The sequence below is a fragment of the Convolutriloba macropyga genome, unplaced genomic scaffold (assembly GCF_964194025.1).
Source record: "Convolutriloba macropyga unplaced genomic scaffold, txConMacr16.3 SCAFFOLD_1236, whole genome shotgun sequence".
Lineage (NCBI taxonomy): Eukaryota > Metazoa > Xenacoelomorpha > Acoela > Convolutidae > Convolutriloba > Convolutriloba macropyga.
Genome location: NW_027453370.1, coordinates 1 through 59667, shown reverse-complemented (window position 1 = coordinate 59667; position 59667 = coordinate 1). Strand labels below are relative to the sequence as shown.

At 35.7% G+C, this 59667-nt stretch overlaps 1 protein-coding gene and 1 long non-coding RNA gene across 4 annotated transcripts; one reads left to right on the top strand and one right to left on the bottom strand.

Moving 5' to 3' along the window:
* Nucleotides 1–5359: 5359 nt before the first annotated feature.
* On the top strand, nucleotides 5360–8990 carry LOC142358240 (uncharacterized). 2 transcript variants are annotated; one of them, XR_012761780.1, is made up of 3 exons: nucleotides 5360–5592; nucleotides 6902–7789; nucleotides 8598–8990. It is a non-coding gene; the product is annotated as an uncharacterized LOC142358240 (long non-coding RNA). The 2 variants fall into 2 exon arrangements; XR_012761779.1 differs by lacking the exon at nucleotides 5360–5592 and having other exon boundaries at nucleotides 6712–7789.
* Nucleotides 8991–36371: 27381 nt separating this feature from the next.
* LOC142358239 (uncharacterized) lies at nucleotides 36372–57843 on the bottom strand. 2 transcript variants are annotated; one of them, XM_075409681.1, is made up of 17 exons: nucleotides 57708–57843; nucleotides 57006–57183; nucleotides 56306–56445; nucleotides 49427–49592; nucleotides 48548–48773; nucleotides 47867–48075; nucleotides 47368–47532; nucleotides 46549–46914; nucleotides 45570–45668; nucleotides 44538–44618; nucleotides 44097–44186; nucleotides 43560–43675; nucleotides 42932–43041; nucleotides 39106–39268; nucleotides 38418–38554; nucleotides 37156–37600; nucleotides 36372–36668 (listed from the first exon to the last, which is right to left on the bottom strand). In XM_075409681.1, the coding sequence occupies exons 2-17, from the start codon at nucleotides 57130–57132 to the stop codon at nucleotides 36642–36644; spliced, it is 2667 nt and encodes an 888-aa protein (XP_075265796.1). In that variant the 5' UTR covers nucleotides 57133–57183; nucleotides 57708–57843; the 3' UTR covers nucleotides 36372–36641. The 2 variants fall into 2 exon arrangements, with proteins under 2 accessions (XP_075265796.1, XP_075265797.1); XM_075409682.1 differs by lacking the exon at nucleotides 46549–46914 and having other exon boundaries at nucleotides 57003–57183.
* Nucleotides 57844–59667: the final 1824 nt, after the last annotated feature.

The window sequence follows — 59667 nt, the reverse complement described above, 5'->3', positions numbered from 1 at the left end:
CTTTCAAAAATCAGTTTTTTCTTCATCTAGATAAAGAAGAGCTAAGTATCATATCTCCAGGCCAATAAGAAATTGTCTCACTATGAAGATGAACGTTTGCCTAGCATGATATAGCCCAAACCAAGCTGAGAAAAGTTTGTAAATTCTACTCAGCATTGTGGGGCGGAATAAATTTAGTGTGAATATCATATCATCGACATCAGACACAGAAAACGGCTTCCTTTTTCCGACGACGTGTGTTCAGCAACATGCAATTTTAACAGCAATTCCGGATTGGAAAATCTAACCTAACTAAATTTTTCAAGTTTTTCCAAAGCGACATCAACATCATAACTCGGGCAATTTTGCTAGTCAAACCCAAACCCACGATTTTTCCAAAAAATTTTTTGCTACTGAAATAGCAGACTCAAATAGCAACCCGATTCAAATGTCAATTAGTATCCGTGTATAAACCTATATTACCTTTTAAATTCAATCTTTCAGTCCCCCATTAACTTTGAATTGAGACTGACAGCAGAAACACTTCCTTAACATATATCCTCACCTTTGATTTGTTATATCTTATGTCAAGTTTGACCACCGTACATAAAGATGTTAAATTGCGTTATCTGTAAGCAGGCTCGTCAAGTTTTTTAGTCAAGTTAGTTATATAATTTCAGCATCTTGTCCGTTCAAAATGGGATTACCTGAGATCGATTGTATAAAAAGTGGAAGCGAAGCATAGAAGCCACCCCTACCTGGGTCGATTTCTGTTGGCAAAACCTCTGAAAAATTGCATTACGTTAACCCCATAGGCCAATGTGCTTTTCGGAAGACCGTTTTTTTGTTCGAATTTTTTTGCTAAAAAATTTTTCACATCGCTTACTTTCTGCATCAAGCAGTAATTCAGACAAACTGATTTCATAACACAATAATTGTGTCTTGTTCTTCAGCACGTACATACCAGTTAATAACTATAATCTATGCCTAGCATGTTTATGTGGTTAACTAGGCTAATAAAATTGATCAAGATCTGCAAATAAGAGTTGAAATAAACAAAATAGCAGTTTTTCACAGTATGGCGATTGTTTTTAGTTCATATAATGATGTCTATTTCCATTTCATAACTTTTTGTTATTTAGAGTTCAAATAAAGCATTGAAGTAATTTTACGCTTCATTTGAGCTCAATTTTTGAGCAGCATTTAAAACACGATAACAGGATGGGAGTTTTATTCATTTATCTTGCATTTATCTCGCATTTATCCCACTTGAGCTACAACAATTTTTCTCTTGTAACTTAGGAGAATTTTCTTGACGTTTTAAGCTGGCTTAGCTTTTGATTCAAATCATGATTGAAAAACTTAGAACTGGTCGCACAAAATTCTGTGTTTAAAAGTATATACATGTAGTGCAGTGGTTACACGATGCACAAAAACTTTTAATATACTGATTTTCACGTTAACTCCATGTTATAACTCGTAATAGAACTTTTAATTAGCTTTAGCTCTGAATTTTTCAAACTGCGAATTTAAGTCAAGAAACTTACGTACGAATGAAAGGTATATTAAAATTTGACATATCTATTTTCCCCGTGCACTTACCGCCGTTTATGTTTTAATTACAACTTGCCTTATAATTTTTCCTGTTGTGTTATCATAGCGCGTGTGAGTAAAAAAGAAGGGTATTTATTGCAGGTTTTCTAGCGGATTCGTCAAAAGTAACGCGTGGATTTTTTTAGCGCATTTCTTCTACAACTTTTCTAAAAATTACAATATATGCCAACAAAAGGATCTCTAACGTCTGTTCACACCAAATGTTTCAATCGCTGAAACAAAAATATCGGAAAATGGTTTTTAAAAAGTTTTGAATTAGAATTTTCAAGTTTTCAAATTATTATGCCTATTCTTTTTCGTGGGACCGTCTTGGTTAACTTTTTGTATTGATATTTTCTTGAAAACTTGAACAAAGGTTTGAAGAAATCTCATGATAGCAACTAAAATTCTTACGGGTGAAACAAATAATAAGTATTCATTTGACGAGTACTTTTTGTGTTGAAATGCCCAACATTTTGTTGCATTTGTGATAAATTCAATACAGTAGAAATGAAGAAAATATATGCAAAAAATTTACTAGGATGCAAAAAGTTCTGCTTCTAGCACTAAGTAGCACCGGAAATTGCCAAGCTACGAAAACCTATAATAATCATTTAATGAATCTAGAAACAAAAACATTTTTGCATCTTTTATCTTACCTATAAAAACATCGCCTGCCAGCATGTAAATATTAATTTTTGGTTCTTGATTGACAACTGCACGAATTTTCACCGCTTGCAAAATTATTTTGAGTTATATAGGTTACTCTTGCTTATATACTTTGTTAATTCACATTTAACTGTTCCACATTTATAGGTTTCAGTTTGACGGTTTATAGATTTAAATTGCCATATTTTACATTTTGTTTTTATCAGAAGATATTGTAAATCTCATTATATGGACGACAAAATTTACCTTAATTTTTCTAAATTCTTTTTGTAGTTCATGGCAAGTGCCAGATTGTTAGATTGTGGCAAGTGTGGTTTTCATGTAAAGTCTATTTGTCAACTCATTATTTTGAAATGTCGAAAGTAGAAATGTCGAAATTGCTACAAATTAATAATTTCACCCTGTATTTATGTATATATATATATATATATATATATATATATGAATATATATATATATAAATATATATATATATATATATATATATATATATGTATTTATATATATATATATATATAATATATATATATATATATGTATATATATATATATATATATATATATATGTATGTATGTATATATATATATATATATATATATATACATATATATATATATATATATATATATATATAAATAATATATTATATATGCATATATATATATATATGTATAAATATATATATATATATATATATAAATATATAAATATATATATATATATATAATATATATAAACGCGTCCGATCTGAATTATGTGCCTGACTTCAATATTGCAGCAGAGCTTCACCTAAATTAAGGAGGACACCGGTAGAGTCAAACGGGCGCAGAGCAGAATGACGAAAAATGAGATTTAGAACCGAATAATTGCCCAGTTCAGATTGGTTGATCTTGAACTCATTTAAAGGCTGTTTTTTGAAAAAAATACTTAATACCGTAACGAAGTTCTATCAGTGCTCGCAACCTCTCCCACTCCTCTGTTAGGAGCGTGGGCAGGGCCTACGGACAGACTGAGTGGAGCACAACCCGACTGCATAACACAAATAATCAAGCAACAACAACCAAAAAACTCGCCCGTTTTAACAACTTTTGTTACTTATCTTATACCAATGGAATTATTTTGTCAAGAAGCTTAGGTCAATGATTCTCATTTTCTCTCATTAAACTTTCTGCCTGTTCGGCTCGAATTCGTAGCTCACGGAATGGAAGTTGTTTAACGTGCGTTCTGGTTACCTTTAGCATTTGGTCATTTGGTATGAAATCAGAAAGAGAAAAAGAAGTTTCAAAATCCCCATGTATTAACAAAACAGGGCTATTTTTAATAAAGCTCTTGAGTTGATCTGAATCTACCTTTAGTGTTACAGAATTGCTGAAAAGGAACGGATAAGTAATTCTGCGTATAGAGCGAACACTTTGAATTGCTTCGCTTACCAGCGCTACCAGTACGCGCTAAACAAATTAACTCGCGGTTAGATTAACAATGTATTGGTATTAGCTTTTTACACTTCTAAGATTAGCCTAAGTTTAGGCCTGGATAACTTCGACGAGAATCAGAGTTCTGTCAAGTAGATGGCCCGTTATCTATTAATATATCTGGACCGGCTTGATTTTTGCAAATGACAGTTGCAGTGTAGAAATTTCCCTCAAACAATAGGAAAGAAGCAGATTGCATCAGAAGAAATCACTATAGATTTCTATTAAAAAGAAATTCGTACATAATCACAAACTGCAGTGGTTTTTGTAGGGGGAAAGGAGAATCTGAGCGCCAGAAATTTTAATAATTGATTATTTTAATTTTGAAATACGTTTGGTACACTTTCAAAAATCAGTTTTTCTTCATCTAGATAAAGAAGAGCTAAGTATCATATCTCCAGGCCAATAAGAAATTGTCTCACTATGAAGATGAACGTTTGCCTAGCATGATATAGCCCAAACCAAGCTGAGAAAAGTTTGTAAATTCTACTCAGCATTGTGGGGCGGAATAAATTTAGTGTGAATATCATATCATCGACATCAGACACAGAAAACGGCTTCCTTTTTCCGACGACGTGTGTTCAGCAACATGCAATTTTAACAGCAATTCCGGATTGGAAAATCTAACCTAACTAAATTTTTCAAGTTTTTCCAAAGCGACATCAACATCATAACTCGGGCAATTTTGCTAGTCAAACCCAAACCCACGATTTTTCCAAAAAATTTTTTGCTACTGAAATAGCAGACTCAAATAGCAACCCGATTCAAATGTCAATTAGTATCCGTGTATAAACCTATATTACCTTTTAAATTCAATCTTTCAGTCCCCCATTAACTTTGAATTGAGACTGACAGCAGAAACACTTCCTTAACATATATCCTCACCTTTGATTTGTTATATCTTATGTCAAGTTTGACCACCGTACATAAAGATGCTAAATTGCGTTATCTGTAAGCAGGCTCGTCAAGTTTTTTAGTCAAGTTAGTTATATAATTTCAGCATCTTGTCCGTTCAAAATGGGATTACCTGAGATCGATTGTATAAAAAGTGGAAGCGAAGCATAGAAGCCACCCCTACCTGGGTCGATTTCTGTTGGCAAAACCTCTGAAAAATTGCATTACGTTAACCCCATAGGCCAATGTGCTTTTCGGAAGACCGTTTTTTTGTTCGAATTTTTTTGCTAAAAAATTTTCACATCGCTTACTTTCTGCATCAAGCAGTAATTCAGACAAACTGATTTCATAACACAATAATTGTGTCTTGTTCTTCAGCACGTACATACCAGTTAATAACTATAATCTATGCCTAGCATGTTTATGTGGTTAACTAGGCTAATAAAATTGATCAAGATCTGCAAATAAGAGTTGAAATAAACAAAATAGCAGTTTTTCACAGTATGGCGATTGTTTTTAGTTCATATAATGATGTCTATTTCCATTTCATAACTTTTTGTTATTTAGAGTTCAAATAAAGCATTGAAGTAATTTTACGCTTCATTTGAGCTCAATTTTGAGCAGCATTTAAAACACGATAACAGGATGGGAGTTTTATTCATTTATCTTGCATTTATCTCGCATTTATCCCACTTGAGCTACAACAATTTTTCTCTTGTAACTTAGGAGAATTTTCTTGACGTTTTAAGCTGGCTTAGCTTTTGATTCAAATCATGATTGAAAAACTTAGAACTGGTCGCACAAAATTCTGTGTTTAAAAGTATATACATGTAGTGCAGTGGTTACACGATGCACAAAAACTTTTAATATACTGATTTTCACGTTAACTCCATGTTATAACTCGTAATAGAACTTTTAATTAGCTTTAGCTCTGAATTTTTCAAACTGCGAATTTAAGTCAAGAAACTTACGTACGAATGAAAGGTATATTAAAATTTGACATATCTATTTTCCCCGTGCACTTACCGCCGTTTATGTTTTAATTACAACTTGCCTTATAATTTTTCCTGTTGTGTTATCATAGCGCGTGTGAGTAAAAAAGAAGGGTATTTATTGCAGGTTTTCTAGCGGATTCGTCAAAAGTAACGCGTGGATTTTTTTAGCGCATTTCTTCTACAACTTTTCTAAAAATTACAATATATGCCAACAAAAGGATCTCTAACGTCTGTTCACACCAAATGTTTCAATCGCTGAAACAAAAATATCGGAAAATGGTTTTTAAAAAGTTTTGAATTAGAATTTTCAAGTTTTCAAATTATTATGCCTATTCTTTTTCGTGGGACCGTCTTGGTTAACTTTTTGTATTGATATTTTCTTGAAAACTTGAACAAAGGTTTGAAGAAATCTCATGATAGCAACTAAAATTCTTACGGGTGAAACAAATAATAAGTATTCATTTGACGAGTACTTTTTGTGTTGAAATGCCCAACATTTTGTTGCATTTGTGATAAATTCAATACAGTAGAAATGAAGAAAATATATGCAAAAAATTTACTAGGATGCAAAAAGTTCTGCTTCTAGCACTAAGTAGCACCGGAAATTGCCAAGCTACGAAAACCTATAATAATCATTTAATGAATCTAGAAACAAAAACATTTTTGCATCTTTTTACTATAAAACGTCTATTTCATTTTTTTTTTGGTTTTCACCAAATAGCTAATTTTTCCAATAATTTGACTCCGAAATGGTAATCATTAGTTGATGAACTGCCAAAGGAACAAAATATCCAAGCAAGCAGACTTGGATTGAAGTGTTTGCTGTAGAACTCAAATGAAATTTTGAATAAAAAATCAGCGGAAGCTTTTACTTCTTGTATAAATTTGTTTTACATAGTAAAACAAATTTATACAAGAAGTAAACTTTTTGAAATCAAAAGTTTAATGCACATTAAACTTTTTGAAATCAAAAGTTTAATGCACGCGCGAATAACGTGATAGAGATCCTAGGAATAGATTGTTAGTCCGCAGGACTTCTAATGAGTTTTCCTAACCTGGGCTTAAACCTTTCCCTAAACTAAACTGCCTTCAAAAGCAATAAATCGCTTGTTATTGTTCCCTAAGAACTTTAATTGGATCACTTCTCCGTCTAAAAGACGCGTAAAACGAAGAAACTAAGTTTATATCAGACCAATTTCTCTCAATAAACTCAATTTCCTAAATCCCTGTCAAAGCATGGGGGTAATTATAGTTTGCAAAAACTTCAGTTAGCCAAGGTCATTTTCAATTATTGTCAGGCTAGCGTTTTCAAGTTAACCGAAGCTGAGCCGAAGTTTGTATTTGAGTACATAACTTAGTGAATATATTAGATTACTTCAACTAATCTGCCTTTTTAATTATTTTTGTTCAGGTTATTATTTCAGTATTCATATTTCTTGGATAATTTTATATCTGGTTACTAAAATTAAATATGAGAAAAGTCAATGAAGGCATTTTCTGGCTTTTCGTCAATGCCACGTTTTATTCTTTGGCTAGTTTGGGTTTTGTCAAAACCGGGTTCGACTCAGCGTTAGTTTCAAGCTGGGTCGGGCTGATCGGGTTTCTATTTTCAGTTTTATTGCTATCATTTGACTCTAAATTCTCAGTGGCAAATTTACGTCTTGAAAAACAACTTTACATAAGTCTGCTAAACGCACTAATATTTGGTGGTATTTCAAATGGTCTTCATTTTATTTCTCTGCGATATATTTTACCATCAGATGCGATTTTGATCAACGCATTTTTCTGCCTCTGTACGTCAGTCGTAGCCGAAGTGATAAAAGAGCGAAGATTACCGACCTGTTTATCATTACTGTCAGTGTTGGCGGGTATTACTGGAACTGGGTTAATTTGCAACCCGGAGGCGTTATTCACCCTAGACATGTTAAAACTACAAAGTCTTTTTGGGGTCTGCTTAGCTACCGGTTCGGGTATTTTTTTCGTTATTATGTTATCAAATTTGAGAAATTATGAATTAGTTAGCGCTAACTGGAACTATTTGGGATACATATCGGGTACTGGGCTGTTCGGATTGGTTCGATACAGACCGCTTTCAACTTTGAATACAGACTGTTCGATGCCATTTAAAATAATTGCCGCCTTGTGCTTTCTCAGTCAATGTTTTGCCTCATTTGCGGTCGTTAAAGGCATATTGGATATTTTCCGCTATTGCTCCTTCACTCGCAATTTTTCACTGCCAAAATTTAAAAAAGTTTGAACTTGGCTACCTAATATATATGGCTAATTATTTTTGATTAGTCGGAAACTGACAAAAATAGTTATCAACCTACCGGACTATTAGGCTACCGAACTAGTAAAAAAACAGCGCCTATTCAAAACCCGGATTGACCTATCCTAACATCAATGTTATGATTTCAAAACCAAATAATGGCCATGAAAATTGACATACGGTCAGTTGACGCCGACAGTACGTTTAACCGACAAAAAAGTTAAAAAAAATAAGTACAATGAGCTTGTATTAATTCTGAAGCTATGATCGATAAATTTAACGGTATTCGTTAATCGGGCAAATATACGGCACAGTTTGTTTCACTGAGCGTGACAAGTTCTATCCGTGGTTGCACCCTTCCCCCTCCCCCTGCATGGGGTGGGGTGGCCACCGAGATGCAGAGTGGAACGCCACCCGACCGCACACTCGGACCGCAATCTCTGACAATCAATTTATATTTACGCTGCTTATAAGTAGCATTTAATATCTACCAAGTAATAATAATAAATAGTTGTCTGCAACGCCATCTGTTTCATAATTATGACTTATCAAATAAAATCCTTGCTTGAAACCAAGGAAGCCGTAAAAGATGATTACCAAGACAAAATTCCAAAAAATTCCTATCAGCTCTGATAAAATTAGGTAATTATAGATATCTAGACCGATACAAAGACATTGTTTAGATTGAGGACGGACTTGCAGGCAATAACGGAAAATACGAAAAGGCACGAATAAAATAACAATCTCAGGAACTTTCGTTTTTCAATCATTTTCGTCAGTCGTGACTTTTATCGCTCAAGTGTTCTTATTTCCCGAACGGATTACAAAACGATCTACTCTCGGCACCTTCTTCATAGTGGCTTCTGTCGTGCTCCAGTTAATAGTGCTCAAATTTCGAGATCGGAGAGTTGCTGAAAACTTTATGAACTTACAGAAGAAGTCTGATGATATTAACCAATCATATCCTCCAGCTTAGTTATTTATTTTTTCTAAACTTGTTCATATTATTTGCCATAGTTTTGTCCATATTTATATATGCTATATACTGATAAATTACAATACGATCAGATATTGGTATTAGTCATTAGTTTCAAAAAATTTTGTTTTTGTTTTGAAAATTTCTTCTGCGACAAGGCGTTGTTTGTTATTTTGGAGCGGAAAAGATGACAGACAGGGAAAGTAAAGCCTTATCAAGCCCGGTCACTTTTGAAAATTGTTTGATTGACAGCTCTCTTTTGAAAAGAGTTGTTCTTTTTCCTTATTCACTGAATAGTTCCAACCAAGAATTGGAAACTGATATGCAGACTGGATGTTAATCATAACTGATTCCACAGTAAAGGTAGACCTGAAATGATTTGGCTGATTTTGCCCTAGAGGAATTCGGTAACCCAAATTCAGCAAAGTTCTTGTAAGTCTGATTTATTTAAACAGCAAAACGGAAATTATTTACACGGTCGTATTTGACTGATTCAAATCAGGTCTGCATTTGCGTTGTAATGCTGGTTCGGGCAATTCTTACCTTTGCGACCTTCGACCTTACCCTAGGGTATCGGAATTCCCTTAATTCCGGCATCAACTATTGAGTCGAGCCAAACTGAAGCGCCAATTTTGGGTTGATGTTAAACCCAGAAGGAAAATCTGTGTTAGGCTGTTGAAATTCAAGCTGTTAAATTAACATCTGGCTAAATTGTTCATAAAGTATGTTTGGGTAGGGCATGATCTTTTCATAAATGTTTAGGCCGAGCATGGTCTTCTCTCGTGGCCCCAAAGCTGGGTATATAAGAATTGAGTAATGAATTCTCGTAAAAATCTCGAGGAAAATCATCCGAAAAAAACGACAAAATAGAAATTGGATCAGTGTGGTTAAAGCTGACATTTTTTTGCTTTCTTCGTGCAAATTTCTGAAATGCTTATAAGTAAAATAGCTGAGAAACTTAAGAAGTTTATTACGTTTAGATTGTTTTTTTACAACCTTATGCTATGTCACAATGGTACAATATTGTGGAAAAATGATGTCTTAAACGTTCAAATGCGAACGAAAGTTTGCCAGAAAAGAATTTTAATGGGTGAAATTGGTTTGTCCCAATTTAACTCGCATTTTTGAACTACATTTCCTTCAAGTATAAAGAAAAACAGTAAATTGAATAAAAAATCAACAAAATTGCGAGAAGCATTAACAGCACTTGCTTTTGGCTTCTCATGCCAGTAGTATAAAATTCTGACCAGAACCCCAACGGGGGGGAGGATGGACAATTACTGCAGCGTGGCAATCTACAACGGGGTGGGACATTTTGAAGTGGCCATCTACAACGGGGTGGGACATTTAGAAATTTTTTGAAATGTAGTAAAATGTCCCCCCTATTTTACATATATACATACATACATATACACAATACACACATATTGGTTTTCACCTAAGTATGTACACAATTATGGTCATAATCATTTATGTCTATGAATGCATGCATAAAATGGTGAAAACAACTGTAAAACAACTGACCTGTTAGTAGATGTATAAAATCATTAACGATATATTAATTGGAGAGTCATCGGATCATGCCAGGGTCACAACATTTTCCAAAATAAACTGACCAATCACAGTGCTGGATTTATTATTCGAGTTGACAAACAATCAGAATTGAAAGATTTATAAACAAAATCTCTAAACGCTCAAGTTCAGTAAACGGTAAATAATGAATACAATGGGAACAAAAGACATCAAGCTCATTCATGAAAAAGTTTTATCACTGAGAGGTAACATAAATTATACACACATATCCTATCGACAATTATATTTCGTAACTGCTTGTTCTTTATTAGATCCAGAAGTTGATGGAGAAATAGCACTTAAATTTAGACCCTATGGTGGTTTCATTGGAATTGATAATTCAAGACTAGATCCTTTACTGAAACGAAGCAAAGTGCTACAACTTCATGCTGCATTGCATGACGCCGCCGGATTTATAAAAGATTGCAGAAATAAAGGCCCTGGATATGTTTACGCTTTCCGTTACTCACCAGTAAACAATTGTCTTTTTGGACATTTGACAGGAATATTATTCACTCTATCAGTGAAAATTTTTCATTCACATTTGTTTCGTGAATTGGAATGCTAGAAAAATTTGGCAGCAAAACCACAAATTTAATTGTCCTCGATCTCGAAGGTTTCAAACTCAAGTCACTTGGATTCATTATAAAAGAACTCAGTTTGTGTTCGAGTTACAACGATACCATATTTTTCAAACCCCCACTTAAATTCGCTGAATTACCCGCACACGATAGACAAACTGTTATTTGGCTGACCAACGACCTACACGGTCTTGATTGGAACCAAGGTGATATACCTTAATGTGATTTGAAAGCAATCTGTCTGAGTTTCAGTTTCCGATTCACCCGGAAAAATTTTTTTTCCAAAGGCATTGAAAAGTGTGGGCTCCTCAGTAAGCTTTTACAAAAAACTGTTTATAATCTGGAGGACTTAAATTGTAACAGAATCTCAGAGATAATATAAGAAGAACAAGTATCCTCCTGTTATCTTCATTCTAACTTTCGTTCAACAAACGATCAATTATTAAATCACTGCGCGGAACGTTAAGCAAGAATATTTTCCCACAGGACACAAAAAGATGCAGAGAGAAGACACGGCAACTTTAACAACCTATCTGTCAGACAACTTGAAGATATTCACTTGCTTGACTCCACTTGACGATCAACCGATTGTAATATTCAACAGAGTTCAGGATCCCTCTCCACCAATACAGAATAATTTTTCAAGTGATCAACAGAACCGAGCGAACTATCTCATCAATAAGCCAAACACAGCATAACAACTTCGTTACAATTCGCTTTATAGCACAGCAGCAGAACGTTATTTTGCAACCATTACTCTTTCTCCCGACGAGCTAGACAGCTTTAGGGCTTTCCTGACAGTGATAGAAAATTTCTATCACTTCCAACTGTTTGTAAAATATAAACAGAGAGCTCGAGAACATCGGAATCAGTTCAATTATGGCTATGAACAAAACAAACCAGAAGCCTAAGCAGTCCCCCAAAGAGCAGCGAATCCCACGTTGGAAGCAATGGGCGGACAAAAAAGTTCCTCAATTTAGATTGAAAAAACCACCAGAACGTGAGCTATCACTTAATGAGATGCCGAATGAGTTGCGGTTATATGTATTGTAGCACCCCGAAGTTGAAAAAATCTTCAATCAACCATCGTTCAAGGAAAATGACTCATCAACTGTTTGTCATAAACTAGAGATAAAAAGTCATATTAAAGGCTTCAATTTGTTTCTGGTACATGAAACAGTTGCCCAGTGAATTATTCAAAATTTAACATTTTATATCATTCTTGTTTCAATTCACTTTTCAATTAATTATTTTTCTCCAATGAATCAAAGAGACGAGGCTGACGCTGGTATCAGTAATTTAGTTTTTGATGTAAACAACAAGGAGAGGGCCCCATGGCGTTGTTGTTCAAATTCAACAGTGCCAAGGTCCGAAGTGTTATTTTTTGTTCAAGTGAGTATCATTGTCTTAATGATCATTCTTTGATTCTCTACGCTCTTTCTATTGTCAGAAAGCTGTGAAGAGAAATCAATTTGGATTGCTCTCTTATCGAGTTTAGTTGATTACATTTTACCTCATCCCAAACTATGAACAAAGTTATTCTTACACATGACAGGGTATTCATGTCAATTGTATGATCAAGTGGTTGTGGTAAAACAGAATTCTTGTTTCGAATGCTAAAAGGTTCGACCTTTTATCAGCATTTTGAGAAAATTTATTATTTTTACAAAAAGTTTCAACCACTTTTCAAAGATATGCAACGCGTTATACCAAGGATTGAGTTTCTAAAATACTCAGGTTTTGATATTAAAAAAACTTATCGCACTGTCTGCCTATCTATGACGATTCATGTGAAGAAATCTTCAACGACAAAGAATTTGTAAGAATAGCCACATCAGGACGTCATCGCAGACTACATGTTGTATACGTCAAGCATAATTTGTTCCATCAAAGCAAATGGTCCAGAACCATTGATCTGAATACAACAGACATAATATTATTCAAGTCGCTTTGTGACATTCAACAAATTGAATATCTTGGAAAACAGTTGAATTGTCTCCAACTGATAAAAGATGCATACAATCTAGCAACTGCGGAGCTCTTTTGACATTTGATGATTGATCTCGACCCAAAAACCAGCCAGGGTTTACGTTTTTCATCGCAACTAATTGGACCGGATCCTTCTATTTTTTACATTTCGTCCCCTGCAGCAGTCATTACAACAATTACAAATGAAAAAGAAACATTTGCTTATGGGCAAATAAGAGATGATTGAGAACACAGCTCAAATAGATATATTACATCAGGGCGATTTCATTTGGTTTTTGAGTGACTGTGTGATGAACATACTCTCTGGAGTTGTATCAATCAAAAAAGTTGAATTAAAAAAATTCGAGAAAGCACTACGTTAACTTGCAGACAGGCGAGTTGAAAAAAGTGAGAGAATCAATTTTTTTCAATCAGATTGTGGAATCCGTCTAATTAAACTCATTGCGTTACCTTGTATTGCTTTTCTGGAGCAAAATGCTCACTGAAGAATTGTGATAATTCCTCGCCAAATGTATGCGAATGAACAGTCTCAAATTGCTCAAGTTCTCAACAATAAAAATGTCCGAGAGAAAGCAAAACAAATATCACTGTTGCAAAGAAGCAAGTCTCCACCAGCACCTTCTACCACGCAACAAGACACGCAACAGCAGAGCAGATAATATTTTGGAGAATATCAAAAATGAGTTGAATGAGACTAGAGATGACAAAATTGATACAAAAGTTTCAACTGAAATCAGGGAGCGCGCTTTGAGAGACAGTAAACACCTTGACAGAAAAAAGTTTGAAAAAGCGAGCATAATATTGGAAAAAAATAGAAGAGTCAGAATCCTTATCGCTGGATCAGACATCAATACAAACGGTTATTAAGTCAAGCAAAGGAATTTTTATCGCAGACTTTCTTTACGATCTACAACAGACAACCTCTAAGCTTTCACCTGAACATTATAAAGTTTCTAGATATCAGTTCACAATTAACTTGTAATACATAAGCAAAAAATTTCTTGCCTTATGACTAAACGAAAAGTTACAGTTGATTGAGGATGAACCAGAAAACGAAGAATCAGGAGTATCGAGAACAGAAGAATCAAAAGCTTCTGGCGACGATGAAGGAAGCTTTGAAGATGCAAAAGACGAAATGCAACCGTCTAGCTCGTGGGCAAATTACTTCCTCTCACGTTAAACAATTGAACAATTTATACACAAAAGGTAGTGCAGCTTTTGGTAGCATTGCTAATTTGAGGAAAGCCAGCGGTTTACCAAGATCCAAAGTGGTTCAATACCTTCACTCGAAAGCCCCATACACGACATACAAATAGTTCAGAAAAACCTTTCTGAGACTAAAAGCTGTTGCATATAGAATAAACGAAATCTGGTCTGTCGATGTGGCGTATATGGATAAAGTTGCCCAACACAACAATGGAGTCAAATATTTACTGGTGACTGTTGATGTTTTGTCGCGATACCTTAGAGTGCAACCAATGAAGGCTTTATATGCAAAAGACGCTGTTGAAGCGTTCAAAAAATGATCAAACAGAAAAAATCATAAAGATTTTGGACAGACAAGGGATCCCAGTTTAAAGGTGAATTCAAAAAATTTTGTGAAAAGAAGGAGATTCATTTACATACAACCAAAAACCAAACCAATTCGTCATTTGCTGAGAGGAATATTCAATCGCTCAAAAACATTATTCACAATTACCTGGAGGAAAATTGGACTTGGACATATATTAAGGAATTGCCCCAGCTTGTAAATACTATAAACAGTCGTGTTAATCGTGTTACCCAACTTGAACCTAATAAAACTTTCAAAAAACATGAATCGTTTCTAATATCCCTAGCAATTAGCACAAAAAAGTACAAGCCAAAATACGAAGAAGGAGACCTAGTTCGGATTGCAAAGCCAGACGAAATATTTAGGAAAGGTTATAAACAAAATTATACAGACGAAGTCTTCACAGTGTTAAAGGTTGCCGCCCTCAATCCACCAACATACAACCTTATAGATGCAAACAACGTTATAATTGAAGGTTAATTTTATGAACCAGAATTAGTCCAAGTAAATGTTCTTCCTGTCGAAGACTAAACATGAGTATTCATAACAATTTACTATTGATTTGATATCGAATGCATCAATGTGAATTTTTAGCAATAATACTATGGCCGAGTTTCGAAATCAAATAGCCCAACCATTACAGTTAGATGGAGATTGGCAAGTTGCCCTCGCTTCAATATCATTTCCATCAAACATCAATAATGTAAACTCAACCGAAATAGTTGCATATGTCAGTTCTGGCGCTGAACTTGATGCTTCACATACTCGCACTGGACAACTTCGAAGTATTCGCAAAGGTATATGCAACAGTTCAGAAGAGCTTCTGGTAGAAATTTTTCGAATCCCTCAATTGAAACAGTTTGACTATGATTTTGACACTGTAACGCAAAAGTTAGTTTTGAAATTTGGACCTAACGAAGGTTTGTCATTTGAAGATGAAGAAGTACCCAGTTTTCTTTTTTAATGGAATAAGAGATATTTCGAATCATGGTTTTATTCATATTGGTTACAAGTCAGAAAATGCAGGCAACTCTTTGAACAGACATGTTGGAGATTTTCCAGTTGATATTACTTGCGGATCACAATTAATGTTTGTATACATTGATATAATTGAACATCAGAACGTTGGCGACGCGAGAGCTCCAGTATTAAAAATTATTGAGTCTGAAAGACGTTTGAGAAACGGTAGCATAAACACAGTGACACCCATACACCACAAGTCCTACACAAATTTGGATTACAAGCCAATATTATCAAGCAACATCCAGAATATCCAGGTAAAGTTGAGAAACGAAACTGGAAAAGTAATTCCTTTTACTGGGACCGGAAAAGTTATAGTCAGTTTAAAATTTCAAAAAAAATTATTTGATATGGAGGCATACTACAGCAATCAAGCATCTCAATCAATGCCGCATTTTTCCGGACTCTAGAGACAAAGAGGCAGCGGTTTTGGAGCTCTTGCTGCAGGTATTGGAAGAGTTGATCTGCCATTAGCACGCAAATTTCTCTGGCCCGCAGCAAAAAAGATTGGTCGTAATTTGTTGGTTCAGGGAGCACCGGAGTTAGTAGAATTTGCAACCAAAAGAAAGTCATCAAAACAAGCACTGAAAAGTACAGTAGCCAAAACAACTCGCAAACAAATAGGTGGATCTTTTCAATCACGTGTTTCATCAGGTCTTAAAATAATTCGACGAAAAGGACGACAATACACCAGACCTCGCTCAAAACAAAAACCAAAAACCTCAACCAGAAGAATCATTTCTCGAAAACCCCGTCCGAAAAGTAGTAGTCTCGATTTTTTCTCGCAATTGAAAATGCGAACTAATATTGTGATACCATCTGAAGCCACTCACAGTTCATTAGACTTATTTGGAAAACCACCTTTGCTGGTAACATTTGATTAATCATTGGAGCAAAAAACAGGACCGCTTTATTTTCCTTCAGGATCATCATTGGAACTTGAAGTTGTTGGTGATCGCAACACTTTTATTGACTTGCAAAAAATTTACCTGGAGATCAAGTGTCGAATACTTCAAACAGATGGAACGGATTTGCGCTACACGCATGGTGACGCAAATGCCAGTGATCTTCCATAATTTGCTAATAATATCCTTCATTCGCTTTTCGCCGATTGTACTGTTTCTGCATATGGTATCAAAATTTCAACATCTAATGAACACTATGGACACAAAGGTTTCGTAGAAACTGAATTCTCTCACGGGAGAGACGCAAGGAAAACTTGGCTACAAGGTGAAGGTTACGAGTGTGAAGAAGACCCCGGCGCTATTCCAGCAGCAATATCAGATATAAGAAAAAGAACAGTGCGACAATCCGCACGCATAACGTTATATGGAAAGTTGGCGGTCGATTTCTTTTCATGTGAGAAACATTTGGTTAGTGGAGTTACGTTACGCATTTCAATGAGAATATCTCAAGATTACCTTGCCGTCATCAGCGAAGACGCAGCGAAACACTACAAGGTTAAAATAGATGAGGCTAATTAGTTTATCAGGAAGATGACGGTTTCAGATAATGTTGTAGGTGCAATTGAGAAGACATTATTGAAAACTCCGGCAATTTACCGATACAATGAAGTAATTACCAAACTATTCTTGGCTACAACCGGCCAACAAAGCTGGAAAGATGAGGATATTTTCACTAAAGAGCCAATCAGAAGAGTCATTGTTGCATTATGCGTCGGTACAGCATTCATCGGTACCAACACCGCTAATCCATTCCATTATCAAAAATTTGGTTTAAGAGAGATAACCATTTATCGAAATGGTTTTGCCACGGCTGTAACTCCAATGTCAACAACTGACAACAAGAGGTTGTACTACAATTTAATGAGTGCATTAGCTTATGTAGAAAATGGCCACGGGATACCTCTGAGTGAGTTCGCAAACCATTATATAATGGTACTTGATCTGACCAGCTTTCAAGAGGCAACTCATGACTTTATTCATCCAGAACTCACAAATTCATCCAAAGTTCGATGCAGCGTTAGCTCATAACGTTGAAATCTTGTTTCTTGAAGAAAAGGCATCTACTATCTACATTGACACTGCAAGAAACGCATCTAGAAACGCTCTTCCCATGATCACATACTAATGGACGAAGACCAATTTCATCTTCAAGTGAAAAAGTGTAAACACCTCAAATTCAAATTCAGAGGGGTTTATGCCGCTGATAATTATCCTCTGAACTTGCAGACCAACACATTTATTATTGTTAATGCATCACGATCCAACTCTATTGGAACCCCAGTAATATATTTCTGAGCACACCCAATAATATATTTTGCAGATCCATCGGCTCTACCCTTGACTACCTACAAGGATATTTTCAACCGCTTACAACAGTGTGAAGACTTGGAGATAATGATGGATATCATGGAACATAGAAGAGATACTCAGTCTCCATTGCAATCTGCAGACTCCCAGCTGAGTGGTTTATTTTGCATATATATTGTTCATTATTTTTATAGTGAGAAAAATTTCCATTTATACCTGATGTAAATGAATTAGAGTTGCTAGTTTTTCTAAAACATATGAAGTAAAAGTTAATTTAATTTTCAAACAACAACACTTTTTGAATATCAGTTTTTACAAAATTGAAAAGTTATGAAAGAGTTTGAGGTTTCTCGCACAAAACTCCCGTAGCCACTTAGCAGAATATCCATTATCTGATAAAGAGTTGAATGAGTGTTCACCTAGCATAAGCTGGCAAAATCGTTTCAAAGTTACATCAGGGACTGTAGAAAAACGTTTGTTGGTCGTAAAAGTACTAGTAGATTTCGCTGTTGCCTCACTCAAGGGTGCTCGAAGTTGTTTCTGGTTCTTGATAACTGAAGAGGAAGTTGATTTTGATAAGTACTCAACAGCAACTTGTAGTCGCAAAATTATTGCACCACGTTTAACAAAGTCTTTTTGCTCAGGCTGAATAAATAATTTGAAACAGTTAACGAGACACGGTATCACCGCAAGTACATAAACAGAGTCGAATATATTATCATCCTGCGAACCAAATTCATACATAACATGATAATGATTGGAGCCAAATGTATCAACTTCGATAACTGTTGCAGATGAATGATAACCATATGCATAATTTTCAATTGTTGTATTTTCAAGTTTTGGCTCCGTCTCACAAATATTGTACTTGAAAGGTTTTTGAAATTTCTTGTAATATTTAGGACTGTTCTCATACATTGCCTCAACCATAAAGAACAAAAAGAAAAGGCTAATGAACTAATTATGAAAGCATAAACCATGACAGGAAGCAAAACGTATAATAGAAATCATTCCGAATCCTCATCGACTTCAGAGACATTTTTGGTATCTTCTTTTGGCGCTGAGTCGGTATTTTGCCGGTCCGTTTTGCTGGACGCTTCGAGTCATCAGTTGGATCCGATTTTAGAAGTGAGTCGATCAAGCCAATTGGGTGATCAAGCATTTGTTCTAGTTTTTCAATGTTCTGACATATCAACAGAAACTCTCGCGCCGAAAGTGTAATTTTTTGATTGAAATCCCAATCGACCTGTTCACTATCAAATTTGAAGGACTTCAAGGATAAATAGGTGCCAGTGGTATGATAAGTCTTAACAGCAGCCCTAACAAGCCGTTTTTCATTGAGCGAGAGATCCAAATGAAAGTCGCTGTACTCAGCATCCTTAGACAAAACATTACCCATAATGTTGCATATATTGAGACAAACTGTATCAAAGTAATCTGAAATGATGAATGACTAATACATTACTGTTCATTGGAATGTACACAATTTCAAAACCCCACGCCAACATGTGTAGACAAGATAACAGCTGAGCAAACAAACCCACCCCCTACGCGTGTAAACAAATTTATACTCCTCTATATCAGCTATGACGTTTATACGAAATATGAAACTCAAAAGATCAGAAAAAATATACCCTGCTGAATCAAGACCCATTCAATGTCACAATTGTCCAAGGCAATTTAAAAATTTCCATTCACTAATGCAACATCGCCAGGCCAAGCATTATAAAGATCATAGCAGAAAACAGTTTTACAAGTCCCGACCTTTAAATCTAAAAACGGGCAAATTTTCATAAGCAATGGACAAAATAGCTCGCCTCCTCGAGTCTATTTATATTTCCCGAGAGCACCCCAATTCAAGTTAGGTCAATATGACATAATTCTATTGATAGACATGACGAAATAATGATGAAATGGTTAAGTCATATAAACAAATCGGTGTGCAACAACTTTTCAATCTTTCCGCAATAGTTCTTTCTTGTTTTTTGTTGTTCAGTATAAGTTTTTGAAAACTCTTTAGTTCTTTGGCACCCTATTACATTACTTTAAGTCTTTTGTTACCTCACCTTCTTCTAGAATTTGCGTTCATCTTGAACCTGCTTTTCCTTTCAGTTCCGTACCATATATAAACAAATTTTCATTTCTCTTGTTACTAGAGTTGGTTCTAGACTCTGCTGTTAAGTCTTTAAAAAATTTTCCTTTGAACGAAAACTGTTTGCTTCGTTACCGCTTAAATCCATAAAATCAGAACGAAAAACATATCAATTGTCTATCCATCACCTGCAATATGGCTGCTGAATATTTAGAAATTGCAAAAACAAGTGAGCGAACCCTTGTGAGAATGTGTCACAACTTCAAAAATTTAGTCCTTGTGAAGGAAAGCTTTAATGACAAGACAAAATTATGGCACACAAAAAACAGCTTTATTGTTCCAGTTAATTACATTGAACCAATAAGTGAATACACAAAACAGAACGATTTATTTCAATTTGAAAAAAAAACGCTAGAAAAATCGTTACGACAAGAAGAGTCTCCATATGCTCGTCGATATTATGGATTTATTACTCACATTCAAACAAAAAAGCAGGATGTGAAAAAATGGCAAAGCGAACAAGAAAACTTTTTGCAGACTACGATCATGACTGCATTGAAATCTGGGAGAGTCAATTGAGGCAGCTAGAGGAAGTTGAGCAAATATCTGGTTTTTGGTATTTTGATCAGTCGCCAAGTGAAGAAACAAAAACATGGAAAACCTCCCGTTGCTTGCCATCAATTTTTCGGATGATGTCAGTATCGATGAAACACCTCTTTTCAGCCAATGTTATGCCCCAGTCAAGAAGGTCATCAAGTTATCTCGACTCCAAAGTACAACAAAACTCTTTAAACTCATTGTACATATTATATTTGTTGCTTTTCACAATGTTTAAGCATAATAATTTTGTTAACATCTTGAAAACAGTTCTTATTTCAACTTTAATTAAAAATTCATCTTAACACTAGACAAACATGGTGAGACAGATATAGGCGCTTCTGAAAAACTCAGACATCTAACAAACAAGTTTGCAAAACAAGGTTTTAAACAAATAAGAGAAAAGAGACTGGGTTGCAATAAACCCAGCTGAAGCTTGGACTGTAATGAAATCACTGTAAACAATTAATAAACATTTTTTTATCAGATAGTTGTACACCGTACCAAAATTATGGTAGACAAATAAGAAGTAAAACTCTGAACTCAATATCATCTGTTTTAAACATACAAAAAGTAGAAAAACCGTTCAGCATATAAATCTATGTCTTGTTTACATAACAGTATGTGCGGTGTGTTCCCCTCTGCTGCTGTTTGTGGAGCAGTAGCTTTCTATTGCAGAAATAAACAAAAAAGACGCGCACTCTAATTGGATTAAACAAGTTTAAATTACAGTTTGCCTGAAAATAAAGTTCTTACATTTGGTTTTTGCCTTAGCCTGAAATTCACTTGATTGAAGAATTTGAACTCTTACCATTTCCTTTTCATGATTTTATAAGTCTTTTTTGCGTCCCTATTCTTTCTGTTCATAATGAATGCTGAAACGTGTACAATTTGTCAGAAAAAACTCGTAGATAAGCGCAGCCTCAGACGACATATGCAAACAGTTAATAAACAATACGTCCATACCAACCGATTCGAGAGCGATGAATGTGCGTTTGCTCATTAAAAATTCAAGGAACTCGAAACGCATATGATACAGCAACACAACTCAAAACATCCCCGCTACTGTCTCTACTGCAACAAGTTCTATGCAGACAACCTCAAGTACATGGAGCATATGAAAAAAAATCATGGACTTCCAGTATGGAACGCTGATCTGGAAAACAACCCAAGTTCGGGAATTCTTCCGTCCGAGCAAGCTGTTTTGAAAACCTACGACATACCAGTGGGAAAACAGGAAATAGATCTGCTAAGTTTTATGCGGAGCAAACAGGACGCGATTGAAAATGTTGTTCAACTGAACACGCAGAATAGCGCACAAAAATTCATTTCAGTGCATTGGTGCAATTAACAAAACCAACAAGTGATCAAACCGTTGATAGTCAACCCGATCGAATTTAGATATATATCAATTCAAATATGCAGCGGGTTGACTTCACCGGATTGAGTAAATCTTGCCTTGCTGGAATGATTGAGCAAATGCTCCTCTCACTGAACAACTTCGCATCTCATGGGAGTGGGTGGACGGTAGATAGAATTGAGAATGTCGAACTACGATTTGTCAAGTCAAAACCAATTAGTGCCTCTTCCTATCTAGCTCTCCCAACTGAGTTGGCTAGAAGTCAATACTTGCTCAACATTCGCAACAGACAAGATAAAAAATGTTTCCTATACTGCTATACAGCACAATATCACAACAAAATTGGACCCAAACTGATACCGGACAAGGCCTCCTGGAGACAAAAAACAAATCCAATAATGTGTAGTCCAGAAAATACCAGAGCAAAGCAACCAGTTGGTGAGTTCATAATGCCGATGGCCTTTCATCAATTGAACAATTTTGAACAGCTAAACCAGGTACGCGTTAATGTATTTCGGCACTCAAACAAAAAATTGATTACTTTCCGCATATCAAACGATCAAAATTAGGAACTCAACCTGGACTTACTCTTGCTAAGTGATGGTTCAATGCATCATTATGTGCTGATCACAAATATCAAAGGACTAATTCACCACTACATTCAGAAAAAACAGCGTTTAGACAACCATTTATGGCAACACTGTTTTCATATTAGCACTTCAATCGAACATGAAAGACATGAAGAAATATGCCACCAAAACACACGAGCAATTATTAAAATGCCAAAAGCAGAACAGCAAAAATTTGAATTTAAAAATAATCAAGCACGTTGGTTTGCACCAATAGTCGGATTTTTTGATCTGGAGTCTATAATTGAACCAGTTATTGGCAGTAGCAGCAGCAACACGCAAAGCTCGAGCACTACTAGAGCGCTAGAAGAACACATGCCATGCAGCTATGCTTTGCTTTGTGTGGCCTTGAATGAAACGAAACCGTTTTTTCCGATCTGAAGTGTTGGCCGAATGTCATGATTGATTTTGTCAAGTCGCTGGAGCAAATTGCCAAGAACATTTCTGATGTTAAACAACAAAACAAAAATTTTTCCGGTGAACCATCAATAACAAAAAGAGAAGCTACTCTGTGTTGGATTTGCGAAAACGAGTTGAATGCAAGTCCACAAGATCCCCTTGTACTAGATCACTGTCACTTCACAGGAAAAGTTTTGGGATGGGCTCACTCGTAGTGTAATTTAAAACGTAGAAACCTATACTTTACTCCACTTTTTGCCCCCAACTTGACAAACAATGACCTTCATCACGTAGTACTTGCACTACTGAGCCTGAATGAGAAAAACAAAATTTCTGTGGTACCAAGCACAAGTGAGAAATTCATCTCGTTGCAAATTGGAGTCCATATAAAAACAACACAGAACAAAAAAGGCGTTTGGACAAACCAGTATGAATAAATACGACTATTGGACTCCTTCAAGTTCATGAATTCCTCTTTTGACAAACTGGTACAGAACCTGCCCTCGGATCAGTTCAACTTGCTTGAACAAAATTTTCCAGAGTGGCCCACATTGTCGGTAAACCTGTTGAAACAAAAAGGCTCGTTCCCTTATTGCTACGTTGACAGTTTTGAAAAACTTCAAGAGACACAGCTTCCCCCTCGGGACAAATGGACCAACAGTTTACAGCAATATGAAGCCACAGTGAGTGAAGATTAGTACAAGCAAGCGCTCCAGGTATTCAATTTATTTTCATGTCAAAATATTGGTGAACACTTCAACTTGTACTAGAAAACCGATGTGTTCCTGTTCGCCGCAGTTGTTCTTTGCCTTCGACAAGTTTGCTATGACACCTACGGACTGGATTGCTGTCAGTATTACACTGCATCATTTTTGTCGGGCGAAGCAATGCTCAAATTTTGCAATCGCCATTTACATCTTCTAACTGAGAGGGAACACCTTGATATGGTTTAGAACCTTATAAGAGGAGGCGTGAGCTCGGTGTACAGTAAGCGTCCTTGTCGCGCAAATAACAAACTTCTTCCTGATTACAAACCAAAAAACATTTCTTCGTTCATCATTATGATAGACGCTAACAATCTATACGGAGGAATCATGGAAAAATTCCCACTGCCATTATTTGAATTTGAACTGTTCGACAACAGAGAGTGGACCGACGATAATGCTCAGGAAATTCTTCGCCTATTTTTAAATACATCAGATGATGACCCAGTAGGATATATAGTTGAAGTAGACCTAAGCTATCCCGACAGCCTACATGATCTACACTCTGACTTTCCCTTGGCACCCACAAACGAAGCTATTAATGAATGTTGGCTCAGTGAATACCAAAGCCACTTGTTGGCCGATATGCAAATCAAAAAACCCCCTAGGGTAAAGATGCTCATCAAGACGCTTTTCGATAACCAAAATTATACACTGCACTACCAAACCTTGAAACTCTATGTTGAACTAGGATTGGTAGTAACCAAGCCTCATCGAGTGTTATCATTCAAACAAGAAAAGTGGCTAGCGCCGTACGTGAAACTAAATACCGAAAAAAGAAAGCGGGCAAAGAATAAGTTTAAGGAAGATTTCTACAAATTAATGGTATATTCATCATTCGGAAAAACTTGCGAGGGAAAACGAAATAGAAAGAAAGTGAAATTGACGCGCACTGAAGAAGAAACACTCAAATGGACAGACAAGCCCCATTACCAGTCATCAAAAATTTTCAGTGAAGATCTGGTCACTGTATGCCTTCAACAATCAGAAATATTGTGGGACAAACCAACCATCGTCGGTGTTTGTATACTGGATTTGGCTAAGAAATTCATGTTTGAGTTTCACTACAAAATTGTGAAGAAGAACTTTGATTGCAATTTGCTTTATTCAGACACAGACTCCTTCGTATATGAAGTGCGCTCAGAAATACAGAAGAAAAAACAGGTTGCAGATCAATTTGATTTTTTAAACTTCCCTACCGAGCACCCGCTACACAGCAGGGACAATGCACGAGTCACTCATAAATTCAAAGACGAGATGGGAAGCCGGCCAATTGCTGAGTTTTGTGGACTCAAACCAAAGCCGTATTCAATGAAGCTCACTGAAGGCAATTCTTTTTCACTATCTCCCTTTCACTATACAAACGAAAGTAATCAAAACAACAGGCATTTGCGAAACTCTCTAGCAAACAAAGTTTTTTTGGGGTATGGAAAAAACGGGATGAATTTGAAATAAACCAAGTTTTTTTTCAGGTTACACCAAACAGTCAGCCAAAGGGGTCACAAAAGATGCACGCCGCAGCTGGACCCATGAATTATACAAGCAAACTCATTTGGGCGGCGTGGTGGTGCGTTTTCTCAACACCCGAATAGTCTCAAGCAACCACAGGCTTCACACAATAGTTGTCAACAAGAAATCATTGTCGGGCTATGATGATAAAAGATTCATCTTAAGAGACCAAGTATCAACGCTGCCTTATGGACACAACACATTGAGAGAGGACGTGTTTTACAAAGCAGTACTAGAAGAGCCTGATTGGGGTTTGCTTGATGCGAGCCAAAACGAACAGGAAAGCACGCAGCAGGCGCGGGATAGCTCGCAGCAGGCGCGGGATAGCTCAAAGCAGGCCCGGGATAGCCCGCAGCAGGCGCACGATAGCTCGCCGCAGGCGCGGGATAGCTCGCAGCAGGCGCAGGATAGCTGGCAGCAGGCGCGGGATAGCTCGCAGCAGGCGCAAGATAACACGCAGCATGCACAGCAAAGGCGCAAACACAATCAACAGCAGAAAAACAAGAAGCCAAAACAACAACCAACAACAACCATTTCACAAACAAGCACCATTCTCAACTCAAGTTTCAACTCCCCAGACCCAGGTTTTCATCAGCGTGATTATAGTGAAGATGAATTAGAAGAAAACGTGGTAGATTTTGACAAAAAGTCAGAGTTATCGGACAGTGGGTCCTCTACAGACCCAGCTTGCGATGGTTTTGTTTAGGACCAAGCAATGGAATTCGATAACGCAAGTATTTCAAGTGAAAATCAAGTCACTTTGTCAGCACCGGAGAGCAAAAAGAAAAAGCAGAACGCAAAAAAAGGAGCGGCAAAAAACCAAGAGCTTGCATTATAGACTATTCATCAACTGATGAAGATTAAACTCAGTGAACTGTGTATCCATGTTGACTGACTAACTAAGTTTTTACCATTAAAAAGCCCACGAACAGAACTACACAAAAGTAAGCACCAATTGAGATCAAACTTTTAGAGATTTTGTTGAAGTGCTGAACGCCTCGGTCCCTCCTCTTCTTGTATTCCACAAATTGTATTTCAGACCTATAGCTAGTAACAACTCTCTCAGTAAAAAGTTCCTCTCAAGAATCCAGTAGCAGTTATTTCAAGTCTCAATCAAAAATCCTCCACCCCAAAACAAAACTCCCTCAACGTGCGCCGCGAACCACTAGTTCGATTGCTAGAAGCTGCTTGATCTCCACCTCGATATATTGCAACACCGATCTCAAAAGTTCGCGACCAGAACTTCTACGGCAAGCTCAACCTCCAGAGTTCACAGTCTTTCATCAGAATTTTGGATTTTTGAATTTGACTTGAAACAAACTGCCAACAGATTACCCAAAAGGTACTTTGACCTTTTCTCAGCTCATTTCAGAAGTTTATATAGAGATTAGTTCAATTAAATTGAAAAGTTACAATTCAGTACAAACAAGACACATCAAAAATAAAAGATGTGTACATTGTTTAATGAAACGTATAAACCAAAAAAAGTTCGCGGGCTTGGCTTAATTGTTTACTTACTTTGTAATTTTGTCGTTAAACTTTTTTGAGAAACCAGAAAAAGTTGTGTATGTGATCTACTGATCCTTTCAACAAGGTTTGAGTCAAATAAACTGACTGATTCTGTTGTAATTTCTATTCAAAAATTGGTTTAAAATTTTGCAGGACCAGATTTCTTTTCAAAAGCTCCTTTAATTTATCCTGTTCATTGGTATGAAAAGTTAAAAAGCAGAAAAACAACCGGATAGAGCAGATAGTTCCTTCCCGTAATCAAGTCCTGTAAAAAATTCTTACTTAGTTGTTGCGAAGGTAGACGAGAAGATCTCCATTGTTGAATTGAATTACAACCCTGCCCTCTACCTGGAACTTTTTGGGAACTTCACACTTCCCACAGTGACACAGGTTGAGATCAATATAAACTTTGTTCAGGACCTCTTTGATTGGTCGGAGAACAATTTCTAAATAGGTTGCTATAACTTTTGTTTTCAGGTTAAACAGTCTTTTTATACAAGTTTTTTGCCTATGATTTGTATAGCAGGCGCGTAAAAGTTACTTGAAAAATCAAAGGTCAAGCAAACAATTTGCATAAAAAAGACTAACACGTTCACAATAATTCGACCGACAATTTAATACTTAAACAGATCCATTCTGTTATTGAACCCCCCCCCCTAAGCATGATCTGCATCCACTAAGGGAGTGGGCACAAACAGAAAAGTTCAAATTGTTTTACTACTCAATGGCTGGGGAAGCGTTTTTTAACCTTTCTCTAGCAAAATTATTAATTAAAGCATTTTATACAACCAATATAGCCCCCTACCCGTTACAGAGCATATGTTGAAAAGATTGATGTACGCTTTTGATCGTGGAATTAAAAAACAGATGTAAAATCAGGTAGATTTGTAATTTAGACGAAACAATAAACTTACTTGGATTGCTAGTTGATTTCACCATTACAAATTGTTTACGTGTACTTTCTTCGTCTTATTGCTAAAACAGTTAAACTATAGTGGAAAATTTTTCTGTTTTTAATTTTGTCGGTACCCTTTTCTCTATTAGTAAACTTAAATTTTGCCTTTCTCCAAAAAGGAACAGATCCACCTTTATTTGAAACACAAATTTCGCTGAAATTTCACATCTAAAAATTAGCCTCCAACCTTCAAAAATAAACCTTCAAATAAACGATCAACTCTTAGGAATATATCTATAACACCAGCAGAAAAATACCTTACTTTTCTTGATACTAGAATTCACTATTGATACTTCTTCCAAACTCCAGTTGAATTGAAATGAAATTTCGTTCAACTGTATTGGCTTCTTTTTGATGGGTTAAAAAGTTGGCAAAAGTTGTTCCTCAGTTATCAAAAGTATTTTTTTATATAATACATCTGTCTGTTCAGTTAATGAAAATAATTCAGCAATATTTAAAGCCTGTCTTTTTGTGTTTGCATATTGAAATCTTTTTCATTCAATCAACTGTAGGTATAATTGTATAACTGTTTTAGAGAGTATCAGTAACTCACATCCTCTACCTGAGTAATTGGAAACTTTTTTAATGTGTAGAAAAGGTTGCCAGATGACGAAAACTGAGAAAGAGTGATAGAAAGTTGCTAGTAAACCTAATAAAGAATAATACCCCCTCAAACCCTTTATTCCCTTCCCCTAATTTTGAATTTTTGATCTGTCGGTAAATTTTCTAAGATCTCGCCGCAAAAATTTAGAGGGGGGACAAAAAAACCGAAAATTCGGAACATTTTTGGCTAAACGTTGGGTTATGTTTCACGAAAACCGGATATATGCACGCTCTTTTATAGCAGAAGTCAGCAACAGAGAACAATAGGGCGTAGAAATGCGGAGATTTACAGTACTAAAATGGCACATACTTGAGCGGAGCTGTCTGGCATTGCTGAATAATTGGCGGGAAATTAGCACTGCTTGCACATTTTGCAAAGAATAAGAACTGATTTCAAATAGCCGAAGAGAAATTAAGACGAATAATATAATAATATAGCGCCATAGAATCTTCAAAAAAACTGACTAAAACCTCAAAAATATGGGGGCATTTTACTGCATTTTAAAAAATTTCAAAATGACCCACCCCGTTGTAGATTGCCACGCTGCAGTAATTGTCCGTTCATCTCCCCCCCCTGTTGAGGTTCTAGTCAGAATTTTATACTACTCATGCCGAACTATTTACCACAACTGTATTATTTTATTAAAAAAATGTTCGTAAAAAATGGTTTGTAAAAATTCGGTTTATGCAAATAGTTCCTCCAAACTAATTGGTCCCTTTTTATGTAGTGTGACATTAGGTGGATATTGGTTGTGTCTGTATGGGTTGTCATGTTGGTTTTTCTATCAATTTCTTTGCCTTATTCATAACTGAGTTGCTTTATTAAGCTAGAGTCAAAAGTGAAAAGTTTTTTAAGTGATCTGCTCAAGTTTCCATGTGAGTTTTTTTTTAAAAAAAGACTGACCAAAAAACACATTACACCGCACAGGCATACCCAAAAATTTCTGCCTTAGTAAAGTTTGCTCGAAAATTAGATAAGTAAAATGAACGAAATTAGGCGACATCCTTTGTATCTTATTTTTCGGAAAAAGATTTTGCGAATTAAAAGAACTTTAAAATTGTAAAATAGATGAAAAGTTTTGTAGCACTTTTCTGCTCATTTTAGTTATGAATAATTCGCATCAAAAGAATCTCTAGTCACCAATTGAGCCTAATTAAACGCGCGTTTTTTGAGCGTGGACACTGATTTAATACTTTGTCATAAGCACTTTAATAAAATTTAATTGAAGCTTTCAAAGCAGTAAATTGATTAAAATACAAGCAAGTTAATATATAGGGTGTACGTCCTAGCGCCACGAAAACTCCCTCGCTCGTCAAAGGATGTGTAGGACTGGCCGATTTTAATAATTAGTATCAAATAGTACTAATAAGTTGTAATAAATTACTATAAGTAGTAATAAAGTAGTAATCAGCAGTAATACCCTTTAATAAGTAACACCCTTTAATAAGTAGTACCCTTTAAAAATTAGTAATAAAGTAGTAATGATGTACTGGTAGTAGTAGTAACAAAGTTTTTATAACCGCCATATCTTTAGCCGCCATAATTTTAATGAGCTGCCATATCTTCCAGTTGATGTACTGGTGTAGATTCAATGAAACAGGTAGGAACCCTTTGTTACGTATACATAAATACTATTAGTAATAAAGCTTTCATAATCTTTTTTATACTCAAAAATGCGCATTAAATTAGGCTTAATTGCGGATTATAGTGCGCAATCGAGTTAGGATGAGTGCGAAAGAGCTATGCATAATTGTAGCAGATTCTTGATACAAAACCCGCGAAAATTAGGATACATAGCTTGTACTTTTAATTCGCGGCTAAAATTTGGACACTTTTGCAAACACGAGCTGCGCAATTCCCTTCAATTTTGCCTGTTTTTGCTTAAGTAGCTATTTTCCGCAATATTGTTGCCTTTTCAATGTATTAACATGGGAAAAACGAACATGAGATACACACATCGGGCATATCTGCCCGTGACCGTTTGGGTATACCTCTGCAGTGCAATGCAGTAATGAGGACTTTAGTGAACAGGAAAACTAAATTCTTCACAATTTGATATGTTTAATTTTAGCGGTTTTGTCTTTGTGAATATTATTTGTGTTAATAGTAAAAAAAAAACAAATTTAATCAGATGCACCAGCAAGCACCCAATTTTCCTGTTAAGAAGCATTATCTCTGGCAGAAAAAACTCGATTTTCATTCTGAGATTTCTTTTCAAATTTCTGAGGTCAATTTGAGATAAAAAATTGAATCCTGAATTTGACTTACATCATGAAGTGTGCCGTATACCTAACAACATTTTTCTAGGTGTTGACTCACTAAATAAAAAAATTCAAAATGTTTTAGTAAAATTTGTCCCAACAGAGAACAAGTTAGAGTAAAGTGTGTATGGGATTAAATTGACATAGCGTGACAAGAAGCACTAATTGTTATAAATAAACTTAACTATACGGAAAACAGTCTCTATTGATGATTAAGAAAGATCTTTAAAATGCGTTTTCACAGAATTTTTGACTTCTTCCACACCTAGCACGTTATGAGTTTAGTTGATGGTGTCTGAGTACAACCAGAAACGTGGTTGAAAAGGGTGGAAACTTTGAGATTTGAGATGGGTAGTTTGGGGGTAAGGCTACAACGTTGCGAGGGGTGAAACAATTAAAATTATTCGTAAGACTAGATTGATATAATTTTTTACGTGTAAATTGGGCTACGCTTTGAGTGTCAAAAAGGAAAAGAGGTTGAGTTTAAAGAAATACAAAGTTCCAGAGCTCAAGACTAATTGGAATAGTTTTTCTTCCGTAAGCCGATGTTCTTTTCCTTTTCTAATTTGAACGGAGAACTGAAAACTAATTTGCAGACTGAATGTTATTCATAGGCCATTAAACAACAAAGGCAGAGCTGAAACGACTTCGGCTCATTTTTCCCTCGCTGATTTCCGTTCGAATCAATATCACTATCCGGATCTTTTCTGTCCCCCAGCTTAGTGGTGATACATATTTTACGCCCCCAGACGCACTAGCTAATTTTTTAGAAGACGCACACGTCCCCAGAACCACATGCTATATAACATTAAATAATTTGTAACCGGGTCATAGAAGGTACTAGTCGGGCGAAAAAGAATAGATTCTTCTATCCGAGCTGATGAATGTAACCCTTTTCGTAAAATTGTTTTAAGTCCCAAATATTAAGATGACAAGTTTTAACATCACTCAATCAAATTTGAGTGAGGCAGTTCAGATCTTCATTTCGGGTCTTCATTCAGGTCTCCAGGTAATGCTGGTTCGTGCATTTCTTACTTTTACGACCAAACCCCTGGCTATCTCAATTCCCTTAATTCCGGCATCAACTCTTGAGTCCAGGCGTTATATTTAAGCGCCAATTTTGGGTCGAAATTCAAGTTTTTGAATAAAACTTAAGCCTTTTTAATTAGTATCATTGAGTAGAGCACAATCCTTTCATAGTATTTCGGTCGCCATATGTTTTTCTCAAATTGAAGCCCAAAAATTGGGTATGTTAGAATTGATTAAAAAATTTGCGCAAAAATCCATTGTAGACTATTTTTAAAAAATGACAATGACACGTTGATAATTTCTATAAAAGTTGATAATTTCTATAGAAAATTTCACATTTGAAATGGGCTACAAAATTTGTAGACTACAAAATTTGAAGTTAGGGCGACAATTTTGCGAGAGAAGAAGCAATTAGAACTACTCTATTCGTAAAATGATTTGAATTTATCCCCGTAAATTTGGCTAGAGAGACGAAGCATTGAATCAAAAAAGAAAAAAACTGAGCTAAATGAAGTACATTGTTCCAGAGCTTAAGACTAATTGGCATAATTTTTAGTCATTTTGACTAGCAACTGATTTGCTTGTAGTTTTGGTTGATTTGATCCCTACTATAATCGAAAGTGAAAATTTCATTTAAAACCATCGCAGGTTGAGGTCCAGACCCAAATTTGATTCTGATCAGACTTTCCAGACCAAAATTGTCTCTGATCAGACTTTCCAGACCGAAATTATCTCTGATCAGACTTTCCAGACCGAAATTATCTCAGATCAGACTTTCTAGACTGAATGAGTTCTGATCAGACTTTCCAGACCGAAGGAGTTCTGATCAGACCATGTCCAGACCATGGTCCAGACTCAAATTCAGAACCATTGCCCGACCTTAATCAGACTATGATCAGACCCAATTTCAGACCCAAGTAGCCTCTGATCAGACTCAGTCGAGACCATCTCCCCAGCTGACCACTCTGATCAGAAACACTCAAAATCGCCATCGTCAGCCCTCCCGTCCTTTAATCACAACACTTAAATTGAACACTCTCCTCCCCCTATCGAGTTGAACTCCCCTCTCATCAGCCTTCTTCTCAACCGTAACCCCATCGCTTGACCCCCACCCACAACACACACTCACACACACACACACACACACACACACAGACACAGACAGACATAGACAAACAGACACATACAAACCGGTTACCCCATAAACGCACACACAAAACTTACACACACGTTGGTTGAGATTTTACTGCAAAATTAGCTATAAAACAAAAGATTTGCGATGAAATTGAATAAAAATATTAGACCTCTGATGAGACCCAAGTGCGCTCGAAGTCGCCTCTGATAAGACCCAACTGCGCTCGAAGTTGCCTCTGATCAGACCCAAGTGCGCTCGAAAAAATTATGATCAGACCCAATTGCGCTCGAAGTCGCCTCTGATCAGACCCAAGTGCGCTCGAAGAGGTTATGATCAGAACCAATTGCGCTCGAATCCGCCTATGATCAGACTCAATTGCGCTCGAATTTGCCTCTGATCAGACCCAAGTGCGCTCGAAATAGTCTGATCAGAGAAAGATTTTACTTATGAAAAAATCTTCTAATTTTGCTATAATATATTCGTTTCAAAAAAACTGATGTTTGCAGTATTTAATTAATCTAAGGAAAAATCAATTATAAAAGTATTGCTAAAGAAAACGAAACCCAACTGTTGAGAACAAATTTTATTTAGTGTACCTTTTAGTGTATATTTCTGACTCAATGAATGAGTTTAGACAGCTTTCCATAAGAAACATCGTGGTCTCCAGTTGATCAAATTTTTTTTCTGAAGGGGACCGGCCTCTGTTATCGGCTGGACTCCTGTTTTCTGATCAGAGCTATCGGATTTTAGATGCGTCTCTGATCAGAACGCTGCTTTATGGCTGCCTCCTGGCAGAGCCAACATCTCTCATTAAAAAAAAACAAAAAAATGGAAAAAAAGTGCGCTCGAAATGGTCCCTGATCAGACCCGATTGCGTTCAAAAGCATTTCTGATCAGACCCAAGTGCGCTCGATGAGGTTATGATCAGACCCAATTGCGCTCGAAGTCTCCTCTGATCAGACAAAAGTGCGCTCGAAGAGGTTATGATCAGACCCAATTGCGCTCGAAGTCGCCTCTGATCAGACAAAAGTGCGCTCGAAGAGGTTATGATCAGACCCAAGTGCGCTCGAATCCGCCTATGATCAGACTTTTCAGACCACAATGACCTGTGATCAGACCATCTCCAGACCATGGTCCAGACAAAAATTGCGCTCGAACTTCCGAAAAGACCCTGTAATTTCGGTCTGGGAACACACGGGTGTGCGCTCGACTGGGTCTGATCATAACTCAATTTGGGTCTGAACCTCAACCTGGGATGCTTAATTTGATGCTTTCCATTATATAAATTTGCAAGCCCTACATGAGTTTTAAAGAAGCGCTTACCATTGCCCAGGTAAATCACACTTTTGAAATTTTTATGAATATTGTGATTAGCTTCGGACAGTAGTTTCGCTAAAGAGCTGTTATCCATTACATAAAGTTCGTTTGTACACAAAAAAAATACTCATTACCCGTGTTTGAAAAATTTAGAATTAATAAGTTAAGTGCTTTTCAAGGAACAAAATCATGAGAGCATTGTTTTAAAAAAATGCAAACATTGATGACTAGTAATTGCTGCAATTCTTGTCCTTACGAAACTCTACAATCATTTTTTCAAAAAATATTTAATTTTTTTTAAAGAAAGTTTATGGTGACACTGAATTGAGCGGTATTTTCACCAATTAACAAAAATAATTTTCAATTAATCTGATGTTAATTTGAGACGGTCACTTTTGCTCAAAATCCACTAAAAGTCCGCTAGTTAATAGCGAAAAGATTTTATTGTGGCAAAAACGTACACGGAGGACTTGAAAATTTTCCAGATTTACTTTAAAATTTTCAAGTTTACACTGTATTGTTTGATTTCAAAAAATGTAGAATATCTTAAAAAGCTCAAGTTTACTGTTTTTCGTTGTAGAGATCGTTGACAAATTTTTCAACAACTGTAGACGTCTATTTTACCTGTGAATAGGTTTTTTTGTATGCCTTTAAACAAAAACATAGGAAAAACTATTTTACAGACTTCTGCAAAATCTCGCTAAGTCGTCGGTCTTCTTTCAAGGACTGACTGGTGAAAAGGTATTAGGAAAAAATTTTGATCGATTCTATTCACGCAAAGTATGTTATTAGGCTGGAGATCGTTCGCAGTAGCCCACAAGATACTTTCTTTGGGATGTATATACGATGAAAGCAGCCAAGTAATTCCACCTGTTCCCGTTCTTTTGCCCAAAATCCTCCAACTGGTCTGTGAAGACCCCGACTTCCCTGATTTAGGTCCAGACCTAAAGAGAGCTATCATCAGACCCACTTGAAATTACTGGGTATGGACAGCGGTTTGAGCGCACAATAGTTTTGACCATGGTCTGGGGTCAGTTCTGTCTGAAAGGTCTGATCGTATTCTTCATAGTCTTGACAAAGAACTGGGTTCGGTCTGATCAGAGGTCAACTCGGTCTGAAAAGTGAGATCAGAGGCCGTTTTTAGCGCACTTGAGTCTGTTCAGAGGAGGTTTCGAGAGCATTTGAGTCTGATCAGAGGCTGTTTGGTGCGCACTTGAATCTGATCAGAGTCCATTTGGAGCGCACTTAAGTCTGATCAGAGGATAATTCGAGCGCACTTGAGTCTGATCAGAAGACGTTTCGAGCGCACTTGAGTGTGATCAAAGGCTGTTTCGCGCGCAGTAGTAATAAAATAGCTGATGTACTGTCGGAATAATCTCAAGTCAATATTAAAAACCAACATTTAAGATTTTTCTATTATGTTATGAGTGTATTTCCCTCCTCCCTTCTCATCCGGGCTGAGGAACGGCTATGGCGGAGTTACAAACAAACTACTGTAGGAGAAATGTGCAGAGCACTAGCAAAAAGACTAGACAGGTCTTAATGATGAGGTGGAAAAAATTCCAACTCAACATTAAGCTTATGATGTTGTAAATTTTTTGACTATTTGTCGAAAAAAATAAGTTTGTTGAAATCATGAATACAGAAATTCTTTTGAGTTAGCAACCGCTATTGCTTTTGTTAGAATAAAAGAGTTGAAAATTGTCCGGAATTTACAATTTCATCTGTTTGGTTGCGTTGCGCAAATCGCCAATTAGGCAAAAAACTGAGAAATGGTGCATTTTTCTAGAATCGGCTTAGAATGAGTCCGATAAGCGGTCAATTTGGTCTGGAAGTTCCAATTATAGTTTTTTCAGTCTGGACAATGGTCTGAGTTTGAGTCTGATCATAAGCGCACTATAGTCTAGACCAAGGTCTGGGTTCGGTCTGATCAGAGGACATTTTGGTCCGGAGGGTCTGATCAGAGGTTATTTTTGTGTGAAAAGTATGGTCAGAGGTCATTTTGGTCTGGAAATTCTGATCATAGCTCAATTTGGGTCTTGACCTAAACCTGGGTTGGTTCTTGCGCATATGAACAAACGTCAGCAGATTGACGTGAAAAATTATTTTAAAATCAGAAAACACTTGTGACTTCTTTTGCTACTTTTTTACAGAGCCCTTTTCTTCTCTAGGTCTTTTTTCATTTTGCTTTGAAGACGTATTACGCAGTGGGGCAGACCTTGTGTAGGCCTGATGGCTTCGTTGTCTGCCCTCTCCAGCTTAAAAGTCCAGCATGACTCTATTGTTAGTATCCTTTCTTTTTTTGCATATCTGTTACCGTTTTTGAAAGTTGTTATTTCATTTAGTACTGGAGAAATAAATTCTTTCTTTCTTTCTTTAAAATCAGAAAACTTCAATTAAACTAAGGCAGCAAAATTAGTATATGAAGTACTATAAAGACTAAAATGCATAAAAACTATTTTGGGGCATACCATGAAAGAAATAAACAAATAAATTTGAGTTTTTTGTTGTTGGGAAACAACTTTGCGACTAGTGAGAAATATGAAGTGCAATCAATGCTAGAGAAGTTTATTTTCCCAGTATCAGTTTTTTGTTTTCCCGGTTATAAGTTTTCCCGGAACTTGTTCCAGTTTCCGCTGTTTGTGTTCACGAGTACGACTCTAACCTTTGAGGCTGAAATAAACAAACAAATGTTATATTTTTATAATGAATCAGTACTGCGGTTTACTAAAATACTAGGGTGCGGGGAGTCACTCTTTAATTTTGACACCAGTTACTTCCAATTTTCATAGTTTTCTTCTTTCAATTTTAATGCTTTCATCATCTATAATAGTTTGCGATGAAATAATTATTTTACAGTCTGGAAATTGTTTTATCCGAGATTTAGGCAATGATTTTGCTGGCATACAAGCTTTCGACTTAAACAAAACAGAAAACGAAAAACTATGCAGCTGTAAAACAGCAAACGTCCGAGAAATTTCATTTTCATTTGCGACCTGCTCCAGTGACATTCTTTTCTCTGTTTCAGCTATAAATTACCAGCATATTTCTGGTAAAGCTTAAAACTTTCTGTATTATTCCTGGCTGTTATTTTGTAATTGAACCATTTTTGTTAGATTTTTGAGAAAATTGACTGATTAATATTCCACGCACTTCTTACCATTCTTACAAATGTCTGCAAAGGTCCATTTCTGGTTAGGTACACCTCATCAAAACTGCTGCTATAGTCACTCTTCAAAGGAGACATTGTTATCTCAGACGAAACACCCGATTCATTGAACCTCTCGGAAGAGTTCAAAACCCGAGACATCGGGGGAGGGGTATCGGGTTGAAAAGACGTCGTCGCTCTCAATTCCGAATGGTACTGATCGGTTTCGGAAGAATCCCGAATGTGTTCGCGGTCGGTTTGTGGTTTCGGGTTTTCCGAGCGAGTTTGTCTGTGGTATTTTGAAGGCTGACTGTGAACAAAGAATCGGCTATTTATGTACACTGGGTTTGTTGTGGCTCGGGAAGATTCGCGGAAGGATTCCAATTGGCTGACGACTTCTAAGAATGTGGGTCTGTGAGTGGGGTTTGTTCGCCAGCAGCTCATCATTATATCGTACCTGAAATAAAAACACAATTGCTAAAATTAATATGAGGATCTCGAAATGAAATTTCAATTAGTTGCAAAAAGATAACCAGGCCTTATGCTGGACCTATTGATGACCTAACCAGGACCTATTGATGAACTGTCGAGTAGATTTGTTATTTTGGTACATAATTTATAACATATGTGTTGCAAACAAGTGTACATCCTACTCGAGAACAAATTATTATTTTATGCTGTATCTCGGGTGTCGTGGTCGGTTTCAAGTATTTTTGACGAAATTTCCATAAAATATAAAAATTACAATATTCAAGGAAGAATGGTGGGATGACCGGGGGGGGGGGGGGGGGGGGGGGGTTTAGTGCCTCTGGTGGCGTTTTGCATCTTGTAAATGCTGGCTGCGCCATATTATATGTAGAACGCAGACGGTGAAAACTCGAGCGAAGTTGATAGCACAACTTAATGCAAGTACTAAACTTATGCGTATGTATATTTATAGGAACTAACATACGGCAAATGGCCAATGGGCTTGAAGAGAGTAGCGATTATGAACAGACAGGTGCCAAATAACCTATAACCTATAGATAAGACTTGCATTTAGACTTGCACGTCTTGGCCAAGACTTGTATTTAGATTGAAAAGTGTTAAAAGTGACCTGATCATAGCTCTGAATCAGTACTGATCTAAAACTTGCAATTAGACGTGCCCAGTACTGATATTGGCTTGCCGTTAATTCCGGGATAACACTGCATACAACACGTGCACATAACCCGTATCACAAACTTCTCAGATAAAATGGGTCTCTGGTACTATCTATGTACAAATGTGCTCACAGTTGGTCCGGACAGTTGTCTGGCTGTTTGAGTCTCATTCCAGTCTGGAGGTGGTCGTACACTTCGTGGTTTGGGATTCCAGGGTAGGGTGCCTGGCTACGGGTGAAGATCTCCCACATAGTCACCCCAAAACTCCACTATGAAACAAGACAAAATGGTCATATAGCCAGAGGTCCCCATTGTTGTGAGTTAAACGCTACTTTAAAATAGAACAGAAAACACTATTTTTCAACAAACCTACTTGATTCTTGTAAAATTCATTTTTGCATAGCTGCAATTTAGTCTGGCCATTAGATTTCTAAAATTATGTCATTTTTCCTTTCAAATTTTCTATTGCGTGAACCCTCTCCGATTTCCGTTCTTGATTGCCCATCATAAATTGTCCCAGAATTGAACGGTTCTACTTCTTTTCACCCCAATTCTTTTAACTTCGCATATCTTAACCCGCTATCATTCCATATCAACCCCATATATTGGGGAGAAATGATAGGGGGTTATATAAAAAAGGATGAATAGGGGGGACACCGACTTAGACCTTGACTTATAAAGAAATTTTAAAAGTTTCAATTAATTGTACGCACTTCAAGTCGTCGGTCGAGTGCCCGATCAAGCAAGGCCAAGCAAGTTCTTAATTCAAAGTGCGTAATACTAGATGCGCAAATAGAATACTAGACTGATATAGACTTACAACGTCGCTCTTTGCAGTGTATATTCTGTCTCCCAGACACTCGAGTGCCATCCACTTCACAGGCAGTTTGGCCCCTGAGCCCTGTCTGTAGTAGCACTGCTGGCTAAACATCCTCCTGCTCAGCCCAAAGTCAGCCACCTTCACTATGTATGACTCGTCTAACCTGTAATGACCAATCTTAGATCTCTTCTGTTTATGTCCCCCTCTCCAAGCTTAGTGGGTTTATATTACTTGCACCCCCAAGGTGCACGTGGCATGTTTTTACAATGATTTACTGTGCATAAACCCCCAGATACAGAGCAAGTTGGTTGCATAACGGTTGGGGCAGGGCAAACGGAAAGTTTCAAATCTTAAAAGACGATTCCAAACCCAAAAGGAACGTGCAACATGTCAATGACTCTTTAAGGAACAAGGAGGCTCGTTGATGTGCGTTCACATTGACAGAAAATAGCCGCAATAGCTTGGTAGATCTACAATCTCGAAAAAATCAGTAAAAAACACTGACCGAAAAATAGTCTTTTCATTGAGGGCTGAGATGTTATATTTTGATTAACAGTCTGTATAAGTTATTGCTGCCTCTATCAGCTGCACTTAATTAACCTTCATTTAGATTGACACATTCACTTGACCTTATATCTTTGAATTAAAGTAAATAAAAGTCAATTTAAAAGCGAGGAAGTCTTTTTTGAGAGTGTAGTAAAACACGAGTGACCAAAATTTAATCACGCGAATGAACCAAAAAAACTCGATCCACTAAGAGCAAAAAATGACGCCACGAACGCGTTTCAGTTAAAATTGCATGAACGAATGAACAAAAAGTGGTTTTGACGTCATATGGCCGTAACAAAAATCTGGACGACCAAATAAAAAAAACAAAGAGAAGACCAATAATATCCTCAGCGACAGCTGTGCAACTATTAAAAAATTAACGGCATAAATCAATATCTAAATGTATAAGCAACTGGTAAACAACGTCAAAAAGCAATCAGATAAAACATATAAAACCTTAACTGCCCAAATTTTCGTTTACCCTAAGTGTACAGTCGATGGGACTTTTCCTTAATAAGACTACGTAAAAAGTTAAAAGAAAAAAATAATAAGGCGAAATTAAAAACTCTATCAACATTTTTTAAACCAAATAATTTCAAACGTTTCAAAAATCATTACCTTTTAACAAAATAATTATCAATTAGCTTACTATAAAGTAATTGGGAAACTGATAGGACCTGTCTCTTTGGTTAGATTAACCCACAGAATTGGACTAAAGATACAGAAAGGCTCAAGAAATTACAAACAATCTGGAAAACCCAAATCATTGATGCCCTTAAAATCATTAGCTATTATCTAAATATTGTTTTTTTTTTATTTCAATTGTTATCTATGGTAATTGAACTAAGCTTTTATTGAACGACTTAAAAAGTTCACTTGGACCACATTTGAAATTATATGGGCCCTGATTTTAGGCGAACGTGGAAAAAAGAAAAGAAAAAAACACAAATTTTGACCACTCACAAAAATTTTCGAAAAGGCATATTTTCCCCGAAACAAAACATCAGTAAAGACATAATATCAACAAAAATTTTAGTTTTTGAACTAAAAAAAGCTCTATGGGACCTCTCAATGATGAGAATTATTTAAAATGTGACGAAAAGAACAACCAAATCTATACAAAAAACGATACAAATAACAAAAAACGAAAAAAAATTGAAAACGAATGATGTCATAAATTTTAGAAAATTTGCTGTGAACTGACTTCATAGAATATTATCTTTCATTCAATCAGTCCTCAATTACAAGCTTATGAGACCTCTCAACACTTTGCAACTACATAAAAAACAAAAAAAAAACAGCAAAAACAGCGAATTCTAAAAAGAGTCCATGCCATTAACAAATGAATTTTTCAGAAGAAACACTTCCTTCTTCAATTAATTTTTTAAAAAGAATAGGATTGCGCTTTCTTCACCTCTAAGACTTCAAAAAACAAATAGCACCAAATTTTTAAAACCAGGAAATCTTGGAGAAACCCCGTAGTATCAACGACATTAAATTACGTAGCTTTCAACGGAAGTCAATAAAGACGCTATGTTATGCTTCGATGGGGAGCAAATGTTGTTTGTCTTTGACCAGTCAGCAAAAAGACATCAGAATAGGTCTCATGACTATAAAAATAGTAAAAATACAGACGAAAAGGCGAAATTCATTAGAAAAGTGCTAGATGAAAGTGTCGAAGCCATTAAATCCAAAAGTTTTTCTTTGAAAATTTTATCCAGGGTTTTTTTAACATCTTCTCTGAGCCAATGGGATTTATCAGTACTAAGATAGTGCTAAAAGATTCCAAAAGGAAACTATATTACAAAAAAAAATTATACAAAAATTTTTAAAAATATAAAGAAACTCGACGCATTGAATTCATAAAGCCAGTAATTGATGATAAAACAGCTAGCTAGATTAATTTTGGTTGCAGCACAAGTTACAGGGGACTTTTAATTAATGAGACTGACATAGAGTTCGCAAAAATAAATTTAGGATCGGCTAACGTTCAAAAAAGGATTCGAAAAATTATTTTTTAATTTCTAAACAAAAATAGCTGTCCACTTAAAGCGAGATAGGTTCACTTAATGCACATTAAGAAGACTTTTGATTTTTTTTTAACGTGCCTATGGCATAGGACTTCGAAATTTTTATAAAATTTTGAAAAGAAAATCAATAAAAATTACGAAGACTCAGTGTCGAAAACAAAAAAATGAGCAATTTTCTGTTCATTTTGCTATCATTGGAATGCATACGATGTTTTTCATTAACGCAACCCTGATATTAAAGGTGGCTATTCTCTTAGTGACCTAAAAAAAATAAAAACAAAGATTTTTTTTAAAAAAAAAACAGCTCTCACATAGAATTCTTATAGTAAACTTCTTATTGTAAACTCAAATAGTAAACTTTGATAGCAAATTTCTCTGAGAGCAGAACTAGACTTTTCAGTCGTCTGTTTTCTCTTAGGAACACCAAATTGATGCATTTTGGAGCATGAAAGGTAACTTTGAATTAAATTTTTTATGTAAAAATTGTTAATTCGAACAAAAATTACGCTAAAAGTGAACATATGTGAGCCAACTATCCCGCGTTCAAATGAAAACTTAAACCTCAATAATTCCTCGTAACAATCGAAATTCAAAAAACTCTTTTTTATTTCGAATTCTACGCTGGACGAGCTTTTTAATGATACCACTCACATTTCTCTACGATGAATATATCGATCGATCAAATTGTCTGAACAAAAAAACTCATTTGAGTGTATAGTTCCTCCCCTCACAAGCGGGGTCGGAAAAACATCTGCTTTAATGCTACAAAGTAATATTTTCAGTTTAGAGCTAGTGAGGCAAGTTTCTTTCCTCTTTTCAACATTTAAAATCTTCCATTATTTTTGCAATATTGTCGCACGATTTTGAACTCCAGAAAATTTGAGAGCTAATCGTCAGAAAAAATTACGGTTTTATTGTCGAAAAATTGGCTGTCGTAATTCTTCCTTGCTCGAGATGTCAACGCTAAAAATTGCTTTTAAAATTAAGATTTGCGGTTAAGGTGATGATTTTTGTAAGACTTTCCAGTGAAAAGGGATCAATAAGGTGAATGTTGAAAAAAAATTTCACTAAAAATTACACTCCCTTACAAAGTTTACAGCTAAGTTTAATGCTTTTCTTTCAAAAATTGACCGCTAAAAATAGTTTTGCGTTGGAAATAGTTTTATTCGCCGTATCTCACGATCGCAAGTTTTAGGTTTTTGCGGGGTGAAGCGTCTCGACCGGGTTTAACTTCCTCAAAAACTCACATGCAGTTCCTGGCAGCCAAGTCTCGATGGATGAAGTTCTTTGAAGAGAGGTAGCTCATGCCTTCTGCTATCTGAATGCAGAAATCCACCAAACACGATTGACGAATATTCTAGAACAAATCATCAACATCAGTAACGAAATAATATCCTAATTGACACAACCCGTTTAGATTATAAATATTATTTCTACAAAACGCCATTGCCATTTAATCAATGAAAATGATGCAGTTATCATTTTGATGTACCTACACACAACGTCCCCCCCCCCCCCCCCCCCCCCATAAATGGCAAGACCCTGGTAATTTTTCCAATAATGTTCCTTCTCTCAATTCCCTGTGTACATTTACGAGAAACCAATCCAAAAATTACAGAAGATGATAACTTAGGGTAATTTCTTGACATCGTAACTGGAATTTTCGGAAGAATTCAAGGGTAATTTTTTGACATCGGAACTGGAATTTTCGGAAAAATTCAAGGGTAATTTTTTGACATCGGAACTGGAATTTCCGGAAAAAAATACCAGGATAATCAAGTTCTTTTCAAAGAAACAACAAAGAGCCTAAATAGCCAGGAGCGAGCCTAATGTACCTACACATCACTTCTCTGTAATGTGTAAATTAATGCATACCAAAGTGTCTTTTCCAATCCTGGACTCAAGTAGGAAACTGTGTAGATCTCCGTGCTTCATGAATGGTAGGATGACGTAGGGCTTCACTTGGGGTCCCTGGTCCTCAAGGCAAACACCTGGAAAAAATGAACAAACGAATTATAGACACACCAACGCCCAGATTCACATCAACAATCAACTCTTTAAGGTTCTGACTACCCATAGTTGAGAAATCTTTGGTTTTAAAACATAAGAAATTGTCGGTATCGTCGTTTTATTATAGACAAAAACAACGAAATCCTTTATAATTTTTTCGTCAGTATTGTTGTTATTGTTCGGTAGAATAATCACAAGTTAGATTCGGTATCGTCGTTTCTTACGTATAGAATAATCGGTAAAAGAGCTTTAAAAATTGCAATAATTTAGCTGCGAATTATTGTAAGAATTGCAAATTTAGAATGTAGTTTAGGTTTTATAATTTTTAGCTACGTTAGTTATCCCTTCAATAAAATTGACTTTGGTATGTTGGAGGACATGATGTTGAGTGTATTGACTGACCTATAAGACTGAGTACATTTGGGTGTCTGAATTCCTTCATGACTATTCCCTCTCCTATGAACTGACGCAACTCGTCTCTAGACATGATCTCTAAACAAACACAAACAACATATTCATTAATGTTTCATTCATTAAAACACTCACGTGCACATTTTAAAATGCCGAAAGTCTGCAGTGCCAGAAGTCAAAATGCCGGAAGTCAAGATGCCAGAAGTTGCTACTTAGCCAGAAGTTGAATTTCGTTGACTTTCGTCATTTTAAAACGGGCGCGTTTCTTGTTTTAAGCATGGCTAAGTGACTCTGCAGAAGTCACTTCGAAATTCTGAGATAATATCTCGAACCGCGTCGAGGTTCTCGATAAACGCCAGAAGTTTTCACTGACTTATAAGCTATAATTTCATTTTGCACTGATTCAAATGATTGTCAAATATCTTTTTTTACCTTTGATAGTTTTGACGGCGACTTCCTTGACCTTTCCTGAGTTTTCCATCAAGGCTCCTTTGATTACGCATCCAAACTCACCTGAAAGAAAACAGCTTATACTATCTCAGGCATTTGAGATCATTTCATCACCTCTTCGTCTTAAGATCCTAATTCTGAAAATTTTGTTGTTAACCGTTTTGTTAACTTCATGACCGTTTTTGTTAACTTCATGACCGTTTTTGTTAACTTCATGACCGTTTTTGTTAACTTCATGACCGTTTTTGTTAACTTCATGACCGTTTTTGTTAACTTCATGACCGTTTTTGTTAACTTCATGACCGTTTTTGTTAACTTCATGACCGTTTTTGTTAACTTCATGCGAAAATGATGTGTTGACTTTGGAATTATTTGTATCTGTTCATCTGACCATCTAAAACTGAGGCAAGTTTGATCGCGAGCTTTTTTTGGAATATATCCATAAATTTTAGCTTGCTCTGTAAATAAATCGTCTTTCAGTTTTGGGAGACATCACGGCAGTGAACATTGTCAGTTAGAAACGAACAAATATGATCAGTTGTCTAAAATTGGTTTACAAAATCAACTATTGGCTTTAAATGTTAAGATACAAATAGATTCACATTCTAATTGTGCTGAAACAGTTTCTGCAAAGAAAACTGCAAATATGTATTCAAATTCTTGGTGAAAAACAAATAAATAAATATTCTAAAATTTAAAAAAAGAGCTAAGAAAACTCTTTTATCGATCCATAAAATATATAAAAGTTTTGCAAAATTTAAAGCTTTTTAATTATAAAGATAAATATAAATTTGACAAAATAGTCTAATTTCAAAAAGCAATCACCCTTGCTCAGTTCGGCTCATTAGCTGCGTATTGGGCACAATGAACATAGAAGAAACATAACATTCAAAACCAAAAATCGAATGAACGTGATAACATAATCTTGCCTTCTTTCTTAATTAAAATGCAATGATATCTCTGTTAATACGAAACAATTTCTAGATATATCTAGCTATGGATGAGTTGACGTACCTTCTCCCAGTACTTCGCCCAGTTTCAGCCTGGATATGTCAATGAGGACAGTTGACAATCCCTGTTTGATCTCTTTACTCAGATCCATAGTCTGCAGCACTGAAACAGTCATGAACAGCGTCTTTAACCCATAATCATAGAGCTATGTCGCGTGAAATGCTGCATTTTTAGAACAAAGGCTGGAGTGGAGACGATGCGCAGCCATGCTGGACAGAATTGAGATCAATGAGTGTGTCATGAAATGTGAAAACTCATACTTTATTTTCTGACTTTTGACATATATTTAGTCTTCTATTTGTGAGATATACCTTCAAAAAATAGTATAATAATTTTCCCCAATATGGCTAATCGGGGTTTTCCTCAGAAATAACGGGACAAAGAGTGCAATAATAATATATTGTATAACGACACTACTTATATTTGTATATTATATATTGTATAACTCAATTTAATAAAGATGGGAAAAGTAACAGTTGAAAGCCGATTTGAAAGAATTAAGCGGGGAGTTCAAGTGAACTGCAGAAAGCTTTGATTTTCAGTGCGTTGTCAAAAAGTTTTTTAGACTCTTCTGTCTCTCACTCTCATAATTATTTTCAACTCTTACACCTCAAAAATTCTAACTTTCAACTGCCCATTAAATTTAATTTATGAGTATTTATTTCACTCTTTCCAATCCTTTTGACTCAGGAAAATTCCTGCACCCAAAATTGTACTTAACAAAAAATGGACCTTTTCCGTTTGTGCCCCCACCCCAGTATGCACCCCCAGTTACAGAGCACGGTGTCATGACACAGTAAACCATTATGCAAAAATATGGCTCGTGCGTCTGGGGTGGGTTGCAAATAATATGCACCCACTAAGCTGGGGGGGGGGGGGGGGGTTGTCAGAAACGGAAAAGATCCAAAAAAAATTAGTTCACGGGACAAGAAAGTATATCCAAATATCATCAAACATCGAGCGGCTAATACATTATACTTACATTTTTCGGCATCCGATATCGGCAAGGGGTGCCCGCTGACCCCAACTGAGGAACAACTACTGGGGGTATTCAGCAGTCTTCGGGAGGGGGTACTTTTGGGTGAGTTCACCCCCGTGACAACCCCCGTTTGCTTCCCCTTGGTAGGTGTGCACGCGGGCACAGACTTCCTTGATGACAGGGTGGCGTTCAAGTTATCATTCAGGGAACAACGTCTGGGGGAGGTGGAGGTTGAATCGAACGAGGGGTGGTGGCTGTGATGGTGGGATTTTGGGAGTGAGTTTTTGTTCACGTGACAGGTGTTGGGGACAATGGGAGGGAGAGGGTCAACAGTAAGGTCACCTTTACCCATGCAGCGTTTGAGAAAAGCTAAAATGAGATAGAGATTTGTGCTATAAACTAGTACATGAAAGTGTGGTTGAATATATATAGACTCATATCCCAAAATTTTTGGAATCTTGCTCAAATTTTCCATTTTTTTTCCATATTTGGTTTAAGAACAGATTTTCCCGTTACTATTTCTCTAATTCTACATTACTTTCCGAGTTCTACAGATAAATGTAGTGTTTCTATAACATAATAATATGAACGTTAACTTTTTAGTTTGTGCTTTTTGGTTGAAAATAAATTCTAAGAGAATAGGTTGCGTAGAGAATGCTTGATTAAATGAAAAGAAGCTATTACCATAAGCTAATTTGGGTTAAGGAAGACAATTAAAGGGGAAAAGACAATCACTGTTGAAGGGAAAAAGAAAACAATTTTTACAGAATTTCTAGGCATTCATTTTTCATTTACATAACATACTGATGTTTAGACACTAACATGTGAACGAATTGTGACGTAATCTGCTGTATGCGTGGCAGTAGTTGCTGTTAATCGGCTGTTGATGCTGAGCGGGAGTGGAATCAGCCCTCCGAAACACCTGGCCTTGATTGGTGCTCAGATCAGTGGTGCCAACTCCGACTGCTACCTCGTACAAGTTCATTCCTGAAGTCGAGGAACCCATAAAACGCCGGATCATATACATGCAAATTTGTCGATACAATTGTCTGATAAATGCGATCATTCAGAGTATTCACAGTATGTTTACTAAGATTGCTCAGAACAAACCCAGAATTGGGTTTTGAACCGTTCAGCGTGTTTTCAGATATCTCTTTTTTACTATGATTTTTTGTCTGAACAGTGTAAAAATTGATGATCATATTCTGTTCATAGTAAAAACATACTATGATTCAGCGCTGATTGACAATGTTACTATGGTCCAGGAACCCCATGCAGTAATGATCAGTCCTTGCAAAGAATGTTATTGAGAATTGCGTACCATCATGATAACTGTCCCTAATAGTGGAAGTCCTGACTCCCCCTGCAGTTGGAAACTGGGGAGGGTGGTGCAGGTGGGAGTGGCTTCCCGAACTGGATCCGGTGTCTGTCCTGACCAGGAAGTGTCCGCTACCAGGGGTGAGGAGACTGGAGGGGGTGGCATTGTCAATGCCCCCTCCCCCTTGATAGAGAGGGATGCTGGTAATGCTGCTGGAAAAAGACAGTGTTTGATAATCTAGTGAGCAGAAATTTGACAAATTTTATCAAGAAATTCAAGATCTTGATATTCTTGGAAAAAATGATAATGTTTTTGTTTCAATGTGGCAGAATGTGTTTTCATAATCGTGTGTAAACTAATGAAACTTCTCAACTAAAAATGGTTTTAATAGCCTAGGCAGAACAGACTATTACAATTAGCACAGAACCATTATAAAGATGTTGACATGCCAACTATAGATTATTAAATTTCACCGGGCAAAGAAAAATGATAAAATTTCTATAGGCCAATTTTTCATTACAAATCTTTATGATTCTTAATGTGATCTCACGCGCGATATTTTTGCAACTTTTTTGCAAATTTTAAATGCATTTAAATCTATCACTAATGTGAATTTCATATTTTCATTAAACCCGATTTTTGACAGAATATTTTTTAAAAAAAATACGGTGGCATGTTACCGACCTGGGAGAAGATCTGGTGGAAATTGGTGCGTGAGGCGGAATAGCCCCGATGAGACTCAAATCGTGAGGTGGAATGCCCCGTTGTTTGTTTTTCTGTTTAGATCGACAACAGCATACAATTAGTACACTCAATAGAGATGCGATCAGACAGCCAAGTGCACTAACCAGAACCAGTTCCGGCTTGGATCTAACTAAGAGCTTCAGTTGATCGTTTAGATTCAGACCATCTAAAACAGATGATTTTTTAAAGAGCTTATAGAATTTATAAAAGAAATAAAAACGTAAATAATCTGTTTGGTTTTGGAAACATTGAATCCTAGTAACTGAGAACTGAGCGATCTGGTTTTATCGGATAAACATTCTTAGTAATTGAGATCATATGTGGCTCTCAAGAAGAAATCAAAAATTTCTTACTTTGATCTTGTAATGATTTCAAATTTTATGAGAAATTTCATTAAAATGCAGAATATTCATGAGAGACCACTTTCGACTATCTATAAAGGAACTTCTGGCATTTTAATATCCAACACTGTGGACTTTCAACATTTTAAACCTAAATGAGCGTGTTTTTAGCAAGTTTACTATACTCCGCCGAAGTAACTTCGAAATTCTGTTTCCAAATCTCAAACCTTTACATGGTTATTTATGAATCCCGGAAGACCCCAGTGAATTCAAGCAGAGTCGAGCAGCGCTACCAGAAAATTAACCTTTTGCGGAGCATGCGTTTGTAAAATTTGCCAACTTCTGATAGATACAGAGAAAAATCATATAGAACACTTTGAAAAATTATGCAATACCATTTCAAACAATCTCGTCTCTGAGAAAATCACAACTAACTTTAATATTTGCTCAACATTTTTTTTATCGTAAGCTTGCATACCTGGTTCGTCAACCACTTTTCCATTGATGACCTTGAGTGGTGGGTTTGGGACAGCCTGACTGGTGCCCACTTTGCCCTGTGCCTTCACCCTCACTGTGAACAGATTAGAGGACGTAATGTCATCCAGGTAGAACTTCCTTGACCTCCCATCTGTTATGTGCAGTTGCTGAAATAAACATAAATTTGTAATATATTTTCAATTTTTTTCTTTAATGAGGGATATTTATTTGCGGCATATTGCAATATAATCCGTTCTAAATGATTAATATTTTGTCCAGTATCTTACCTCAAACCTTTTTAGTACTTTTAATTAACACAGAAATTTCGTTTTCGACATTGGAACGCATAAGTTTTGTTTTACCGTTTTTTAGATCTCAGGTCTTAAAAGGTTTTGAGCAACATTGTTTCAAAAGAGTTTTTACAGTATTACAAGACTGAAATGATTACAAGCCCGCATATACTTTATCTTTTTTTTAAAAAAAAAATTCAACTTTGTGCTGAAACAATGATCACATTCTTAACTTAAAACGTATAAAATTTTCAGCAGAGACGTGTGAAATGTAGGAAGCATAAACACAGGACCGACTGTTTTCTTAACCACCTCAGAATTTTTTATCGTGTTTGAAGCCGAAAAAACATGTAAACAAATCCAGGGCGCCCCATTTTGTGTTTACAATCGAGTAAAAACAATAATTTAACAAGCCAATCATATTGTTTCAATTTTGGATCCATGTATCGGACACGCACTCAAGCGTGAAAAATTAAACAAAAACTGTGATTGCATTTTATCACGTGATGGAATTTAAATGTTGTGATTAAAAAGAAGCTAAAATCAAACAGTTGGCCTAGAAATTAATAAAAATTTTGGAAACATTTTGTTATACCGGCTGCCGCACGCCTGTAAAATTTACAACTATAGGACATCTACAAATGATCAAAAAATAAAAGCGTAAAAGGCATAAAACATTACAATTATATATTTTAAAATTTTATCGGCTGGTGTGTGAATAAGACTAAAATTATATTGGTGGTTTAAATTGGTTATTGAATTCATGTAGCCAGTTTAAGATGACAAGGTACTTTAAAAGAAATCGCTTTTGGTACAAAAAAGCGGTTGATCACTTTATAAAATAGATTAAAAGTTAAAATATCTTTTTCAAGTTCAAAAGATTCCGCGGAAGACAGATTTTTAAATCTTTTTAGGTCTTAGGACATTCAGATTGCTTTCGGAGGTCTAAAACGTACCTTTGTCCCTTGTTTAAACAGGACCGATCTGTTTGCTGTTCAGATACATCTTTAACGCAAGTTATAAGTTAAAATGAAAAAAAAAATGAAAATTGACATCTTCTCGGTGAATTAGACTTCCAAATGAACAGCATTTGTATAAAATGGCACATAATGCTACTGTCAAGATGTTTAAAAGTTGTTACTATTGAAACAGAAAACGTAACATCTTTTCATTTTAGTCAGTTTATCAGAATAAAAATTAAATTTTCAATTGTCAACTTCACTTTTTAAGTATAATGATGGTCCACGTTAACAAAAGTGGTCACATCAACCTGAATAGGACAAAGCGTAGGATGCACGCTGGCAGAGAAAGAGAATTGAACTTTTTTGGTTGATTGACAGTCAATATATGGTAGAGAAAGCCACGCCAAATCAGCCAAAAGATCAAATAAAGGAAAACAAAATCAAAGCAGAAAACTAATTGTGATAAAATAGGTAATTTGAGAATTATACACCAATTGTTGTGCCGCGGCTTTTCAATGATTGTTTACCAAGCGCATGAATACAAATGCTATGAAAGATAGATTCACTTGAAATACGGCACAACCAACCTTCTTTATTTAGAAATGTTGGCTGTTTTTGACCAACTGGACAAGCGCAACCTAAAATCCAAAATAAAAGAAGGAATGCCGGTTCTTTTTACAGAAACTACGATTCATCTAGTATCGAAAGATAATATGACTTATGGACAAATAATGTTTAATTTAATTCAAAAATGCATTATCCTGACCAATATGCTAAAAAAACTTTGAAAAGAAACACAATTTCACCTATTCAGTGCCAATCTGACCTTAATTCTAGACTTTAATTTAGACCATCAATTTCAAAAGGGAAAATTAAAAAAAGAGAAAAACATCTATCAATGTGATACAGAAGAGCAAGCAATAATTTTTGCTGAAAAATTTTAAATTTCCATTTTGCTGAGGTAAATTTAAACTAAATGAATATACTCGTGCAATATCACGCATAATAAGACCCGAAAACTGTATGTTGTCCATCAAAGCTAGTTAATAATTTCTGAGCTTTTTTCAAAAGAACATACACTATGGTACCAAAAAGCTACGTACACCTAAGGATTTTTAAAAAAGCAATAAAACAACAAATAATATAACATTTTGAGTTCAAATTAGTTCTCTAATAACGCGTCATTACACCTTTAGCTTTTTTAACGTCTAGTAGACGGTTTGTATAGTTTTCATACAGGTTTCTTACGACGTCTGCGTCAATTTCATTCCAAATTTCATACAGTTTTTCTTCTAAATTTTCCCAAAAAACTGTCTGTTTTCGTAATCGCTGCTTCAAAATCGCCTTGTAAATTTTCAATAGGATTCAGATCTGGACTGCATGCTGGCCATTCCAGTACCTCCCAGTCGTTTTCTTGGAAGAAATTGCCGATAATTTTCGATTTATGCACAGGAGCATCATCTTGCTGAAAAATGAGGTCCAGGAAATGCATTTTCTCTTCGTAAATTTTCAAAATTTCCAAACAAACGACAGCGTTTAGCTTGCTTGGACACTTAGCAAGCCATTTCTGTCCATCTGATCGTATTGCACCCCAAAACATAAGTGATCGTTTGTCCGAACTCAAATTTTTTATGCTTTTTTCAAGAAATCTCGTTCCATTTCTTCAAAAACTCTAACAATTTCGTCGCTGGAGATGCACACCCTCGTTTCATCAGTAAAAAACACATTCTGCCTGAAAGAGAACGGCTTCTTGAGCATATTGATACACCATTTTGAACGAAAACACTTGCTTTTCTTCTTCAAACTGACTTTTTTGCAGCATTTCTTGAAAAAACGACATATTTTTTGAAATATCGTCTAACTGTACCTCTGGAAATTGTATCGTAGCAAGAGAAAACGTTATGAGCCACACGAATTCGCTCCAGTGAGGTTTTGGGATCTTTCAAAACATCGGCAACTAACTTTTTTTCTGATTTTTTTTTTGACAATTTGGGGGGTCTTCCGCTCGATTTTTGGGCCTCGAAACTGTTGTTTTTAAGGTAACGGTTGTATGCATACTGTGTACTGGATCTTGATTTTAATTTGAGTTGCTTTTGTTTTTTAGACCACGAAAATCCGACATCTCTTAGCGTAACAACTTGGCAAACGGTATAAGAACAAAGCGGTTCAGCCATCTTTTCTGTTTAAGCGGAGAAAGTGAGAATGAAATATCTCTTAAAACTTCTAATTTTCACACCTTTTTTAACGCTTTGTCGCAAATCATGCTTATGAAGCACGAATCATGCTTTAAAAGCAGAAATTATGTTGTACGTAGCTTTTTGGTACCATAGTGTACTTTAAATGGCACCTGTTTCTTTTCGTAACGAAAAAAAAATGAGGGGCGCAACTGTAGAGTGGCTCAAAAACTTTGAAAATGTTTTGAAGAAAATATTTGACTGCACTAATTAAAGTTAGTTACCTGAGAATATTAAATAAAAAATTTTGAACGAAATTGACTAACAGAATGATATAAGATAACAATTGAAGAAACATTCAAAAACCATTCAGAGTAGGTGGCAAGGTCAAGAATTCTGCATCTATTGTTGTTTCAGCCCCTCCCATCGGATCTTAAAGGGCTATGTTACTAAAAATCCCGGAGGCTTATGTAACTCGCTGGTTCAAAATCAAGGCTAAATTTGGTTTGCAAATATTTGAAAACTTAGACTGGATAAGCCTAAATTTGCAAAAGTTTGCAAATTATGTCTTCACAAGGCCAGATTTGCAAATTTTTGCAAAATAAGGTTAAGTTTGCGAAAATTTTGCAGATGAGTAGACGAGTTTTCTCTAATTGAGCGCTGCTTAAAATGGCGATGAGGATTACTTTCCTTACCATTTCACGAAGATTGCTTGTTTTTATTTGTCAAGTGCACAGAGTAAGAGATATGTATAATAAAAACCACCCTAAGGGTTCAATTTTTTACAAAAAACTATGACAATTTCCAACTTTTTTGCAACTACTTGTAAAACAAGGAGGCTCGGTAAAGTGCGATTGCACCTAATGTTCCGACCCTGCTCATCCACATTCTTGACTTACTTGGCTACCAAATGATGAAGAAATAGAAAACTTTCGAAAAAAACATCGTCTAAAAAACCACTAATTGAAAACAATGATTGCACGCTAAAGGACCAATGAACTTGTTGTTAGTAGGATTTCTAGAAAAAACAATAATTAAAATTAAATTAAAAAAATAATTATGACCAAATCTCGATGTCTGTATTATGGAAAATCAAACAAATTAAACTCACATCGGATAAAACCTAAACAAAACAAATTAAACTACACTTCATTAGAAACGATATGGGATCTGTCCCCAATGATATTGGTTAATAGTTAAACAAATAATATAAAACAGGTGCGAAGTTCGAAAACAACTTTATGTTTTTGAAAACAATTAATTGCAAAGTGATTAATATCGTTTGTTATTAACTGAAATTACTAAAATGCCCATATATATCTCCATAGAAGGCAAGTGAGAATTGTTATAATCCATTGTACGTCATATGACATCATAAATCTGTCTTTAAGAGCACTAAAAGAAGTGTTCAATTTCGTAATACTTCAAACCTAATGTGACCTACCATTTATGGAAGACATATCTGGAAGAAAACAAACATTTTAAAAAATAACAAAAACCCTTTAACATGTACACATGTACAAAAATCTCAAATTTTTTGAATAGTAACAGTAGTACAGTAGTAACAAAGCCGCGAAACAAAAAACTAACGATAAAACCTTTATAATGATTAAAATACAGCTCACTGGAAATTCGCTTTGATCTCTCAAACTAAGCAAAAAATCGACCGGAAAATGGTTGAAAAACTTTGCGAAGCTCAACAATTCAAATGTTTTCCAAAAAATTATTTCAAAATTCATAACAGAGCTATGATTTCAACAACAGGAGATTGAATAAATTGCAACACCTTAGGTAGCCCATCGCACCTGTTCTCAATTAAACTAAGTCACGAGACTAACGAATTACGACAAAATTTACAAAGAAAGTTATGACATCACAAAATTCAAGGCACTATAGTTATAAGATGTTATTTGCAAGAACTGTAAATCATCAGTTGCTTCTCTTCTGAACATTAAGGGGTCTTCCTTATGAAGGACTACGTCGAAGCAAACAATCAACAGAGAAAAAAGTTAGAATCGAAAAAAAGGTGTTGAGATTCCCTATTAGTGAGATTGAGTTACAAGGTGACCATAAAAAGAACAAAGAGGGGTAGAGAGTTGAAAATGTCTTTTTTTAAATGTTAATTTGAAAGTCATTAAAACAAATAGCTATAGACTGAAATCTTAAAATAGGTGCAATAATGTAACCTGGTAACCAATTAAGAACTATCAAGTATATGTCGCACAACAACAAAAAGAATGAAAACAAAAAGATAAAAATTAATTATTTCCATTAAACTTTACGGAACTGAGTCTCAGACCAAAAGCATAAACTATTCAACAAAAGCCTTTATTATATCCAGATAAACCTTTTTTGTGCAATTCTTCATCTTTGCTTTATTTCAGTTGGACCTGTCTATAATGTGATAGTTTGACGGGAAAACAAGTTGAAACTTTAGAAATTGCATTTGTGCTCAAAATTCAAAACCAGTTTGAAAACTGGTAGTATCAAAATCAAGAAACCATTTGTTAAATGTTAAAAGGTTACAGAGATTAATTTATAACTAAAAGGAGGTGAGTTTCCTTCTGTTTTTACTGAGACTATGCCAGAAGTTGAGAGAAATAAGATAAAGTAGTGGCAAAATTCAAAAATTCACCGACCTTTTTTTTTAATAAAACAAATATATTCAAAAACATGAGAGACATTAGGTAACAACTGAAAATCTTGTGTAGGTTCATTCGTACCTCTTTTTAAGCTGACAAGGATTATGACGGCAGATTTAAGGTGTCTACTTCCATCAATTTTGAAGAAATTGGGCTAAAAAGGCATATTTGGTCCCGTTTTTGACAAAAAATTTCCGATTTTTGAAAAATTTAGTATAAACTTTTGCAAAAAACAACGCGCACTGAGCAATTCAGCAACCCTCTTCTAATTTTAAAGACGAAATCAATAACACTACCGTTTAAAAGTTCAGCATATTTCAGCAAAAATGACAAAAGCTTGGTCAAAAATACAGAAATTGTGACTAAAAGCAACGGGATATCGTCTACTTTTCCGAAAACTTTAGACCTCGATAATTCCCTGCAAAAAACGATAAAAAAACTCCTTAATTGTATAATCTACGCTGGACGGGCTTTCTAATGATACCACTCACAACTCTCTACGGTGATTATATCGATCGGCCAAAAATTACTGAGCGAAGAAAACCCATTTGAGTATATAGTTCCTCCCCAGCTAAAGTGGGTGGAGTATATAGTTCCTCCCACGCTTTTTTTTACAATTTTTGCAAGGTTGTTTTTAAATAACTGCAAAATGGACAATAATTTTTAACAAGGGCTGTTAATCCGCTAGGCTTTTGTAACTGCTATATAATAACACAAAATTTGTATACGTGGGTCATAGAGAACACTGGGTGGGGGGGGGGGATATATCTAAAAATAATTTGCGATCTGTTATTGTTACGCAAGAAACTGACCGGTTCGAGTCCAGACTGTTTGATTTCAATGACGTATCCTGTTATGACCCCGTTGGGTTTGTCCGGAGGATGCCAGGTAAGAATTGGACGCCCAGACTTTTCGTCGGTTCCACCTTGAATAAGTCGTGGAGGACTCGGAACTGAAATGGCATTTCTTTTTCAATCAGTTTGAAATACTTTTTTTTAGCTGATCATCAAGTTGCGAACGAAGATTAGAGTCTTGAAAATTATTATTACTTTGCGTAAAAATAAATACCTTCTACTGCATTTTTTCGCTGACATTCGGTGAGAATTTCAAACAGTGGTTGACAAATAATCAAAACTGTTGCAGATGAAAAATATGTCTAACTACGGAAAATGAAACCTCAGTTCATAGTTTTACACTGTCATTCACAATTTTATCGCACAATTTGCTTAAAAAAATTGTAAAAATTTTGATAATCAGAGAAACAGAATATTCAAGAATTAGAAAATCAGAATTTACAATGCTGACTCAATATCATATACGAAACAATAATTTTCAATACCAATTATTATATCATAATTACGGAGCAATTCGATACACCCTTTTCTTCAGCCTTTCTTAAAAAAAATAGGGTCAGTATAGCGTTGTCTTTGACGCCTTTGCATGATTTTTTTCTTTCAAAAATTAAGAGTAAAATTAGCCCAAATAACCCTCTCCCTTCCCCAAGCTAACCACCTTCAGCAGACGTGAACATAAGACTGTCAGACCACTGGCTCTCCCCGATGGCATTGGAGGCTTTTGCTCTGACCACATACTGGTGATATGGTTTCAGAGGGAACAACTTCTCCTGCCGTTTGGTCATGTTGTGAACAACGAATGATATCAACTCTTTAGGTTGGGATATCTCACCGTACTTAAACACAGACATTCCCATTTGTAAAGACACATCACTAGAAATTTTGTAAAAATTGATTATTAAAAGTTGATTTACATCTTGCGCTAATTTTTATGATCATATTATGTAAAATTATTTATCTCTGATTAGGTAAATTTGTCTTATTTTTAATTCAATAATTCAATTTTTATTTATAACAGATATAAAATCTTGGCTTTGGACCATTTGGTCCATTTTAGCTCTTCAATTCCACAAAACTTTTTCTTGGCCTAATAAAATTGGTAACGATTTTACTATTTGGTATATACTTATGATACAATACAGTATATTAAATTATAATATAGTAAAACATTATAATTATTATTATACTCTACAATTCTACAATGTCTTTGTCTCAAAATCCCGCAAATTAGCGCATTATTAATTTAAAATTATTTCGTATCGTTTCGATTGAGATCTGTTTGAATAGTTCTCTGTGCAGTTCCATCAATCATTATCATCAATCTTAAAAGCATTCTATTTGAGAATTTAAGAGATATTACCTGGACAGTCAATGACGTCACTGATGAGAAGCCGTCGAACACGATTTTCCACTGGACCACTGCAGATGTGGACTCAATCCTGTTCACTGTCAGGGAGGGAGGTCCTGGGGGCACAAGGGGTTGCACTGTCGCTTCTCTGGAGAACACTCCCTTCCCGAATGAGTTGGAGGCGAAGCAGGGAAAAGCTCGTGGGCTCTGATATGCCTGAAGAGATAAAAGTTTCCTCAATTTTGATGAAATGCCAGAACCCGAGAATCCAAATTTTTTTTAAAGATTTTTTTTCCCAACTGGCAATCTGAACTAAAAGTTGTTCAGTAATTAACTATGGGTTGGTTCGCGTTTATGAAAAAGAGCTTTTATATGCGTAACGGCTTCTGGGGTTTCGTTAATAAACTCTTAACAAATTTTTCAGATTATATATTCTTGTGTGATCCTAATATAGCCTAAAATTTTTTCCTTTGTTTGTTTTTTTTGCATAAAATTTTCCTCAAAGTTTTCCTACATGAGTAAAAAAGCAATTACAACTTACTGCCTTGCTTGTGACTTTGCATTAGCAAGTTTTTTGCATTCTTCCAGGATATACTTTGTCTTTCAAGATAATTAACACACAAAGACAACATTTTTTACAAGCATCTTGCAAGATCTTACAAGATACCCTTCTAGGTCTGTATAGCAATGAAGTTATTCTGAGCGACGACTATATAGTAATTGCGGGATCTTTTCTGCTAGCGCCCCCCCCCCCCCCCCCCCCCCCCAGCCTTATATAGCCGATAAATTTGCACCCCCAAAAATCTAAGTTTTCGCGAATTTGAAGAGCGATATTTGCAATTCATTGAAACAAGTGTCTAGGTAGATTGAAGGCACTTTTAGATTCGTTTCCTGAAAAAAAGTTTTAAAAATTCAAGCCCTTATTGTAGCTGATAACGCCAAAAATGATCTAATACAGAAATTTTTATTGATGATTACGTTATATGCAACAAATTTTGGTTGAATACGTAATACTTTCAAACCATAGCTGTGCTAGCTTTTAGTAAATGCATATTGCTCATATATGTTCACGTATAAGATTACTTAGCTTTAACAATATGTTTACACATTTATAAATGGGGGGTGCCTAACTAAGCGGGGGGGGGGGGGGGGGGGGGCGCTAGCAGAAAAGATCCTAATTGCGTTAGGTTAATTTCAACTTGCTTTTATTTTTTAAATAAATATGTAAGAACGTCTGCTTGGTTTACATATACGTACATAAACATGCAAGTACGTGTGTTTGGTTTGACTGGCCTTCCCCATAACTCCATTTTTCATTTATATTTTTGCCAAGACAGTTAATATGCGTTGTAGTATCGATTTATACCTGTGAACAATGTCAATTAAACAAAAGTGGGCTAGTTTTAATTAATTGATTAAACGCACTGACACACCTACACTAATTCTTTTCATGCGCTCAATTCGTCTTCATCAAATTCGCCCAAGATCAAAAGTTCATCACTTTTAAATTTTGTCGGCGTCTGGGGAATTGACTTTAAAAGGTGATCTGAACAAATAACGCTAGCCCAAGCTGAGGTTTCGTTTACATTAATTTCAAATTTAAAAATGACGCGCTGAAAATGTGAACAAGGAAATTGAAAAACATGAATACATAATTGGAACGAAATTGTTTTCACACAACGAGAGTTGCCTACTTAGTTGAGCGATTGTTTGTTCAACACTTTTCAAGTTTGTTTAGATGAAAGAATTTAATTTAAAGGTATTTCAGAAATATTTTGATAACGTTTTCAAGTGTTGATATTGTTTTTTGTTTATGATGAGACTAATTATGGTCTTCAAACTTTACACGAGACAGATAATTTGTTAACGCCTATAAATAAAAGTGTGACAACGAACAACCAAATAATCATTACAATTCAAATTTTCAAATGATACTGTAATTTGGTGTAAAAAATGGCATATTTAACTTTTT

Coding starts and splice junctions, on each gene's coding strand:
- LOC142358239 (XM_075409681.1), bottom strand. CDS start 57,132: ATGACCAAACGGCAGGAGAAGTTGTTCCCTCTGAAACCATATCACCAG. Junction 48,076..48,547: donor TCCACCAGATCTTCTCCCAG/GTCGGTAACATG, acceptor GTCTTTTTCCAG/CAGCATTACCAGCATCCCTC. Junction 37,601..38,417: donor GACAACTGTCCGGACCAACT/GTGAGCACATTT, acceptor TTTTTATTTCAG/GTACGATATAATGATGAGCT.